The sequence below is a fragment of the Gossypium hirsutum genome, chromosome D08 (genome assembly GCF_007990345.1).
Source record: "Gossypium hirsutum isolate 1008001.06 chromosome D08, Gossypium_hirsutum_v2.1, whole genome shotgun sequence".
Classification (NCBI taxonomy): Eukaryota; Viridiplantae; Streptophyta; class Magnoliopsida; order Malvales; family Malvaceae; genus Gossypium; species Gossypium hirsutum.
The window spans coordinates 19,620,143-19,692,231 of NC_053444.1; the positions used below are offsets into that span (position 1 = coordinate 19,620,143).

Sequence of the window (72,089 nt, forward strand, 5' to 3'; positions counted from 1 at the left end):
CTGTTTTACCCTCCCGATCAACGCTTCCCCTTTCCGTCTTTTGTTTCTTCTTTCTAGCTTTCTTCTCCACTCTCCTCGTCGTCTTCTCCTTCTCTTTTTTACCTCTCTTTGGCGTCACAACTGGACTTAGAACACCGATCAAAAAGCACCCTCCATCTCACATTTTCCGTTCCTCTCCACCGATGAAACTGGTGAAGTTTTTACTGTTGTGTTCATGGGAACCGGTAAAGAAGATACAGTCGTCTTCCTGGATCGTGCTTCTCAATCAACCAGAGGGAGAAGGTGAATCTTCAACCTAAATTAAGATAGGATTCCTATCACATAATACGGTTCTTTCTTTTTTTCAAAAAAAGATCTGTGTGTTTATTTTTTTCTCAATTTTTAGTTCATAAACGATCAAGAATAATTTTTTATTTTATTTTATTTTTACAATGATTATGTTGAGATTTGGTCTGTGAATGAAAAGGATGGAAATTTTTAGTTCATAGTTCTTTATTTGGTCTGTGAATGAAAAGGATGGAAATTTTTGGGTTTTTGATGCTTGGTAATTTAGGAAGCCTTTATTATAAAATTTTTGAGATATTTTTTTTCTATTTATTTGAAGTTCTATGATTTTGATATTGGAATATATATTGCAAAAGAACCAAAGGAATCTATGTGTTTAGTTATGTTTGATATCAAAATTAATAATGAGAGTTTGCTATTGGTTTTTCTTGTTAGAGATCTGTGTGTTTGTTATAGTTAGTTATTGGTAAAATGTAGGGACGAATTGAAAGAGAGTAGAATAAGTGTGCTTGAGGTTATTATTGTTGGATTGAGAGAAAACTAATAGCTGACAAGGTCTATGAATCTTATGGTGCAAAGGCAATGCATTTGGATTCAGCATATATGGAGTATATAACTGGGCTTTATTTTGACTGTCCTTATGGTAATTGATATTTGCTTTGATTGCAGGATGATTCCTTACAAAGACTAAGCATGGAGTGGCAGCTTTCGCTGGTGTGAATTGAAGGCTTATGAGGGGATTCTTACACCATATGATAAGACAAGAGAATGGTTATTCCTGATGCTCTCAAGTTTTGCAGTAGTTGGTTTTCTTACTTGCTTCTATGGATAATTAGTCATGCTCAATGTTTTTTAAATTGGTGGAGAAAATAACATTACCCTGGAGTAAATATGAAATATAACATTGAACGCTTTTATGTAGGTTATTTTCAAGTTTTGTTTTTGGCTGTTCGTAATTCTGAATTCTCTTCACGAACATTGGTGTTGCCTTGGATATTATATAAGTTTCTATTTCTAATTGTTGGTATGCTCGACTATGGAATGGTTCCTATTAGCACAAAGGAGTGCATAATTATAAGTGTTTCATTAATGAATTAGACTTCCTTCCTGTCATTTAAACTAAATATTCTTTATTGCTTACTAACTGAGCATGTTGTTTTCTAGTATCCAAGACATTTGATATGAATGATTATTGTTTTTCAGGAAAATGGATGCTATCCACACTTTTGCCAAAGAATGAGAACTGGATAATTTGCTTAAATGCGTTGAAAGTGGTGTTTTTGTGCATTTGCAAGGTTTGTTTCTATTTAGTTGTTTTTTCCTCCTTTAAAGAAAAAACTAGATTTGCATACATGGGCCTAAAAGACTTTGCTTAATCAAGTAACTTGTTTGCATTTGATGCTTGCAGACAGTGAAGGCAGGACCCCGATGCATTGGGCTGTAGATCGTGGCCATCTTAAAATTGCTGAAGCACTTCTTAGCAGGAATGCTGATGTGAATGCTAAGGTAATTATTGTATCGCTATTACGATTTTACTGGTATTCACCTCCTAACCTATTTGTGTGTGCTGAAACAATCTCTGTCTGATGTACCTGTAATGCACAATAACAAATGTGAAATAACTGTCTTTAGAGTGTTTTTGAACCGTTTTCAAAAGCATACCGAAGTAAATAAGAAATTTTTTTATGTTAAATGGTGCACAATGCTCTATATTTCTCTTTTCTCTTTCTAGTGTTGTAAGCATTGTTGTTAAAATCTTTGTTTTTTCTTTCTATTGGAAGGACAATGAAGGTCAAACCCCATTGCACTATGCTGTTATGTGTGAGAGGGAAGACATTGCCAAATTTCTTGTAAAACAAAATGCAGACAAATATTCGAAGGATAACGATGGCAACTCTCTAGTCGACCTATGTGACTCAGATTGGCCTTGGTTGCAACATGTGGGCAAAGCAGAATGACCTGTGCTTTATTCCCAAGTTTGGTTTCAGTTAAAAAGTACTTGAAAAAATTTCGCATGGATGTAAATTTGGCGTTTTGGGCCAACAATCTAAGGACGTCAACTTTATCTTTTTCAATATTAAATTGTAGTTTTTATAAAAATTAAGCATGGTGGCGTTAATGTTTAAAATTTTTTTAAATTTGTCTAATTCTTTTTCATTGCTTTTTCTCCTTAAATTGTTTTATTTATAAATTTATTATTCTAATAAATAAATGTCATGTTAAAAAATGAGAAAAATAGATATTCATTTATTTATAAATATTTTTATAATTTTGTATGTATTTTTATCGAAAAATAAATGTTTAATTTTTTATTTTTTGAATTTTTATTTTTGAATTTTAAGAATAAAGGTTAAATTGATATAATATGTAAAATTGAAGGTTAAGTTTATTGAATTTTTTAAAGTTAGGACCAGATTAATAGAATTTGTAAGTATTGTAGTATTATATATTATGATTTTAGTAAATTCATATAAGAATATTTAATATTAAGAATTTTATTAAATTATATATTTTTATTAAATTATATTTAATAATAATTATGTTAAAATTATATTTTATAGTATTATATATTTTGATTTTAATAAATTCATATAAGAATATTTAATATTAATAATTTTATTAAATTATATATTTTTATTAAATTATATTTAATAATAATTATGTTAAAATATGATTAAATTATTTATTATTTATATTAATAATCTTATTAAAATTTAATAACAATAACAATAATCATCTACCTAAAAAAAAATTCTGCTAAGGGTATTCTAGTTATTTTATTTTTTTTCCTTATGCTATTACATCATCATTTCATTCAACCAAACACAAGAATACTATTACAGTTCTATTCCATTCCATTCAACCAAACAATTGAATTACTATTACGCCTCTATTCCATTACACCTTTATTCCATTACAGCGAACCAAACATGCCCTAAGGCTTTCGGCCTTTTCCAATCTGTCGTTCTCTGCCCCCAACTCCGATTAGACTAGAGGAGGACGCGAGCTTCAACGGCGCAGTCACTAAGGTAAAATCCCTCGCCTCTTTACTATTTCTTTTTCTTTTTTCTTTTTACACACAATGAATAAACCACAAAAAATAAAAGCAGCGAAAAGAAAAAAAAATCTCAAGCCACCTTTAGTAAATTCTGATTTGCTTCTTAGATTTCTTTTGAAATTTTCTGATTTCCGTATTTGTATCCCTCCTTTTACAAATTTCCAATCGGCTTTATATAGCCGAATATAAAATAAAATTACAAGAATTATTTTGCTATTTTTCTCTGTTATTTTGCTATTATTCTATTATTCTTTCTTTCTTTGCTTGTTTGTTGCGTCTGTTGCAGGTGCGAGGCCAGCTGGAGTGGAGGCGCACGTGGAGTCTTGGCGCGGCGTGTGTGGGAGGGGACCTGGTTTCTGCTACGGCGCAGACTGTTCCAGAAACCCTAGGGGTTTCTGGAAACTTGGATTTGGGCCACCGAGTGTTGGGCTACTGCAACTAGGTTAGGCAATGATTGATTTGGATTGGGTCTTTTGGGCTGATTTGTATTTAGTTTTTTTTATTGTAATTTGGACTACTATTATTGGACTTTTATAAATGGACTGCCATTTTTATTATTTTTTATTGGTTTATTTTGTGTGTGCGGGCTCAGGCAGATTTGGGCTTGTACAAAGTATATTAAGAATGTTATTAAATTATATATTATTTTATTAAATTATATTTAATAATAATTATGTTAAAATATGATTAAATTATTTATTATTTTTTTAATAAATTATATTTAACAATAATTTTATTAAAATTTAATAACAATAACAATAATTATCTACCTAAAAAAATCTATTAAGGGTATTTTGGTCATTTAAGCTTTTTTTTCTTATACTATTACAATGTATATTGCATTTAACTAAAAACAAAGAATATTATTACAGTTCTATTCAATTACAATCTTATTCCATTATAGTCAACTATGTTTGATTATTTGATTATGCGGAATCGCGAATTGGGCGTTTATTCCATGCACTACAATCATTTCATTGTTTGCTTCACTGAATAAAGAACACGACAGTTCGGCAAACCTTATTCCATAAAACACAGTAATACGCATTGGCCGGGGGGTGTCTGAATAGCCGAACAGAACCAACTCTTCTTTTTTCCCCAAGAATATCCATAAATAAAAGATTTGCTGAAACAAATGAACAGAGAAATAATTTTGCTAACAAAATTCAAAAGAGAAAATCCTTCTCTAAGATTTTTGACCAAGTAGTTGTGTTTCCAATTTAGAGTGGTGGTTGAGATAACCGTGCCGAACAACATATAAGAAAATACAGACGTTTGGGTAGAAGATAAAAAAGCTTGAAATTATGAGATATTTTACAGAATTTGCAAATTTTGGGTGATTTTTTTAAAAAAGAGAGAAAAATATGAGAAGAGGAGAGTGAGAGAAAGCTCAGGTGATGATTTCTGGGTTTGAGCTAACAACAGTAGGCAGAACACGACGATATCCACAGCGTCCGGCGATCAGTAACAGGGCTTATGGGGATGTTTCTGGGTTTTTCTACAATTTGATGAAGAACATAAAAAAAAAAGAGTGGCAAATATAAAAATAATAATAATAAAAGTAAATATTTTATTTATAAATATAAATATAAATATAAATATAGATTTATGTTTTTATAATTAAACATTTATAAATACATCATATAATATTAAATTTTATTTATCAAATATATTAAAGTATCATCTTATATAATCAAATATATAGTATTTTTAGTATCATGTTATAGTCATTAAATAATGTTTTAATATTATTTTCTAAAATTAATATTTAAATATTTTGTATTAATTAAAAAGATCAAATTTCTATAATTAAAATATTGTTATTTAACTTAAGGGTAAATTGGATATTTTTATTACTTAACTTTATATATATATATTATAAAACGAGCTTTTAAGGGAGCCATTAGGAGTAAATTGGGGTATTGCAGTAATTTGCAGTCATTAAAAATTAGTAGGGGCAAAATAGATAACTTTTCAACACTTCTTTTGTTATGAATAAGGGCATTATGAGAATTTAAATATAATACTATTTTAAATTATTATTAACTCGCTAATCAAAATGAAATTATTTTTATATAATATAATGCTAGACCTTTTCTTTTTCTTTAAAAAATAATAATATTTATATATTATATAAAACCACCTCTTAAAGGAATTTTATGGAGTAAACTTAAATTTAAGAGTAAAAATGAATCTTTCACTTTTATATAATAAGTTTTTCATTAGAATTATAATTATTTTTATATAATATCATGTTAGACTTTTCATTTTTCTTTAAAAAATAATAATTTTCACTTATTATATAAAACCACCTCCTGAGGGACTCTATCAAATAAATAGGGGCAAAATAAGTATGTAAATATAATAGTTATTTTATTAGAATTATAATTTTTTTTAAAATTATTATTAAATAATTAATCAAAATTAAATTATTTTTACTTAATATCAATATATCTTTTTTTAGAATAATATCATTATATCCTTAATGTAACACCCTATACCCGACCTAAGTTACTGGATTCAAATATGGGATGCCACCAAACTTAAATACTTAACAAAAATTTTAACATAGGCGAAGACTTTACTAGACATGCTTTTTACCTATTTATTTTTATTCTAAGTTAGATTCTGAAGGTAAACGTTGGTTTGATTACAATTGATTTCCAATGATAGTATAAGACAATATCACCTAAAACTTTATTAAAATAGACTCAATCGTGATGTGTAGTTCTATTCGCCATTTGAAACCATATGTTCAAAAGTGTCCATTTGTATGCATAATATCACTCTACAACCATCCACATTGGTGCATTCCTAGCTTGATCCTCTCTAGCGAACTGGTTCAAACCTAATAACCTGCATTGCAAATAAACACCCATAAGTTCAATGGAACCTAATGAAACTCAACCAACATTACCTTTCTATTGTTGAAATCCTTAACTTTAAGATTCTGGACTTCCTTTCAAACCTTGGCAGATACATTTTTTATTTCTAGTTGGCAGATAACCATGCGAGAATCTCTACACTTAACCATCTTTTACACATTTCACCCAATTGGCGGATCACAAACTTCACCTCATATTCTAAATTCCATTACACAATTACTTTGCAGATAGTAGTTGAATGCACTTTTCAAAATGATACCCAACAGATGCTACCATTGAAGGATTCCTTTACAGGATCTAGCGATTATCAGAACACTAGTTATATATTTTTTCAAATTAGTCCAAAAAACCAGACTTGCTTAGAAGAATATAATGTTTTAACTTAAGTAATAGAATCTTAGATGACTTCAATACAAAACTTAAGAAATTCCAAGTTTGGCAGGCACTTGCACCACCAATATTTCAAATACACAAGTTACCCGATATGGTGGATCATTATGGCGGAATCCTTAAATGGGTACACTATCGAGAACTCTTTCAAATAATGCTTCATAGACATGCCTAGGTCCTGCCACAAGGGTGGAATGTCAACTCCTCGTTTAGGCGTTGCAAAATTCACAATACAGACCTTCCAGAAAACTTGCCACAAGCATTTCCCATATTTCTCTACTACTGAGGCTTTCCGAATAATACGCCAATAAGGTTTTACAGAGAGTTTCCCACAAAGGCTTCACAGAGAGTTCGCCACAAGGGCTTCACAGAATATGATGGCCATAGTATTTTCACAATGATTACCACACTAGCCTTTTCTCGTGTTTACTATCCTGACGAATGTCATCAAAGCACCAATGCGGGGTTAGTTATTGTATCACATATTTTTCTAGCACTCCGCTCGAACCCCCTTAATGCCAACATACATTGTCATGCATCACTCAAATAACATAATAGACACATCTACACAGGCTTCACTCATAATCTTAACAAAGTCGTACTTCCTAACATATAACTTCCCATTCATGCTTACCACATATTGTCATATTCATGCAGCACTTCATACACTTTACAATATACATATGAATGATTCACAGAGAACATATTGTGACATTCGCATTCTAACTCGGGGTTAGGTACAGTGATGGATCGGGTCAAGAATTAGTACAAAAATTTTGAAATATAATAAATAGGATTTTTGTGTATTAAATTAAGGAGTATTTAGATGCAATAAGAAATTAGAAAATACTCCTTAGGTAGGAAAATTTTAAATAGATGCATTGACTTAATTGAAAGAATAAAGGATTTGTTGTGGCCAAAGTAGGAAAAATAATAAGTTAGGAGATACATGGTAGTGGTAGAAAGGAAGGAAGGAAGGATCAAAAAGAAATTTAACTAAAGTGTTGTATGAGTCATGTAACACCCCGTACCCGAGACCGTTGCCGGAGTCGGACACGAGGGGTTCACAGACTAAATTCGCTTACTATCGCAGTCCATTTTAAAATTTTCCAGGCAGTTGGCTAACTGCGACACTGTCACCTTAAAAATCATATCTTGAGTTTCACAACTCGAAAATCAGTTTCGTAATTTTTCCCTGAAACTAGACTCATATGCCCATCTACATATTTTTTTCTAGAATTTTTGGTCAGGCCATTTAGTACAGTTTATTAGTCAAAGTCTCCCATGTTACAGGGATCGACTACACTGACCTTTGCGCATTACGACTTGGATATCTCCCTGCACAGGGCTTCAATACTGATGCCGTTTGTTTCTATAGAAACTAGACTCAGAGAGGAATCCAGACATATATGGCATAACTCCTAATTATCTCTGGTTAATTTATAATGAATTTCCAAAGTCGGAACAGGGAATCCAGAAACCGTTCTGGCCCTGTCTCACGAGAACCTGAATATCTCTTAACATACTGTCCATATGATCATTTCGTTACTTTCCTATGAAAATAGATTCATCAAGTTTCGTTTACATAATTTATTCACTATTTAATTCCAATCCTACTATTTTTAGTGATTTTCCAAATCTACATCACTGCTGCTGCCAGCATCTGCCTTTAAGGTAGACTTTACCTATTTCATAGTTTCCATGATTCAACTAGCCCTTTTTTGCATAAATAGCACAAATCATGATAGCGATTAACCATTCCATACCAAATGATTATAACATTATGCTCGAACATATATAAGCCATTTTCGCATGGCTATATACATTAACCAAAATATTCTTCCGCCACTAGTCTATTTTATACATGCCATAAGACAATCCGAAACATAGCGGTACCAAACAGTGGATAGTGATAGTGTGACTAGTTGCTGACGATCCCCGAGCCTGTAGCTTCGCAATGAGATCTATAAAAAAGAGGAAACAGAGTAAACGGAGTAAGCATTACAATGCTTAGTAAGTTTTAAGCAGTGTCAACAGATAACAATCAAATTATAACATAGTTGTTCGTATTTTTATTTCACTCTTCCTTCGGGCATACCATCCCTTTACCGAATCTGTACATCTCATCATATACAATAGGCAGATAAACTTTCACATAAAAGTGAGGTCATGTGACATAGATATATCGTATGATTTCACATCACCTCTCACACTGATCCGATGTCACATAATCATAGGAATAGTCTCATAGATTGCTCTCGTATGCATCACATAACTACCTTATGATTTAGTGCAAATCAAGCTCACATATAAACTTGGAGTACATACCTGTTTAACCTTTCGCATTGAATATATTTATAAGCAATTCTTATTACGAAGTCTTACCCGGACATAATCTCCACACGAAGTTATCGGGTCTTACCCGGACAAAATCCCCACACGTAGTCATTGGGTCTTTAGAGCTTGATATAGTACAAGCACGAAGCTTAAGGACATTAATCAGTGATAATATTCTCGCATAAAGCCTGCGGGGTTTTAACCCGGATATAGTACTGACACAAATGCCCTTCGGGACTTATCACATTTATGCACTTTCACATCCATCACATTGGCCACTCGGCCCTGTCACATATATACACTTTCACATTCATCACATCGGCCATTAAGCCTTATCACGCATATACACTTTCACATTCATCACATCGGCCATTAAGCCTTATCACATATATATACACTTTCACATTCATCACATCGGCTATTAGGCCTTATCGCACATATACACTTTCACATTCATCACATCGGCCATTAAGCCTTATCACATATATATACACTTTCACATTCATCACATCGGCCATTAGGCCTTTTCACATATATACACTTTCACATTCATCACATCGGCCATTAGGCCCTATTCACATATATACACTTTCACATTCATCACATCGGCCATTAAGCCTTATCACATATATACACTTTCACATTCATCACATCGGCCATTAGGCCTTATCACAATTTAGAATTCACATATGGGTTTAATCAATAGCTTATAAGCAACTAAAACAAGTTTATCAAGGTTTACAACACAATCTCAAATTCAGCACAAGCTGTTTTTCCTCAGCAATAGTCACTAAATTATTTATAACTGGAGCTACAAAACTCCAAATCACTTTCCGTAAATTTTTCCTGAATGTAGACTCGTATGTCTTCCATCCATAAAATTTCCAGAATTTTAGGTTTGGCCAATCAATACCAGATTTTTTCTTAAAGTTTTCCCCTGTTTCACTGCTTGACTAATCTGACCACTCTTCACTACGAATCAAATTTCTCATTATCAGAAATTCCTTTGCTTACACGGTTTCTTTTATAAGAAACTAGACTCATTAAGCTTTAATTTCATGTCTCATTCAGCCTCTAATTCAAATCCATGAATTTATGGTGATTTTCTAAATTCATGTTACTGCTGCTGTCCTGAGCAGGTTTATCACAATTTTACTCTTCTGACATATCCTTTCAGCACTTCATAATATCATATCCATTTCGCAACATATCATATCAATAACTTACCTATACTTCATAATAACCATTAGGCTATATGCATAAAGATTTACAATAGAGTTATGATTCTTTTAATATGTGCTTAACATATCATACTCAATCACATTATAGGCTTTAATACTTAAAACTTACCTCGATCGCTAATGTACGTCAATTCCGACTATTCGACCAATTTCCCTTTTTCCACGATCCGACTTTGTTTCCTTGAGTTCTTGAGCTAATGAACCAAATTTAAACTTATCACATCACTATTGTGTAAAACCACATTCGATTATATTATAATTCGGTTAGCAAGAAATACACTTATTCCTTATAACATTTAGCTTCGAGATCACCACCTCAATCATCTCAAGTACCAAACATGCATTAATACTCTCTTTAGTACAATTTCGTTACTTTAACTAAATACTAAACATATCCTTTTGCTTATCTATACACATCCGCATTTTAACTCATACCAATCATAACAAATAGCATAATATTTGTTAACATATAAAATTATGGTTGACATTACATCATTTACTTCCACTAACCATTTAAGCATAACCTAAGCGCATACATTGCATTGACAAACCAAACCAAAATATCCAATACATAGTCAAACATATAATTGTTATTTCACTCCTTTTCGAACTAATTTATAAAATGCATTCTCAAAGCCATAGCATATCATACATGAAACTTACCAAAGATGAATTAATCATAAGCTATTTATAGTACCTTAACCAAACACAACAACTAACTTCACACATATTTTTTTCTATGCAAATACCAAAGCCGAATCAGCTAAATATACTTATGAATATATATATCATCATCGAAATCACCTAAGCTTAGACATCATTTCTTAATTCCAAGCAAGTTGCCGAATGCAACCTTACTAAATTTTCATGAATTCAAATCATGGATTCAATATACCATTACCATGAAATCAACAACCAAAAATTCATAGACAATTTAGGAAAAATCACATAAAATCGTAACACAAAAGGCATTCATCTAACACTTGATTTTTAAATTCTAACATCAAACTCAAATTTCTTAGCTCATCAACTCATGGTCGAACATCAATTATTCACCAAAACAAATTTTAACTCATGGGTTTTAGAGAAAATTAAGTAAGGGATTCAATGATACTAAAAATTAACAAAACAACTTGAATTTCACCTTGAATTGTTGCTTCCAAATGGCCGAAACTTCAAAGCCACAAATTTTATTTTCTTTCTCCTTTGTTCGGCCTTCAAGATGAACTACATGCATGTTCTCTTTTTTTTTTCTTTCTAATCTCAAGTTACGGCAATGGTAGAGTGAGGATGAACCACCTTTGTTTTTATCACCCATTTCTTCTTTTAATTATTCTTTCTTCCATAATATAAAGCCACTAACTATTATCATGTTAAAATGAAATGCATATAATATCTATCAACTATCATTATGGCCGGCCACTAATTAAAAGTGGTCCATTTGACATGCAAGTCCCTCATGTCAATAACTCATGCATTATTTGGCCACTTTAAATTTCACCTATCACATTATCAAGTCTTATCACATGGGTCCTTTCTTATAAATTAACACCGCCTTGATAAAAATCAAGGCACGAAATATTCACACATACAAATTCCACATACAATAAGCACAGAATATAACATCTAATTATTTTTGTGACTCGGTTTCGTGGTCCCGAAACCACTTTCCGACTAGGGTCACTTTAGGGGTGTCACAAGTCATCTTAGGAAATATGAAAGATGAGGAAGGACAAAGTGTTAATTAGTCAAGTAGATATTTATTAGGTGTAATGATGATCGGTAAAAGTGTAAAGATGGATGGCTTAAGGACTTATTAGCAATTTTACCATTTTAATAAAAAAAAGGTGAGATATTTTTAGTAGAATGGTGTAGGAAGTGGGAGAAAAGATGAAAAGTTATCATCTTTTTCACCCCAAACCGTCACTTATTTTCCCCTAACTTCCATCCAACTTTTTTTTTTATTTTCCTTCATGTCCTTCCTCCATTGTTGAACCATTCAAGCTTCAAACCTTCCTTTTTCTTTGAAATTTCTTTAGTAAAAACTAAAGAGAAGGCTAGTGAACAACTTTATTTCATAAGAAAACTTTCATAGGTGGGTTGAAAGAGAGAAAAGCATAAGTTAGGGTTTTGGGTTTTCAAATAGCTAAGGTAAGAGATGATAAAATTATCATGTCATATATGTTTATTTTCATTAACTAACATAGAAAAGTTGTATGATTTTAGTTTTAACTTATAAATTATATATGTTTTATATGAAATTGAAGAGAGAGGATAAAATTGAAGAAAATAGAAAAGAAAAGGCCAATGAGTGAAGGAAGAAGAAAATACATTCTTAACCTTTTTTATTGTAAGTGTTACAAGATTTTAAATTGTTTTTATTTAAATGCTTATATTGTAATATGTAATTACTTAGAATAAAAATACTAAATATATATTTATATTTGTAAATTGATAATAAAAGGGGATTAAATTATGAAATTATGAAATTTGTAAAGAAAATTATAATTGGAGAATATGAAATGGTATATTTGTTTGAACACTAGGTAATGATGTTGTGGTAAAAGCATATGTGTGAAAAAGGTGTGATATTTGTGATTTGTGAAATGGGGACTAAATTGTAGATATGGAGAAATGAGAAATATTTTCTGAAATACTTATGTAAAGTATTTAAATGTATGAAATTCAATTTTAATGCCCAAGTAGATGGAATTTAGAACTACTAGGATATTAGTGGCATGCCATTAAGGGGCCTTAGCACGCTCTCCGATTATTAGCACATTAGCGCTCTCCGTTTAGCACATTTGTGCTCTCTGTTCAATAGTGCATAATAATACACTTTTGTATTTGTTCCGTATATCTAATATGTTCTATAAAAGTCTACTATGGGCTAAAGATATGAAATGTAAACAAAGGTGAATTATCAAAGTGTTAAGGTAAGTTTAGTAACTTTCAAAGGTAAGTTAAATTTTGTTAAAGCAAGGTATAGTTGTATGAATTTAGTACGTGTGTAAGCATGTATTAAATTGAATAATTTTAAAAGAATATGTTACGATTCATTTTCCTATTTATTCTTGTAGTGCTTACTAAGCTTTCACCGGCTTAACGCATTTATTTTAAAGCGTAGGTACAGTTAGACTCGAAGAGATAGAGTTGGGCTAGGAGATCTCTCATCTCATCACATCCTCAAAAGCAAAAAGAGTAGGTACTATATTTTGAGTTAAAATGGCATGTATATAGGTAGACCAAATGTGTTCCCGTGTTAGGGACTAAAACGCAAACTCTTGAAACTCTATCTATTTTGGTTTTACTTGAAGTATTTTGGTTCTATATGAAACGAATTATTGATGTTATAGGTATGTTCACAAATGCGGTTTGTTAATGTCATAATTGTGATCGATTTGGAGTTGTTTTAAGTAGTTTTAATACATCTTGAATTGGTCTTATGTGTTAAGAAGAATCTAGTATATATTGCAAGGGGTTTAGTGAACTTTTAAACTGATTTTTGCCAAAACTTACCCAATGTATCAATACTTAGGCTTTGAAATACAAAATTGCCAAAACAGAATATGATTTTGGTATCGCTTTTATCATTGGTATTGATATCGAGGCTGGGTATCAATACCTAGGCCTAAGGTATCGATACCTTTATCAAAAATTAAATTTTCGGAGTTCCAGAATGCTATTTTGGTATTGATTTTGTGTAGTGGTATAGATACCTTTTTAAAAGGTATCGATACATTTTGTTTTAGTATCGATACTTTTCCCCTGTTTTGAGTAAAAACAATGTTAAAATCAATTCCAAACATAATCTAACATCCAATAATGACCCCACATGTTTATATTAATAATTTTTGGGTTAAATAAGTTAAAATACTATGTATAATTGTTTAAATTAAACAGTATCTAGCCAAAACCATTTTGATACCAAATGTAATAGTCTTATACTGGGTCCGTACAATCAGACCGGGTATAGGGGTGTTACATATATAACCATACATACACACAACAACTTCTCAAGAAGATATACACATCGACCCTACAAGGAATTATTATAATATAGTGTGTAGAAGTCGGGTTTATAAACTCACCAGATACTTACCTTTACTTCGACCTGGAGTTTCTGTTTTGATTGCCTTTCCCAATCCAGTAGCAACAATTGCTTAAAAGATCATAAGATTTCCATTAGAATCCCCATTACAAACAGCTTACTAACATTTCAACTACATGCGACCCCTAAGCAGACCCTTATTGTAACATTTTTCCCTTCTATAATCGTAACATGTAAAACTGTAAGACTTACCCGAAGGTTGAATCATCTACTCATTAAACGAGATTTTAGTTTGATCTTAACTGTAATGGCCCGTTTTTAATGAAACTGGAATAATGGTTTTGGGACCATAAATTTGAGGTCTTAAAATTTATTTTAATATTATTTTGTGGTCTACAGCATGTTATAATTATGGTATAAAAATTTTGTTAAGAAATTTTACCGTTTGTATGCTCAATTTGTGAAAAAGGACTAAATCGCATAAAGTGCAAAAGTTGTGTTCTAATAGCTAAAGGTGTTAAATAGCTATAGAACTTTAATATGGAGGTCTTTATATGGTAATTAGACCATTAATTAAGTTAGTGGATGTGTATGGCTTGGTAATTGAGTAATTTTTAAAGTTAGGTAAGGGTAATTTGGTAAAAAGATAATTAAAGATAAAATAAACAAAATAAATAAAGATATCATCTTTATTGTTCATCATCCCCACCGAAAATACCAAGAAGAAATAGGTTTTTGAAGCTTAAAAATAGGTTTTTAAAGCTTAATTGAGCTATTGTCTCCATACTAATTTGAGGTAAGTTGTATGTTTAATAAGCATTAAATTATGTGTTTAAATGCTTAATTGATATAATTGTGATGATACGACACCACGAAAATTCTTGACGAGGTATCGGTAATGTATGGATCCCGGTTGAACCTTAGGAATAGATAGGATACAAATGACATGTCATTAGGGGTTACCGTGTTTTGGGTGCTGGTCTCATACGTCCTACCGGTGGCTGAGTTTCCAGCATGTGTTGCAGTTACTTTATAGCTTCTGTGAGTAGCACCGTGTAGCTACATCTTGACTAACAGCTTGTGTGAATAGACCCAGTACTGGCTTGAGAGTGAGCATCTATATGAGATATGAGATAGAGGTGGTTTTGACCACGTATTGGCACTTAGTGTGCGAGATACTTGAGCATCTGATAGTATTCTAAATGGTTCAACGGGCACAGATGATGATACGTGGATTATAATAGATGATATGAACCAGTACAAGTATTTGTATGACGTACGAAAAGTAATTCATAGTTGACGTATTCATACATGACTAACATGATTGTGATTTTGTGTTAGGCTTTGGGCGAATTGAAATTTACCTATGTTTTAATTATGCTTATCTAAATTGTGGATGAATGGTAAGTTGTATTTATTAGCCATAAGAACTTACTAAGCTTAATTACTTACTCTATTTTAATTTTCGTATTTTATAGTGATTCAGAAGCTCGCTCTGTTTGGAAGTTGTCGGAGATCGCGTCACACTATCAAACTCTTATTTTGGTACTTTGGACTTTATAATTTGGGTTAAATGGCATGTATAGGTGTTTTGGCTAATGTGGCCTCTATGTCTTGTTGTGTTTTGGCCATTTGATATGGCTTGTAAGGTGGTCACATATTTTGATATGTACATATGTTTAAATGGCCCTTTAATATGTGGTGTATGGTTGCTATATGAATGTCTTACTTGTGAAATTGTGTTTGACATTAATTGATTGAAATGAAGATGATTATGTATGTTAAGTTTTAGGCACAATGTCTCATATATGTAATTGACCATTTAGGTAACATTTGAAGTATGTTTGGTATGTTTTAAAGTGGTCAAATGAATGTGTTTATGGATATCATGTTATGGTGTGAATGTACATGTTATAAACTTGACATTGGTTGGACTTGAGTGCCTATTTATACCATGGTTTATGTATTTTGATGTGTATAGGTTGACACCAATTTGGGTGAGAAATATGGCTTGGAAAATGACCTATTTTTATCCACACGGGCAGAGGCACGGGCATGTGTCTCAGTTGTGTGTTACACGACCGTGTGTCCCCTGTAATTTCTTTAGAAAGCAAGTCAGTAGCTTCACACGGCCTAGCACATGGGCGTGTGAAACCATTTCGAAGGGTACACGGCATGGCACACGGGCGTGTGGTCTGGCCGTGTGACCCAAGTCAATGAGTTATATGGGGTCGGACACGAGCTGGGACACGACCATTTGATCCCTTTTTGATTGCCCACACAGCCTGAGATACGGGCGTGTGTCCTCTGCATTTTGGAAAATTTTCAATATTTTTCTAAAAATTTATTGAATACTCAGTTTAGTCCCGAACCAGTTTTAATGTCTATTTAGGGCCTCGAGGGCCCGTAACAGGGACTGTATGAATGTATTTGAATGGATTTTGATTTGTATGATACTTGATTTTGAAATGTATAATTGTTTAAGTCATAAGTTCGGTAATGCTCCATAACCCTGTTTCAACGTCGAATACGGGTTAGGGGTGTTACATTAACGAAGAATAAGAAGAGAATATTGATGTTAGAAAGAAGAACCTGAACATTAAGTAGATAGGAAAAAACATTTGAAATGTCCCCTTCCCATAAATATACTCTCGATCCCTTTGATATCCGTACCAAATCTAGGGTAGGTAAAAGAAAATCTGGCGAAAGTCTAACTTACTGTTGACCAGTCATGAGGAAGGTCAAATCAATCCAATTGACTCCGGTTGAGAAGTGGCCAACTATGTTGTTGTAATGATTTGTTTAGTTGGCTTGTTTTAGTGTACAAACAATCTTTCGTATATCTTGCTACTCTGCTCCTTACTCTGGTCTTTACTTTTGTTGTTATAAAATCCCAACAACTCCCAAATAAACTTAGTATAAGATCCACTTGAATAGTATTCATGCAAATAAGTGTACTATGTCTAGGCGGTGTTTCATGTTCGTGGTGGTCTTAAAGACAATTAAGTCTCTTACAGCTTCCTCATACACTTGACAGGCTCTTAGTGCTCAAACAAAACTCTGGGGCGTACTCTTCTTAGGCGCGCACTTTCTTGGACGTAATCTTTCTTCACTTGAAAGCATCCTACAATTAATAATTCCTTAGATACAATCAATGGGTGGATGCTCTAACGCTAGTATGCGTCAATACTCTGACGCGCCATTAGGTCAATAGGGTGGCAGATTATGTTACACAGTGTGCCAAACAGTTTATATACATACTTTACTTATATTTTTGGATTCGTCGATTTTGGGAGTTTGACACTTAATTACCTTATAACAAGCATGTAAATTTTTTATTTTAATATTTTGTAAGTACTAACGTGAACTTTTTCTATATCTCAAGAAAATTAGTTAACTCCTTATAAGTTTTTTTTTAAATTATTATATGTTGAATAGTTTAGAATAATAATTTTATATTCTAAATCATAAATGATGACAAAGATATAATAACATAATTTTAAAATTGTTCAAGTAAAGAATTATATATATCTTATTCATTCTTTTAATAAGTAGATATGATTTGATTAATTTGTTAATTATAAACATATAATTTATTTTTATATTTTTATCATTGATTCAGTGTCTTGATTTTTTCCTTTTCCATTGTTACATTTTAATCAATTAATAAATATTTCAATATTATTTTTATCACTTTTTAACAGTTACATTTTTTAGTATAAAAAACCAAACAGTTACATTTTTTTATATGCTGGATAAATACTTTAATTTGTCGTTTAACTTTTTCTATTGTTAATTTTTTAAAAAGTTATGCTAATAATTTTTATAGATGTTACAATATTTCTTTGTATATATATAAGCATCCTTACTTGGATTAAGGAGAAGCTTGCACTAAAATGGTGTTGCCCTAATGAGTTGAAGTCAACATTTGACACTTTGATTCAAAGTTTTGAGAGGGAAAGAGTGAGTGAGTAGGGAATCAACATAGTTGAAGGGCAATGATTCATTATGCCCAAAGTTGAACCATTAGATTAGTTTATAAAATTGTTTGATATTTGTTAACTTCTTTAATTCAAGTTTGCTTTTTAGTTTTTTTTTTATAATTTTTCATAAAGAATGCTAGCTATGATTTTCATTATATTTTATTATAATTTTTTTTATAATATTCCTTAGGTTGGTGACAAAATTTAACAAGAAACTGAGCTAAGATATGGAAGCTCGTGTTATAAAGGTTATATTTCTTGATGTTGTATTTTGATCTATTTATATGAGATGTTGCATAAATATATTATCAATGGAATCATGAATAAAATAATATTTTTATTGCTTATATCTAGCATGTCCTCTTTGGTTATTTGGGATAAATAGGGTAGTGTTTGTTAGTTATGTTTTAATTTTTTATAGTTAAATTTACAATTTTAGTGAATCAATTTAACTTTAAAATGTTCTTCATAGCCAATTAGGTGATTTTTAATTTATAACTAGTTAGTTTTGCTTATTTTTTTTACCTTTTGTCTTTAAATTCATTCTTTTAGGTTACAGATTTTCTTTGTACATATTAATTTTTTAATGCTATCATTGCAGAAGCTTTAGTTGTTGTGTAAATTATTAGAGGGCATTTCTCAGCAAAAAGTGTAATTGATTGCTCAAGAGGATAAAAGATGATTTATTTGACCTTGAAAATATATATAGAAGATAAAGTAAGACAAAATTTATAATTCAAGTATAATTTGTAATTAAAAAAATACTTTAAATACTAATTTGAAAATAAGATATAATTTACGTGCTAGTTTGCAAATAAATCGAAATTGTATTACTAAAATCCATCTAAAACAATCTAAAATTTTATTACTAAAATTTACTATAAAATATTACTATAATGAATTATAAATTATATTAACTTATAATTTTTCATACAAATAACTAAACAAAATTGATATATACAAAGAAAGATAAATCTTTTCATATATTCTTGAAGATTCACCATTCAAACTTTGATTGTGTCGGCAAAAATTGATATTGAAATCTTGAATGTTAAGTCTAAGTCTTATTGCATATAAATCATTTATCAATTCTCCTCCAAATTTATTTTGCTTAATTAATTTGAGTCAAATTATTAAAATTTACTATTATTTTCTTATAAAATGTTTCAATATATAATGAACCCATGGTTTCCTACTTATTTAGGCTTAGTTTAGTATCTTTTAAAAATGCTTTTGGACCAAAAAATACTTTTAAGTAAAAGCTAAAATTTTTTACTTTTACTTTTGACTAAATGCTTTTGCAAATAATATTTTATCTCAAAAAGAACTTTTGAAAAAGCTTAAAAACATATTGTTTAGCAATACTTTTATCTCAAAAGTATTTTTTGTCCCAAAAGTACTTCTTAAAAGTAATGCTAAACTAGCCATTAATATAAATTATTACCAAAAAAATATAATTAAATCAAATTTATATAAAAATTGGAAAAAAATAAAATATTATTTATTGAAGGATAGTAATGTTATTTTCACACTTATTCTTTATCAACATGTAATTCAACCAAATAATGTAATACTATTACTTGTTTATTCTATTCAACTAACTAAACTACATAATACCTATTATCTATCTATTTAATTCCTAACGAATCCTGTTCAAATTTTGCTTTATTCCATTTTGGTAAACCAAACATAGAGTCATGGTTGTTTGAACTAGTCGGGCTATCAGTTTGAAAAAAGGCATCAAACCAGTTAACTTAAAAATAAGTATGGACCAAGTTAAAAAATTAAACTTATTTTTTATTTTTTAAATATTTTTTCAATTAAACCATATCTAGTAACCTGACCAATTAAATAATTTATCCTGATTTTTTTATTTTCTAAAATTTATTCTATATTTTAATATAGTCAAATAACAAACCCAACACAAAAGGTTAGTAAAACATACTAGTTATTACCATTATTATATAATTGTTGAATTGAATCTCCCCCAACCCCCCAATCATCTCAACCCGTTTCCCTAGCTTCTCTTTCCTTTCAAAAAATATCTTCCGTGAAAGAACAAAATCGCAAATTTCTCCATCTTTCTCCTTTTGAATTTCTTTGTGCAAAATAATATATAACATTAAAAAGATTTGTATCCTTAAAACTAAACTAACTTCAGTTCGCTCTTCCTTTTCTTTATTGTCCATGCTTCTTTCCTCCACATGATTGCCGCCATATCTCCACCACCTCCAACCGCCACGCTAGGCCCTGGAAGGATCCGAATCCCCAACTCGAACCGCCACTCCATTCGCTTCAGTAACTTAGGGTTCCTGCTGTGGAAGCCGAAACTGAACTGGCTATCGTATGAGCGGGTTCAGCAGATGCAGATGGCGTGGGTCCGGAGTATGGCCGGTGGTTGCTTCAAGAGTAAGGAGCCGCTGCCTGAACACCGGATCAAGGTCGAAGAAGACAGTGGCGGCCAAGACTTTTTCGATTCCGATGCCATGGCCTCCAAGGTTTCGCCTGAGCATCTTGTCATCATGGTTAATGGCCTGATTGGAAGGTACCTTTCATTTTATAGGAATTTCATATGATATTAAAATTTTAAGTAGAATAATAATTCAATTAAACTAATACTTTGTTAAAAAAAAGTTAAACTCATACTAGTAATTTTTGTAATTTGAGAGGTAATATGATTCATTTTTCGAAGGAAGGTAGTGATGATTAGTAATATTGAAGATAGCTTTGCCTTAAATAATAATAATAATAATAATAATAATAATAATAAAGCTAACATTTGTTTTTCTAAATAGTTTTTTGTTGGCATCATATCCTAATTCAGGCCATTAGTTAGTTTAAGCATAATTTAATTGTCAAAGATAAATATAAAATATATTTTTGACTGCAACATTTAAAGCTTTTAGGGATCAATGTGTAAAATCACTATCAAGTAACCAAAATTTTGAACTTGTAATTACCTCAATCATAAGCTTATTTTGAAATTTGTTGGGTCAAAAGTGAATTATTCAATGTAGTTCACAAATATCGAGTTTGGTATTTTGTTGTTACAATTGGAAAAATTGGTGAAGAAATTTTAGCCAAAAACTTCAGTCTTCCTCCTCTTACAAAAAAAGAAAAACGTGGTTAAAAAAAGTAAACCTAAAAACTCCGAAATGTTTGGTGTTATTTTAAAAGCGAATGTAATTGAAATATATAAATAATAGTAAAGTCGAGAGAGATTCGATTTTCAAGGAAACACTGTACACCGCAAACGCACAGCCGCATTTTTTAGTTGGGTCCAAGAGCAAAATTTGGACGGAGAAGCCTGTTTCAACGAACCCAAGCAAGAAAAAGGTACGAAAGGAAAATTAGGCTACCCTTTGTTCTATTTTTATTTTAAAAAATCAGTTTTTATTTTCTATTTTTAATTAAATTTTTTAACAGAAGTAAAATAAAAATAGGGTAAACTACACCTATGGTCACTTTTGTTTACCTTAGGTTACATTTCAGTCACTTATGTTTGAAATATTACATTTTAGTCACTTATGTTATCGTGTTGTAACATTTTAGTCACTAAGTCGTTAATTGTCGTTAATGATGTAATGGTAAGCTGACGTGGCACGTTAAATCATCATTTCAAACAAAAACTTTAGGTTAAATTATACAATTGGTCCTCATAATTTTTCGTTTTGAGCAATTTAATTCTTTTATATTCTTTTAACTTTTTTTCTTTCTTTTTTTTCCATTCTCTTCTACTTCTCTCTCTGTTTTTCTACCTTCTTTATTTCTTTTAACATACTAGGAAGTCGAATTGGTAGTGAAAAAAGAAGCATGGTATGAGTTTATGGGTTTTGGTTATAGGCAAATGATGACAGTCGACTTTCTATTTCTTTTTTCATTACTAATTCGACTTCTTAATATGTTAAAAGAAATGAGAAAGGTATGAAAACAGAGGGAGAAACAAAAGAGAATGGAAAAAAAGAGGAAAGTTTAAAGAAAATAAAAGAAAAAATTAAATTACTTAAAACGAAAAAATATGGGGATCAATTGTATAATTTAACCTAAAATTTTGTTTGAAATGATGATTTAACGTGCCACGTCAGCTTACCGTTATACCATTAACGGCGATTAATGGCTCAGTGACTAAAATGTTACAACATGATAACGTAAATGACTAAAACGTAACATTTCAAACATAAGTGACTAAAACGTAACCTAAGGTAAACATAAGTGACCATGAGTGTAGTTTACCCATAAAAATATGATTTTTAACTTTTCATTTTCGTCATTTTCATTTTTTACAAATATTTTTAGTGAAAATAAGAAAAATATTTATTATTATTTTTTAATATTTACATATTTTTATTTTTATTTTTCAAAAATCATTTTTAAAAATTTTAACCAAAAGAAAACGAAAATAATTTCTATTTCCTGAAGTCGAAACCGAAAGTAACCTTGTTTTCTTTTCAAATTTACTTTCGCAGGAGTGAAACAAGAGAACTATAGAAATGAATGAAAATGGATTAGTTCTGCGCCTTTTCTTTTCTTTCTTAAATCTGGTCCTTTTAGATGTGGTAGGAAAACAAATCATTTTATTTGCGACTTTATTTAATTTCTCTCTTTTGTACTAAGAAAAATGAAAAATTGAAAGAGAAAAAACGTAAGAGATGATAATATATATTTTTGTTATGTGTTTTATAAGAATGATGGAAACATGAATTCTTTTTCATTCATTAACTGGTAAAATTTAAAAATGATATAAGAGAAAAATAACTTTCGAAAGATACATAATCCTATAAATATGCATGTTTAACTTGTATCTCCCACTAAGTAAAAAAAAAAAAAAGCGCTTTTATCTCTCATTTCGTATATTTAGCATAAACATTTGAAATGATTTGCTTTTGTATATGGGTTAGTAAAGGAGTTTTTTAACTCTACAAATACGGTTTTAGTAAATGATATTTGTTTGTTTTAATTTATCTTTAATGTTTTTAAGGGAAAATATTTAATAAATTGTCAAAAGAATTTTTAAATTTCACAAGTAAAATTAGTGGTGAATAAGTGTCGAATACAAAAAAATATACTATTAATTTACCAAATATTAATATTTTTTTTAAATATTCTCTCAAGAGATATGACAACATTACACTACTACTTGTGGAGCTTTTTAATCCATTGACGGTGCACCTAATAATTTTCCTTTGTATATTACATAAAAATAAACATTTTTCTTTTCTTTTCATTTTTATTCTTATTAATTATATATTTATAATTTATTTCACTTTATTTTTCGCTCTTTTTTTTAATCATTATATTTTTTCACTCAACCTAACTCACATAAATTAATTTTATTCCTTTTAATTTTTTAAATTGGTTTAAATATAAAAAAAAGCCTAAAATTAAATAATTATCCCAAGTCCATTTGTTATTGCCATCAACTGATATCTCAAGCATCTTCTTTAGTTAAATTAAGTCTTTGATGTTAAAAGCCATCATCGATGTCAGTCCTATTGAAGGCTCATTTGAGTGTAAATAGATGTTTGAGGATCCAAATAGATGAAAAAATATGCTTGAAGATTCAAATGATTGCAGTAACATGGTAGAGGTTCGGATGTTAGTTTTAGTTTGTGAATGTTTTAAGTTCTGATTTTTTTTAATTTTCTTTTTTGAATCTCTCTTGCATTTTCCTTCATTCCTACCAAATATAATGTAAATGTGGATCTGGATTTAGAACTTTTGAATTTTATATGTTTGATTTATTGAAGCTCATAAATCTGAAGCCCTTTTGTTGTATTCTGACTAAAGCCGCGCTGCATTTGACAGATAAAAACCTCAAAAATAATTTTGAAATCTTGGATTGGATGGAACCTCTTGCAATTCCAATTGATTTGACCTAAACGTAAATATTTCTAAGAATATTTATTTGAATTTTAAATCAAGCTGCTTTTAAAAAAAAAAATTCAAAACGTTGATTCTTAAATGATTTAAGGTTTAAAGATTCTGGAGAGGGCAGCTGCCTCAAATCTCGCCTGCTCCCTTTGCGTAAAATTTAAAGCCTACAGAACCTGCTCAGAATCTATATCGCGTCTGTCTATTGCTATTTCTACCGTTTTAATTTTACCAAGGAGGCATTTTTAGTAATTAAATTGAAACTATATTTATAAGCGTATATAGGTTTTCTGTGTATACCCTTATACAGGTTTCTTACTTTTGCTCCTAAACACCCTTTGCATCCTTATTTTTGTGCACAACATGTTCCGTTTATACTCGGGAGTTAATCACTTCTAAAAGGGATAAACCTCTAGAGACCCTTGGGAACATGAGATAAAATGAAAAGAGATTGTTTATCTTATTACTGCCCATTTAGGCGAAATACAGGAGGACAGAAAACCCAATATGCATGAAGATAAAAGAAGCGTGAAAGGTAAAATCTATTTTCATTAGAGACATAGAGCGGTGAGAATAAGATAGGGAATGATCTAGAGCGGTGAGAATAAGATAGGGAATGATCAAAGCACCCAACGTGTCGAAGCACCTTGATTGATGTTGTGGAGTTGGTGTCTACAATAGTACTTTGCTCCTCCATGATATTCATGGTGGTTTAGAGTTTGAAGATTGTGCTAGATGCTAGTGCTTATGTGAAAGTGGTGGAACACAAATATAGAAACAAGAGAAGCGAAAGACTTTATCTCTGTCCATACCAGTTTCTTGAGTTCTTCATCCATTTGGCATTGAAACACTTAAAAGAAAAAACTATTTTATATGGGGGCGTATTTTATACTAGGCGGATTAGGGTAGCTCCACTTGAGGACTTCGATTTTGGATTTGCTTTGATATGTAATAATTAGGCTTCAAACTATTTTATGTACTTGATGATCAATAAACGATTTTTAGGAAAATCATTTGTATTAATATGCTTCTTTATATATGATTTGGCTGTAGATTCTCTTTGTCAAATATGTCAATAAAATCTTAGGTATTTTATGTTTTAACAATACTTTAGGTCTTCTTATGAATTTTTTGGAATAATTTTAGTTGTATATATGTTTTCCCCCTTCTTAGGAAAGTTACAGGCTATTGACAATTTTGGTCATTATGTTAGAATTTGGTGCACTGTTTTGATATAGCTTGTCCTTCATCCTTTTCACGAGGTTAAGATTTTCTAGCACGGTGAAACTTTGCATGACTAAAGCAGAAAATCTCTCTGTTTCATGGGTTGGATAGAGTTTCATGGTTTGGGATTTTCTCCTATTGGTTGTTATCTCTCATGTTTGTTGTATAGAATTTTATTTTCTTATTGAGATGCTGCTTTGATTGCTATATGGAGCACCTGGCTCTTTGGTGTTAGGGGCGGTGAATCACAAGCCCATATTTGAATTGTGTATGGGTGTTTGAAGGAATGATAGGACTAATATGGGTGATGATAGTTTGAAACAGGTGTTTAGAAAGTTGCTGTGTCTCTATCTGTTTTGGAGTCATATTTGCATGTTTATGGAATCTCAGTTGGAGAGAACTCTGGGACTGTACTCTTCTATTATTCAAATAAAGAATTTCTTTTGGCTGAGCCAAAATAAAAAAAGAAAGAAAAGTGTGTTGTTTTGTTATCATATCCTTGTCATATTTTATTGTTTCGTAAAAGTTGATATGGTTGTGAACAGATGTATCTTATAAATATCTGTCCTTCATTGAACCTGCTCCTCCAAATACATAAGAAGGGGTAGAAAGACGTTTATTTAAGGATCATTATTTCATGCACTGTTGGGGGATATTAGAAATTCCACGAAGGGGTTGGTTATTCTTTTTATGATCTTCATTTATTTAAGTATTACAAAGCGATAATGTACAAAAAATGTTAAAAAATTTGTGGTCCTTTTGGGGTATGAGTATGACTGGGATTTGAACTCAAGACTCTATTAAGATATTGTGCTGGAGCTGTTCCTTACAAGAATTTTGTGAAGTCTTTGAACTTTACTAGCATTTTCTTGGTTAATGATTTTTTGTTTAACCACAACCCTAGCTTGTGATCTAGAATAAATTGCTTCCCTTCTATGCAATTTATGCATTCTTCACTCAAGAAAGTGATAAACTAGTCATAATAATTTTATCCTTGTTTGCAGTGCTGCTGATTGGAGATTTGCTGCTGAAAAGTTTGTGGCGAAACTACCTGACAAAGTAATAGAGCACCGTAAGTTTCTTTTGTGCATTTTTCTTGTCTCTTCTCCCTTCTTTTCAAATATTATCTGTTTGATTGAAAAGATGAGATTAATACAAGGAAAATGGATAAATTTAAGAAAAAGTGATAATAATACAGTGATAGTGCCTGTCTGAAGTTTGCACAAGTTCAATAAATCAAACAAGTTTGGCGAAATAATTTTTGCTTGTTCCTTAGCAAATTAGACCGTATTCTCTTTGCTCAAACCAGTTGTTTTATTAGACAGTATTCTCTTTGCTCAATATGTCAGACCAGCTGTTTTCCTAAGTCGTATTTCTGTCACAGTTAAAGCGAAATTATTATTAAGGAAGCCCTTCTGAATTTTGATACTAACATATCTTTGCATGTATTGCATTTATTTGGGATATTCTACCTAGCATGTGTGTGTGTGTAATAGGTATTGATTTGATGTTTGTGTACAGGCAGTGAATGCAACTACTCAAAATTGACATTTGATGGTGTTGATATGATGGGTGAGAGGCTAGCTCAAGAGGTAATTTGGTAACGAAAGTTTATTCTTATTTTGTGCTGTGTAGATTGATGTAACACTTCCATGAATTTTGTTCTGAAAATTGTTGTTGTGGGAACTTTTTGGGAGAGAATATCATAAATATCTTCATTTTTGGACTAATATGCAATGTAGGTATTGGATGTTGTCAAACGTAGGCCTGAGGTACGGAAGATTTCTTTTGTGGCTCACTCTTTAGGTGGTCTTGTTGCAAGATATGCGATAGGGAGGCTCTATGAGAATTCTACAAAGTTAGGTCAATCAGGTCCTTTTGTGAGCACTTTAACTGGAGAGCACACAAATTCTTCAATGCAAGATCTTGAGCAGCATTCTGAAGATAGAATTGCTGGATTGGAACCAATGAATTTTATAACATTTGCAACACCGCATCTTGGTTCAAGGGGACATAAACAGGTAAGTAGCATACTTTTACATGTTATCTGGATTCAATTTTATATGTGCATGCTATTTTACTTGTTATTGACTTGCAATATTTTCAATATTGAACAAAGACTAATTGTTAAAAAACAAGTGCATGATGAGGGTCACTTATTCACTTGAAGAACCTTCCATCTAAGAATATGGGCCTTCCGAGTCCACATAACCCAATCAGGTTAATCCGTTACAGTCAAAGAGATGCCAAGCATATAACAAGCCTAGGATCAAATCTTAATAAATTAGTGTAGATTAGCACAAGATGTTTATTTGCACACTCAGCATCTATTTGGAAGAAAAGTTTACTATTTTTGGAAGTTGTCAATTGTCAAAATTAGTGTTGTTAAGGGTGCTAGGCGCACTCAAGGCACAAAATCCTTTATATAGCCTGAGGTGCAAAGCGCAAAAAAAGCGCTTGCCTGAGTAAAATAAGGCACATACATATACATATATATATTACATTACATTATGGTTGATCTGTTGGTTAAAAGAAAATTACATTATTTTCATGTCTTCACCATTATAATAACGGTAAACAAAAAAAGAAATATCAATCTTTGCTCCAAATGCATATTACCCAAATAGAAATTGCAATAGAAAAATAAAATAGAGGAAAAATAGAATTAAAGATTAAGCAATAATAGAATAGATAGAGAATAAAAAACTTATTTACCTTTTGCTTGGTAGGGTCTGTATCTGGTTTTGACTAATAAGGTTGAGGAATAGTAGGTTTATAGTTAATAAAATAAAGAGAATTGAGTTTTAAAATAAAAAAGAAAACTTAAAAGTCAGCTTAGAAATTAATAATTCAGTTTTTCTTTAAAAAATAAAAAAATAAAAAAAGAAGCATTAATAATTTAAAGTCGGCTTCAATGGGTATCTGGGTTTTCCCCTTAAAAAGTTTTTTCTATTGAGTGGGTCTTTGAGTTAAAAGAAAAATTGAAGGTTGCCTCTCCACTAAGTGGGGTATTTGAGTTTAAACAAAAAACTAAAAGAAATAAAATTGGCTCACCGCTTCACTCAAGTTAGCTTTTTGTTGCCTAGCTTAGAAGCTCAAAGTGTAGTAAAAGCGCATTAAGGCGAGCGCCCGGTAAAATTGCTTTGCCTGAGAATTTTAAAGGCTTAATGTTCATTTTTAGCTGCGCCTTAGCACCTAGGCGAGCGCCTTAACAACACTGGTCAAAATTCTTCCCCAGGATGTTCCCAAACTGAAATTTCCCTTTTTATTCCTTGAAATTTATCCTTGCCACATATTCCTTTAATAGTTTAAGGTAATGATGCTTTCTGATTTTTTCCTCAGGTTTCTTGATTGCGATTTTATTTTAGTTGGTTTCTTTCCTTTCTAGAACATTAGTTGTTTATTTCCGTTTGCGAGGAGCCTAAATTATAGGTTTTCTATTTATTTAATAAGATTGATCCTTATTTATAGGATGAAAGGAGTAATAAAACCTAAATCACATTTTTATCAAAACCCTAAAGAGATATAGATCTCTCTCTAAGAATTCCTAAGGTTTCAAACTCCGTTTGACAAGCTTGAGTGATACTTTTGTCCATTGGTCATGACTCAATCCGAAACTCCCAATCATAACATGAAATACATTGGGAAGAATGCTAAACAGTTACTATGGGATAAAAGGTGGTGGGTATGATATAATTTTTCTTTACGGAGTATGGTTTTCCAATAACGACAGACCATAGTTTGAAGTTAGCTTTGCATAATTGGAAATGTTTGGAGTCTGGACATGATAACTCATAAATGATGCAGCACATGCCTGAAAGCTGACCTTAGACATCCTAAATTGTTTGCCATGTTTCTCTCATTTAGAGACTTCTTTCTACTGGTTTTTTGTTGCCTTCCTGTTCTTTATTTAAAATCTATTTGATATACATGTAAATTGAGTTGTGCCTAGCATAGATGACATTTGTTGTCTGTGTTTTGCAGCTCCCACTTCTTTGTGGTCTTCCTTTTCTTGAGAAAAGAGCATCTGAGACTGCACACTTTGTTGTTGGAAGATCAGGAAAGCATCTGTTTCTCACTGACAATGATGAGGGAAAACCCCCACTTCTCCTTAGAATGGTTGATGATGGTGATGACTTGAAATTCATGTTAGTGTTAATTTTCTGATTCTCTACAATTGTCTTAACACTTATTCTTAATATTTACACATTTGATAATGTCCTATTAATCAATCTATATAGATCTGCTCTACATGCATTCAAGCGACGTGTGGCATATGCAAATGCAAATTATGATCGTATCCTTTTTGAGGTCAAACCGCATCTAGTTTATACATATGGCTGTGTTTTTTTTTCTTTTTGGTACAAAAATTATGTTTATCTTGACTTCTATTTGAGATATGGTTGGCTGGAGAACATCATCAATCCGGCGTCAAAATGAACTTCCAAAGGTTAGTTTTCTTATCCAGGATTTGCTTTCTTATATTATTCAACTTTGTGTCCCAACCGCTTAGTTTTATTAACAATTTTCATCTTTATTTCTAGTCAAATCTTCTTGTTTTAGATGAGAAATATCCACATGTTGTATACATTGAGAGGGAAACTACAAGCAAGATCCAAAATAAAGCTTCCTCTATTGCTGGGTCCCAAACAAGTACAAGTGATGTTGAAGGTTTGTTAAGCTTTTTTTCTTTTGGATTCTTGTTTCCATTTTGGTACAACAATTGGTTTTTTTATAGTTGTTGGGGATTTTATGGCATTTAGGGTTTATATTTGGAAGGTTGGGAGGAGTGAGAGGCAGAGAAATCATTGGAATTTCTTGGATTTTAGGGAATTGATATGGCATTTTAAGGTTGTATTTTGTATTTTTACTTTAATATTAGGGTAAAGGTGTAGCTTGTTATTCTCTATGTTATGTTTTGGTGAGGGGTAGATTAGAGGGAGGAGTAAGGAGAGGGAGAAAGGGGGAGGGAACTAGATATTGTTCTGACTTTTAGCATTAGTTATTTATAGCATATCTTGGTACTATTAGCATTTAGGGTGTAGCTTATGATTATCTATGTAATTTCAGTTTCTTGTAGCTTTAGATTTTGTATGGTAGAGATTTGTGTTTTTCTCTCTATTCTCTCCCTTGAGGAATTACATTTATTTCCCTCCTCTGGATATCTTTCTTTATTTTTCCCTTGCCCTACCCGTGCTTTGCATCAAAATTAAAATGCCTCACGTATGAGGATATTTATATACACACACATAGCAATGCAATGCTTTTCATAGCTTCCTCTCAAGGTAGAGTGAACATATGTACTTATATATGAATATGATATGTGTGTGTATATCATATTCTTGTAGGCTCTAACAAATAAAATATTAGCTTGGTTACTTCCAAAGAATTTGGTGAATTGATCTTCAAGTTTATTCTTTTAAAATAAAAACTCTATTTATTACAATATTTTAGTTAGACATAATTTTTTTGAATTATTATTTTGAATATATTGTTTTTAATTTTTTTTACTTCTATTATTTGTAAATCCTTTTACTTCAAAAAAGAACACTATGAAGTAATTTAATAAATATTTAATTATTAAATACAATAAACTTGTGCATTGCATAGAGATGAAACTAATTTACTAATAGACATAGGATTAAAATCAAACCAAGTATAGTCTACTCTAAGGGGAAAGGTGCCCTTACAAGTACTAGGATCCTTGTATTATTGCAAGTGCATGGCCAAAATTGTGCTTGCTCCAATGAAACAAGCCACTTCATATTTATATGCGCACACACATATATAGAGATATGCACTCATGATTGACATTTGCATAAAAGTTTAGATAGCTTGTTCTTAATAAACTCAAATATACTCTGATATTAGTGAATAAACTTTGAAAAGTTTGATTGTGTATTCTATTGTTTAGTGGTCGTAAACATCAAGCATTATTCTAAATAGATAAGGTCTCTCAGATTTCTTTCAGTTCTAGCATTTTGATGGATATCTACCCTCTCTTTTCAAAATTTTCTGGCCTCATCTTCTTCCTAGTTTGATTATGAAGATGCAACAACTGATCTTGAGTGCATCTCTTGTTTCTTCCCAAATATGGTGAAACATCCAACTATTATCATGTGCATAGGATATACTTTGGTGAGATTTTAGATGCAATTCTTATTGAAATGTGGCTTACAAGTTGCCTATAAATGTGTGAAGATTTGGCTAAAAGACATCCAAGTGAAAATTTTGTTTGTTTTGAAATGAAGTTTTGTTCTTTAGTTTTCTCCCTCCATTTTCTTTGGGTTTTTCCTCTCAACCCCACCAGTTGGCATCAGAGCTTTTATTTTAGGGGACTTGAGCACTTTGATACATTTTTTGTGAGAGTTCTTGAAAGAACGAAGTTGTTTTTGTTAGCACACAATTCTAAACTGTTAGATTCTAGAACCATGAGCTCAAACAGTTTTTCTCCACATCCAGTCCTTGTTTTTGGTAGTGAAGATTATCACATTTTGGCAGCAAAAATGAAGACATTTGCAAATGCATTAACTTTTGGGAGTAGTGGAAATAGGTAGAGATCTACCACCGTTGATGGCTAATCCACCTATAGCTTAGGTCTAGTAGCATAGCGAGAAGTGTGCCAACAAATAAAAGCCAATGTCATGTCTGCAAAAAGGAATTCTTTATGTTATTTCACAAATTCATGTCTTTTGAGACACCAAAACAAGCTTGGGATAAGCTAACGAGGGCCTTTCTAGGTTTAGAAAAAGCCAATAAGTAGCAATTCATTAACTTGGGAAGAGATTTTGAGAACCTAAAGATGAAAAACATTAAACTATCAAGCAGTATTCTCATAGAATTATGTTATTGTCAACAATATTAGATTGCTTGGAGATGAGTTCAGTGATAAAAAAGATTGTGGAGAAGGTTACTATGACTCTACTGGGAGGTATTAGTTGAAGATTTGATCTCTTGAAGGCTCAAGAGACATAATTGACATCTCATTGTTAGAGTTAACCAGTACATTTTATGCTTTATAACAAAGAAGAGCAAATAGACAAGAGGAGCATGCTGAAGGAGCCTTTTAGGCAAGGATGAATGTTCATCCAAGAAAAGAAAGAATTTGTGATAAGAGAGAGAAACAAGAGGCAAAGATATTGCAAAAGATGGTGGAAAGAGAAAATATCCACCTTGTTCACACTGTCAAAAGGCAACTCACTTGGAGAAGTACTGTTGTTTAAGACTAGACATCAAATGCCAAGCTTGCAAACAAATGGGACATATGGAGCTTGCAAGATCGAAGGTCAGCAACAGAACACATAGGTTCAAGTTGCTGATGAGAGCCAATAGCATGAAGAGTAGCTATTTGTTGCATCTTGTTATTCAACCTCTAATGAAACCAGAGTGAACTAGATAATAGATAGTGTTTGCACAAACCACATGGTTGTAGAAGAAGGCATGTTCAAGGTGATTGACAAAATTTCCGCTTAAAATGTAAGAATTGGAAATGGCAGTTACATTAATGCAAAGGGAAAATGAGATCTCACAATGATCACTCCATCAGGTACCAACATGTTGTTATTGATGTTTTGTTAGTCCTTGAGATTAATCAAAACTTGCTAAGTATTGGTCAGCTTCTTGAGAAGAACTATTTTGTTAGTTTGAAAGGTAAGCATTGCACGATCTTTGATCAAGTTGACTGTGGAATTATCTCAATTGCTTTAGGAATGACAAGGGTTAGGTATCTGCATATTTTGGACTAACTGAATTTAAATCCACTAATTTAATGTCAACAGTTTCATATATTAGAGTTGTATCTTCTAAGAAAAATTAGTTCTAAGATTGTTCAAGGTTTTTGAAGCTACCTTTAGAAACAATAGCTTCTACAAAGCACCTTATAACTGTAGAAAGCATGTCTAACTTTGTAACACTCCAAATTTCACTTGAAAGTCCGGTATTAAATTCTCTTTACATAATTAGTTCTTGGTAAACCTTGCAGTATTTTATTGGAATTTTACGAAATCTGATACCGAAAAATACACAAATAACCATGTTGTCACCACCAAAAATAAACGCTACAAAGAACAGTGAAGGAATAGTGATGAAGTTCGAAATACGCAGCAAGTCCTCTTGGCAACACCTCCAATCAAACATCTAATCACTAGAATTGGGTTGAAATTAGGAGTTGATGTTGGAGGAGAAAAATGGTGGCTAGATGATGTTGCATGCGTCTCCACATGCTGGTACGTGAAGAAAGAGCATTGAACTTTGGTCGATGCGTGAGCCTCATGCACGGACCTCCAGGTCGTCGGAAATAGCAGATCAGCTGAAGAAGGGTGGCGTTCCTCCTCTTCCACTGGTGCATGCTAAAGATTACTTTAAAAGTGACCCACGAAAATACCAAAATGTTTCGCTATTGAAACAATGAAAACAAAAATTCAAAAAAGCGAGGTAAACAAAAATAAAGAAAAATGTAGATACGAATAGCCACATGGAAGAATTGTATATTATTCCACTCAAAGGTAAGAGAGTTATTCATGTTAGAGTAGCTAGAAAATGGAAAGAAAATAATATATAATCCCTACTATTAGTTCTACAAATCATTTTGTTGATTCCTAAGATTTCTATGTACAAGCTATATTTCAACAATAATAATGTTGTGGCTGTAAATATTTACAGCTTATTTATACTAGACTTTTTTTGCAAGTAAAGTTTTATTCTTAGCCTCATATTCAACCCCTAGAAATTACTAATAAGCCTAGCCCTAGATTTATATGTCTAATAATTACTAAATAAGACTAAAATAACAAAATAGTATAATTGTAAAAGCTCCTCGGTATAATTGTTTTCACTCAGCGTGTATGTGAATAAATTTGCTGCTTATCTTGTCAACCATTGAAAATCACTGCAACCAATGGAACTGTTAACTACTGAGTGATAGTCTCACTTTGGAAGGTCCTGTATAAGCAGTCAATATATAAGAAAGCTTATCCTCCATATCTCTTGTAATTATCTTTTTTCTTTTTCTTTTTGCAAGCTTTCCTGAATGATTAGTTCTTACATTTTCTTTTTTGGTTCATTTTATTTGATTATGTTATTCTTGAAAGATTGCTATTGTATAGCATGTCCTAAAGCAGATTGGAAGAAATGTAGAAATCTGCTACACATTGTTGAACTGCTGTTATAATTGCCAATCTAGCTTACAAGTAGGATCTCTGGCAGATTTTTCATTTAACGGATAGCTGTAATTGTTACCTAGGTCTCTTCAGTTTTTTCTTCTTTTTCTAATTGTTCTAAAATTACAGAATGTGATTATTGGATTTGTAATGTGTTTAAACTTCTGTCTTACTTTTAGTATTTCCTATTAATTTGTAGAGGTGATGATTCAAGGTCTCAATCAAGTATCTTGGGAACGCGTTGATGTAAGCTTTCAAAAGAGTAAACAGAGATATGTTGCTCATAATACAATTCAGGCAAGTTCAATAGTGTAATGGATTTTTTTCACTTGGACTGTTTCATTTCTTTGATACAAAACTGAAAATTGTAGCATTCTCTATGCTTAAGTTGTGACACATTGTTTCAAGTAGGCCATATGGCCCATACATCTCTCTCATGTGCTGATAATCCACTACAAGGTATCTAAATGCACAAAGGCATCATGGGGTCCTTGGAAGGATAAATCTATACATCTGACCTCCACTTTTTAAGGAGGCAATGTCCCAACGGTACAGTCTTTTAAAAAAATAATGGTGTGATTAAATCTAGTCAGTCCCTTACTGCCTCTGAGTATACAAAATTTTATTATAATCATTTACACTTATTCAAGAATCTCGTTTCTGTAATCTACCAATATGAAGAGACAATTTTAGTGCTCTTATTTTTCTTTAGTGGCATGGTGTGGTAGAGCTCTTCTTTCCTGGAAATGCCCTTTATTAGTTTCCAACGTGAGCCATACACATCAAGTACATGCGGACAAGTCAAAAAAAAAAAAAAGGATAGGGACTGACAAAACATGGTCTAGACATGTTTAAGGCTCAATTTTTTAATTTGAAAAAGAATTATATTGTGAAAATTAGTTGCTTGATGGTCATGTGTTGGGTCCTTCTTTAGTAAGTAATACTAATAGCTTTTTTTCTTATCTTTTTTGGAAGCTTGTTGTGTATAGAATTATGTTCTCTTGCTAGTTACCATGCACTGACAATATTTTCTCTTCACTGTACTTCTATGGTTTTGTTTATATTTTTTTACCTTCTTTAGGTAAAGAGCTACTGGTTGAACTCCGATGGAACAGATGTAGTTTACCACATGATCGACAATTTCCTTCTCTAGTCCTGGAAAAGTTTGGTGTCCGTCTATTGGTGATTCAGCAATTGGTTAGGTCACTTATTTTTTGATGTAATATGCACATTGTCCAAAATGAGAATATTCGGTGTATTTTTTATGCTAATATGGAAATGTTAAGGATATTGCAAAATTGTTATGACCTAGTCAAAAGAGGTTTACTTATTCATATATCTCATATATATACAGATATATAAACTATCTTACTTTTGTTATGATACTTCTATTATACTTTCTATTTAGAAATGAAAATTGTTTCCCTTCTAAATATGTCATTGTTCACATGATAGATGTACTTTGACTGCTTTGCCGTTGCTTTTTGAGTTAGAATGATTTATTTCTGCACAAGGAATTGAGAGTGCCCAATTGTAAACTTTTCTTGCTAGTGCTTTTATGTACGCATTTTATGCAGTACTTACAATTGCATATTGATTTTTATTCATAACTTTATCATTTATTAGCTAATTTTTCTGTTTGACATGTGGTTTTTTAATGTTAATTTGTGATATATGGTATACGCTACTATATGTCGAGGCACAGATTATGACTTGTTTGAAGTATGGCACAAGACTTTCAAAATTCATTTCAGACCAGATTGTCATATCTTCAAGCCCGTACAAATGACTGTTTATACAAAAGCATTTTATCCATCAGTTTTGCAAAGCTATAAGATTTGTGTATGGAAAAAGTATTAGGGGCTTGAGAATTGCTCCAGATGATGCTTATTGTTTCGGACTGCATGTCTACATAGTTTTAAAATTAGATAATTTGTTACGTTTTGAAATCTATGGCCCTTGCATGGTATTGACCATCTTTCCTGATGCAGTAAATATATTGAATCTGTCAATTTTTTTCTCTTCATTGACTAGAAATAGGTTTCCACAAGTTCTTATAAATTTCATTAAGAAGCTAGGAGAGTAGCTTCCTAAAAGATGAAAAAGTAGAACTCATTTTGATCAAACATTGGCTTGAGCGTTTGAGTTATGAGTTTGCCTCAATGAGGTGATTTGAGAAATGGGTAGCAGTCTTACGTTTCAATGTGTGGATGCTAAATGAAATGATTATGTCATGTATTTCCTTGATTTTGTCTTTGTTTGAACTTATTGTTTTGGTATTAGACTTTTGAAATGTTCCATGTTCTCTTGCATTTTACTTCTACTTGGTATGTCATTCTGATATATTGTTCAATATTTTCTGGTTGGTTAAAAAATAATTACCCCCCATCCCTCCCACCGTTTATATTGGTAATCTTGAAGGTGGAAATCATGAAATGAAATATTGGGATGTTTAATAAAACAATTCCGTCGTATACTGTTTTACATTATTTATAGGTTCTCGAACCATTAATATGCAACCATGAAGCTACTTGTCACATAAGATACGAAAGTATCTTTTCATAACAAAATGATCACCTTGAACATGAAGTGGTACTTAAGTAAACGATTGTCCCAGTAAAAAGTTAAGATGTCAGTTTTCATACAAACTATGTTATAAGTGAAATTATTCAGCTAAATCATTAGTTAAGGATGTGTTTCTTGTCTTAGTGGGTTCTTAATGATCTTTCTCTATATATGGAAGTTTTGTAATTCATCTAACAAGAGTTTCTACAACAAGTTTTTGAGGTGGGTTTTCTTTTCTCATCAATGTTACATGACAAACCTCAACTTCAGCAAGTTAAGAAATTCTTAAACCCAAAACTTCGGCAAGGTAAGAAATCCTTAGTTCTTTATTTTGCCTGTCCTGTTTCTCTTTGCAGTTAGTTTATTCTCTATTTTCATCTCCTCTTAACTTGTAACAAAAATATGTTTCTCGTATATTAGATTTGGAGTTCTATGAACATGTTTACTTCTCATAATTTTTGTCATATTTTATAAGGGAGAGAAATCATTCGGTTTAATTAAAGAAAAATTGAAAGCTGACTAGCTAACGACTGTGGTTATAATTGACCTAACTGAACCTCCTTAAAGTCGTTGGTTCAGTCGGTTAACCCCAAAAAAAATCTGTTGGGTTGGTTTGTGTAATGGATAGATAAGTTGGCTTGGTTTTGGAATTGGCTAATTATTTTTATATTTATTATAAGTCGGTTGGTTTGGTTATGTATTTTGTTAATTGATAACTATTTCGACTTAATCTACCATATCCAACCGTAAATTTGATTTTACCTACCTAACCGGCTTGACCAAATCGACTCGGACATATACTATCAATTGAATTGGTTAAGTCTTCGTCTAAAAAGAAAAGGGATTAAGTTGGTTTCAACCAACTTTTTCTCAGCCCTAATATTTTATATGCAGCCTCTTTTCCGATAGCAAGTAGAAGTAATATATTGAAGTTTTGGTTTTTAATTTCTTTTTCTTGCTTTGTTTTGTGTATGTATCTTGAGTAATTAATGAGAACTTGATTGTGAAAGAAGGGAAGAGATCTTTCATGTAGTAGTAATTATGTGTAACTTGTTGCTTAGCAAAGGCCACAAAGCCCAAGATAGTTTAATTGATTAGATTGAATTTTTATCAATTTTTTAATTTTAGTTTACTTTGTATTAATCACGTATATCATCTTATTATCTTCTTGTTTTAACCTATCTAAATATTTATCCTGTAATTATCTTCTAGTTTTAGTCTATCTAAACTCTGGTATACTTATCACTTTGTACCTATATATAGCTAATGAATATTGGAGGATCCAGTGTGCTTGATTTCTAAGAACATCATTCTTATTACTTTTTCTTATATGGCATCAGAACTAGGTTAAGTTTGATTAGAATCTCATTTTACTTTGTTCTTTTTTCAAGTCGAAACAGTGTACTCATTGCAAGCCTTTATTGCTGCAGTTTTTCTTGGACTTGTTCCTAGATTCTATCTAATCATTGTCAACCTTTGACTATCAGAAATGTTTATCCATGATTATTTCTGTTGGAGCTTTGGCAGTAAAACAAAGACAAAAGTAGCAAAGCAAAGCAAAGAAATCGAAGCATAAACAGAATGAAAACAATTGAAAGAATGATAACTGAACAATTCCTCTTAATTTTTCATTCAAAATTTGAATAATGTATGAGTTACAAAGTAATGGGCAGTTACCTAATGACTTAACTGCTCCCACTAATACAAGACTAACATTTGCTTGAATTACACACAAAAGGTAGCTGACATATCAGCTATTACATCAACTCAAATCATGAATTAATCCTACTAACTTTGTGAACAAATTACAAATGAACTAGACAAAGTTACATAGGAACAAAATGATCAAAACATATTGCTGCATTCGGTTCAGCTCCATTTTTGCACTTGAAGCAGTGTTGCTGTTGATGTTGTGTTGAGCTCCTGCTGGTCTCCTGTTGCAATGCAGGCCAAAGCTTATCATTTTCATCTTCCCGTCAATCATGTTCGATATTTCAATTGAATCCCAAATCACAGTGAAATCAACTTTACCATTTTGATTCTCATCTTATCCAAATATTAATGTTCATTTAAAAATGGAGAAAAGGTTTACATTGGTCACTATCTGTTTGATGTATTTTTGGGGCAGTGGAAAGATAGGATATTTTTGACTGGAGGAAAGGAAGACCAGTGTATGCTACCCGGGACAATTGAAGTCTAATGTACTCTGATCTTGGCAACCAATCTCAAGTTTATGAATTACGATTGCAATTTAGTGAGGTTCATTAGGGAGAAAACAATTTTAGTAAGTATTTTCATTTCCTGGAAGAGGGTTTTAGGTATGTGTAATGATTATGATAAGAGCCCTGATTGCTGTATTTATTACAAGAGAACCGTGAAGAGCGATCAGATCTTCAAGTTCCTTGCTAGCCTTAATATAAATTTGAGAGGAAGGATAATCGATCGACAACCACTTCCCTCAGTTACTGTTCTCAGAAGTTAGGAAAAGGAAAGTCAATAGTTCTTATGTTGGGTAAAAAAGATTCCACCAGTTTTGTTGAGAATTCAGCTCTCGTCTCTTTTGATACTACTTACCAGCCAACAGAGGATGAAAGGAAAATCTTGGGTCTGGTGTGACAATTGTAACATACATCGTCATACTTGTGAACCTCTTTGAAAATTCGTGGAAAACCCACAAACTTCAACCTTTGCTAATGAGGTCAAGACAATCCCAGTTAGTAAGGAACAGGTGGATCATTTTCTTGAATTGCTAAAGTCCAACTCTGTATCTAGTGATCCTGGTAGTTCCCTAGCTCAAAGAGGTAGAATTTTCAACGCTTTTCCTAGCTGTCTATCTTCTACACCAGGGAGTATTGGTTCTGGTGCATCTGATCATTTGACTGGTCTTTCGCATCTATTTACACATGTTGATTGATTGATTCTAATTGACAGTGTACGACAGATTCTTAGAAATTATGTAATTACTGATTTTTAGGAATCACAGAATTATTAGTTTCCTTTTCTTAGTTTATGTGTATAAATTCTTTGTATTTTTTCACAATTGATATATGAGAAAATAAAAAATTCTTCTCCCATTCTTTTGTTGCTCATTTTCTTTGATTTAACATGGTGTCAAGCTAAAATTCTAGATTTGAGAGGAATTTTTTATCAATTTTTTTCGAAATCCCAGAAATCTAGAAATTTCTTTTGGTACTCACTCCCTTAAGCCCATTTTTTTCTCACCACCCACACCAGAAGGATCGCTACCTCTTCGTTGGCGTAACCTCCAACTTCGGTGATTCATGCGCCCTCAACAGTTTCGGGAGTTTTCCTCATAAGCCTGCGCGTGATGCACACCCCATTGGAGTTTTTTCCTTGCTATTCTTAATTGGGAGGCGCAATAAGGCTTCTAGTTCGGATAATCTTTCTTCAGATTAGTCTCATAAAGCTTGATGCTAATAATTATCTTGCATGGTCAAGCTCGTGTTTGGCTTTCATCAAAGCTAGAAGCTTGCAGGGATATGTTATTAGAACGGCTAAAAAACCCACAGAAAGTGATTTCGCCTTTGACTAGTGGGACTCGGAGAATTCACTTGTTTGGTCTTGGTTTATTAATGCCATGGAGCCACATATTTCAAAAGATCTACCTACTACTTGACACTGCAACAAAGATATGGGAGGCCCTTGCTATTACTCGAAGGTTGGGAATTATGGAATAAGGTTCTTAATACCAAGCAAAGTGAGATGACCATTTCTCAATACTTTTTTGAATTGAGTGCTTTGCTGCGAGAACTCGATTAATATCAAGACTTTCAGGCGGATTGTACCGGAGACGTAGTCAAATTCAAAAAAATCGATTGCAAAGGAACAAGTTTATGATTTTCTTGCTAGATTGAATAATGAGTGTCAAACTATTTTTTAAAAAACAAAAATTAGTTGTTGACTTAAAAATAAAAATTAGGAGTTGCCACCGATCTTTTATTAAGATGTGATCGGATCACCTTGCAAACGATTTTGGTTTACGGATTAAAGATGGGTTCGGGAATCAGTTACGTAAGAGAAAGGGTTAGCACTCTTGTAACGTCTAAAAATTGGTACCTAATTGATTAATTAATGTCCTAATGTCAAAAAATTAAAAATTCGGAAAAAAATTTAAAAATATGTTCCTTTTATTAAAAAAAGGGTGTATTTCACATTAATCGAAAAAAATTATATCCAGTGAGTTAGGACACAACCTCTCTAATCCCAACACGAGAATAAACATCAAAAAATTATTTATTTTTAGAAATTTTGATCATCTCGGTTTTGGAGAAGAAATCATATCCCGTAAGTTGGAATATGATCCTTTTCTGATTCCCAAGACAATTTAAAAAAAAAAACATGTTTTTTTAAAAAAAAGGGTCGTACATTTGGAATTATCAAAAAAAATCAAGACCCCGTAAGTTAGGATACGATCTTTTCATATTTTAAAATATGAAGTATTTTTATTTTTAAAAAATATGCATTTGGGTCGAAATTGATGCGATACTTGAAATGTTACACGAATAAAATATTAAAATGACGAATAACGAGAATGCGAATGTAAAATAACAATGATCACATAATATACATCACTTTAATATTAAAAACAACAAAATCAATAATAATAATGAGTAATAAAGGTATAAGCAATAGTATAAAAAAATATAACAAGACAATATCAAGATTTAAAAAAAATACACAAAATAGCGTTGAGTAAATTAATATTAAAATGATTATTAAAAAAAGGTAAAATTAGGGTAATAATAATAATAATAATAATAATAATAATAATAATCTAAAGTTTTTTTGAAAAAAATAAAAAATAGGAGATAAAATAGAATAAATGCATTTAAAGTGTTTAAGTTAATAAATAAATAAAAATACAATGGAGATAATAATATAAAACTAATTGATTTAAACATATAGCTATAACAAATAAATAAATAAATAATATAAAATAATAATGGCAATAATAATTTTAAATTAATTAAGTTAATAATAAAATAGCCAAAATAACAAAGTAGGATTAAATTGAGCTTTAAAACAAAGTTTCGGGGCAAATCAGAAATAAACACAAAAGGGAAGGACTATCTGAACGCGCGAATAACAGGGAAGGACTAAATGGAAAATTCTCCCTTCTCCTCCAAAATGACGTCGTTCAGATATGGATTAGAAAGAAATGAAAACAAAATTACGCGGCCAAATTTTAAGAAAAATAGAAAATTGAAAATAGGACTAAGTTGAAACACACTGTAAAAGTCGGAGGATTGACCACGTAAATACCCCCTTCGTTGAAAACACGCGAATCCTCCGAAGCGGGTCGGGTCGATGGGCGGGTCAAGGGTGAAACGACGTCGTTTTGGGCATCAGAAGCAAGCCCAAAACGACGTCGTTTTGGGGTGTCTATATAAGTAAAAAAAACGCTAAAAAACATTTGTAGCTTCTATTTTCTTTTTTTCTTTTTTTTTTTTAAAAACTCTCTTTTCTCTCAACTCTCTCTCAGCCATCCCCTCCGGTCAAGGATTCGGTCGTTGGCCACCGTGGCGGCCGCCGGTCACTGGCGACGGCGACGCCGTCCGCCGTGGCCGAAAAAGTAAAAAAATATTTTTTCGAGCCTTTTCGACTCTCGGACCCAGAAAACATCGATTTTCATCAGAACCGGCACCTCCCTCGCAAAAAAGGTACGACCTTTGCCCTTTTCTTTAAAAATAAATAAATAAATAAATGAGCCGAAAAAAATAAAAACAACTACCTTTGAGAATGACCGGTATCTAAACTGATTTTTTTCGTTTTATTTTTATTCATTTGTGTCCCCTAAAATACATAAATTCGGGGCCTTTTTATAGCCCGGAATTTCCTACTTTTACTACTTTTACAATGTTTCTTTATTCTTGGACTATCCTAGTCCGTTTTGTAGGTACACACGTGGCGGCACATACGGAGAAGGCGGTGCAAAGGGCGGCGTGCGGCAGTTGTCGTTTGGCTACTATTGTGGGCGGCGGTTGAAGCTTGGTTGCTTCCTAGGGTTTTCTTTGCTGTTTTTTTTGAAAATTTTGTGGGCTAGGGTTAGTTATTGGTTTTGGGTTTTAATTTGGGTTGATTTGTAATTTGGACTTTTATTTTTTATTTTTGGGTTTTTATTTGGTTTATTTCGGATAGGCCCAGGCCAAAATTGGCCTATTACAGCTGCCCCTCTTTGCTCGTTATCGTGTAACGGGAACGGAACAAAGACTTTAGAAATGACCAATTTTGCTTGGTCGTGCTGGATCTTGGTACTCTTCTTCTTCAAATAGCCTAATTCCTTCCTACTGCATCTTCAGAGGTATAGGAATTGATGCTTGGATTCACCCCACTACAATGTCAGGGAGATAGGATTATTAGCTCTTCGAAGAAAGATTTGCTATCTTCAGTCTGCTCTGCTGCAACTCAAGGAGGCAAGGCTAGTGTCTTCGATCTGCTTCGCTGTTAGTACAAGAAGATAAGATCTGCTATCTTCAGTCTGCTCCGCTGCAAACCTAGGGAGGCAAGGCTGGTGTCTTTGATCTGATTCGCTGTGAGTACAGGAAGGCAAGATCTGCTATCTTCAGTCTGCTCTGCTGCAACCCAGGGAGGCAAGGCTGGTGTCTTCGATCTGCTTCGCTGTTAGTACAAGAAGGCAAGATCTGCTATCTTCAGTCTGCTCCGCTGTAAACCTAGGGAGGCAAGGCTGGTGTCTTCGATCTACTCCACTACTACTTAGGGAGACAGGATCTACAATTTTTAACCTACTCCACTGCTGCTCAGGAAGAAGGGACTGATGGCTTAAATCTGCTTCCCTACTACCTTGGGAAGATAAGATTTGCTGCCTTCGATCTACTCCACTACTGCTTAGGGAGATAGGATCTACAATCTTCAACCTACTCCACTGCTGCTCAGGAAGATAGGACTGGTGGCTTAAATCTGCTTCCTTGCTACCTTGGGAAGATAAGATTCGTCGTCTTCAATCTACTCCACTACTTCTTAGGAAACATGATCTACAATCTTCAACCTACTCCACTGCTGCTCAGGGAGATAAGACTAGTATCTTCGATCTACTTCGCTGCCAGTATAGGAAGACAAGATCTGCTATATTCGATCTACTTCACTGCCAATACAAGAAGACAATATCTGCTATCTTCGATCTACTTCGCTTTCAATACAAGAAGACAAGATCTGCTATCTTCGATCTACTTCGCTGCCAATACAGGAAGACAAGATCTGTTATCTTTGATCTACTTTGCTGCCAATACAGGAATACAAAATCTGCTATCTTCGATCTACTTCACTGCCAATACAGGAAGACAAGATCTGCTATTTTTTATCCTTCTTCACTAATATCTGCTATTTTTTTAACCTACTCCACTGCTGCTCAGGGAGATAAGGCTTTGTGGTTTCACCGATCTGTTCTCTGGGGAACATGGCCTGTATAATTCATTTTATGAACCTAATTATGCCTAATGATTAGGATGTCATGATCAAAATGAATCAAACGCTCCTAACTAGACGCGTATGAATGATGTTTGTATGAATTTAGAATGTCATTTTTCGAGAATGATATTTCTTTATCGTTTAGGTTGTTTTTGTTTAAAGTTTATTAAGGCTTTATCACTGACGTGCTACAACGCTTTCTTTCTCAGCTGGCATCTCCAAAGAAACACTTGATCAGAGCGGCCCACTGTAAGCCTCCAAGTTCGATCCACTAGGTTACAAAATTTGTACCATCTTTCTCCAGTTGTAACCCAAGGGTAAAAAGATTTGGCCTTTTCTCATCCTCTGCTATCACAATTCAAGGATACAGAATGTGAAACTCTTTGGCCTCTTACACCATTCCTAAGGTGTCATACCAAATGCTCATGCACAAATGAAGAATTTTCTTCTCCGAGGAAACCTCTTCTTATTGCTTGGCGATCATTGCCTACTTGTTCATTTAAGCTTTGTCACCAACCTGACATCTTGCCATTTTGTTCAATCAATGTTTTTGACAACAGAATCCAAAGAGAAAGTCTTAATTTAGACTCTTCTTTCTCAGATTTCCAACCTTTAAGCTTGGTGCATTCTACACAATAGTCCTGTTTCAGATTCCCATATTATTTAGAAACTTATAGAGTAATATACAAAAATTCCCTTGTGAAAGTTTTATTAGTCCATTAATAGTTATTCTAATGCAACATGCTTGCAAAAAGAACAAAACGATGGATAAAATAGAATTGATTTGAGAGCATAGCTTGCAATGAATAAATTATCAAGAAGAAAAAGAGGAATTGACTTGTATCTTGAAAGAGAATGAAATATTCCAAGAATAAGAAAATATAAATAGTATAAAGACTAGGTGCCCCAGATATCGCAGCTTGAAATTCTCTGTACAAACTTCCTGAAGACCATTCTGAGTTTGACATGTGTTTAGGAGATCTACATTACTCTGTCAATGCCCCAAGAGGTCGCGTACCCTTTCCTGCTGACTCAGGCATAGCAAGATCACCGCATGCCCCATTTTGATCAACATTTGAGTAACTCTGATCACACCATGCCCTATTCTGAGTAAAATTTGAGCCGCCCTTTTTGGGTTTTCAACTCAAATCCCCTTTGGTCTAAGGTGCCCTTTGCAAGTTTTCACATTAGCCTCTCCATTTTTACTTTTTATTTTTTCTTTTTATTATTATTTTTGGACTCAAAGCACCCTTTACGGGTTTTCACCTTGGTTTTTTCCTTTTTTTTTCTAGGATTCAAAGAGCCCTTTGTAGGTTTTCACCTTAGTCCCTTCTCCTTCTTCAGGTGCAGTATTTTTGACTAAATCTGAGTTTACAAGATTTTGCAGGTTTTTTCCATTCATCTCACTTAAAAGCAATGCTCCTCCAAAAAAGGCCTTCTTTACGACATAAGGGCCTTCCTAATCCATTTTCCTCTAAAATCCTTTTGTATTGGAAGAATCTTTTTCAACACTAGGTCCCCCTCGTGGAATTCTCTCGGACGAACCTTTTTGTTGTAGGCCCACATCATTTGCTTTTGATATATCTGACCATGCTGAATAACTCTTAACCTTTTCACTTCTATTTAGTTCAATTGATCGTATCGAGATTGAACCCATTCTGCTTCGTCCAACTTTAGCTCAACTAATACCCGGAGAGAAGAAATTTCTACTTCAATGGGTAAAACTACCTCCATCCAGTAAACCAAAGAAAAAGGTGTTGCCCCGGTGAACGTCTTGATAGATGTTCGACAAGCAAGGAGGGTAAATGGTAATTTCTCACGCCAACCCTTGTAAGTCTCAGTCATTTTCCTGCAATCTTCTTAATATTCATTTCTGGGAGATACAGTGATGAATTGTGGTGTCTGATTTTGAATTGATTACAGACCTCAGTTATCGTGCTAATCTTCAAGTTAAACGCATTTTCCAATAACATCTTCTCTAGAATTCTATATCGGTATATGATGACATTGTCGTATGAAGCAGCTTCTACCCGCTTGATGAAATAATTAATGATCTTAAAAATGAAGCAATTCCCATTAGAAGCCTTCGATGATGATGACGTCCAAGCCCCATTTTGCTCAAAATTTGAGTCGTCCTTTTCGGGTTTTCAACTCAAATCCATCTTTGGTCACAAAGCTCCCTTTGCGGGTTTTCACTTTAGCCTCTCTTTTTCTTTTTCCATCATTTTTATTTTTTTTATTTTGATTTTTTGATTTTTGATCTTGATTTTTTTTGAATCTGAACTCATAGGATTAGGCAAGTCATTGTTCCCTTTCGATCAGAATCAATGTTTTTCCAGATAGAGTCTACCACATAAGATCTTCCATTTTCATTTTATATGCGAAAGATCTTCGTTGATATCAGGTTTCTTTCACAGAGCCTTCTAGGGTGAAATTTAACTATGACGAAAACCTTTGGATCTTCCTCTTCAGTTTAGGATAAAATCCAACAAAAATGCGAAGAGATGAAAACTTGACTTCAATGAGCAAATCTATGACAAGTCAAAGAGAAAGGCGTTGCCCCGGTAAAGAATTTTCATTGCATTGTTCATGATGTTAATCTTGAACATACTGTAAATTTCTAACATCGTACTGTTGTGCAGATTTCAATGTCAGCGCTTAACCCGGACATATCCTGGTATGATCATACAAAGACATCTTTGAACTCTTAAGGTAACTCAACAAGGTTTTTGCTTCGTTTCTTCGGCTATGCATGTTCTAATTTTACTACTTTTCCTTCCTTCAAGGTCACAATCTCCCTTGTCTCCTCATGAGGTAAAATTTTCCTTCCTACTCTACCATCCTCAACAAGTCTAGAGATAGGCTACAATCTATGTCATTTTCAAAATCATGAGATCCCTCTAAACACATGCCTAGCTCAAAAGGAAATCCTGAGTTTGTAGCAGCGTCACTCATGTCATTGATATCTGGGACCTATAGTAAGTACCAAAGAATATACAAAAGAATGTATGAATTTATGAATAATTATTTGTACAATATGATTATGAATGAATAAAAGAATGATGTGGAAGAAAATCCAAAAGAATGAAAGAATAATTATTCGAAAAGAATGAAAGAATATTGGCTCAAAAATAAATGCAAAGATGTATTTCATTAGAATAATGACGTTCAGACATGAGCCTATTTCATAAAGGAATTCTTATTTCCTCTAAGCTAAAAGCAACAAGTGTGTTCTGAACATTATTCTAAGTAAGCTCTAGATGCTACAGAGATTTCTTCTACAATCTGATTGTTTAGAACATTCCCAAGTTTATAAGGGTGGATATCTAACAAGGTTCCTTTTCAAGTGTGGCTTCATATATGGCATTGATGTGAACACTTCCTAACATTGTGTGTATATTTCTCTCTTCTTTAATTTCCTCACAAAACTCCATCTCTTTGTCGTCTATCCTGCCCTGAACCAAGGTCCTGAATTCCACGCCCTCTTGGGTCTCGTGCCCCTTTTCGTGATGGAACTCACAATGGTACCTTGTCTTTCCATGGTTTCCTCCTGAATAAAAAATAACTAATCCCCTTCTTACCCTCACGTTTACCCCATTATCAACATGATTGGGTAGCAGATTAGATGAGTCATCGAACTTGACAATACCCCTATTGATGAGCCTTTCAACTAGCTTTTTGAAAGCGGTGCAGTTTTCTATCGAATGCCCTATGATTTTAGCATGATATTCGCACTGGGCATTTGCATCGTATCCTTTAGGAAATGGGGGCTGCATTGGTTTCAAGTAGAAAGGGGATACCACATGTGCATCAAATAAGCTTTGATATAGCTCTCTATATGACATCGGTATAGGTTTGAACTGAAGCCTTCCTATATTTGTCCTCATATAAGGTTCTTTGATACGGGTTTACGCGCGGACCAAGATCGAGTCGTCAAGTCACGGGAAACTCCTACGAAAGCTCTAAACGAACAGATCTGAAATCAAACAAAGAACGAGATTAAATCTGGAAAATTAAAATCTGGAATAAGAACCCTAAAAATCAGCAAGATCTAATCAAGGAACGAAACACTTATGAAAGAGGTTTCTTGAAACCAAGAACATGAAATTTATTCCCAAGAATGAACTCCCACAAGCCGAATCTGTCAAAGAACACCAAATCAGCAGGCAAATTAGATCGACCAGAATTTCTTGAAACAAATTAGGGTTTATGCGTCAATGAAAAAGAAAGAAATTGAAGGCATAAAACGGCTATTGAGGCTGAGAAAGCGAAGGTGATTTGCTCAATTGACCACCACGAAAGTTTCCCCTAAGTTTCCACAACCAAATTCACCCAAGAAGAATAAGTGTGCATTCGGCAAGAACCCTAGAATTTGGGGATTTAGGGCTGATTGTCAAACTCCGGCAAAAAGTGAAATTGATCAATTCTTTAAGATAAACGAGGGCTGGAAACACAAATAAAACAGCAAATAGATTAGAATTGAGATTCGGCACAAGTAGAAGTAAATAAAAGAAATTGAACAACAAAAATTAAAGGATAAGTCCTAAAGATCCTTGAAATCCCGAAAGATTTCACAAATCTCTTCAAACGGCTCTAATCTCCCCTCCAAAGAATATCGATGGCAAGAAGAAGGTTGAAGATGGCTCCCACAATCAAAAGATTGTTAAAACAACTTCTAAAGAAAACTCAAGAGAGAATTCTTGGAGAAAACCCCAAAGAAAATTCTGCACTCAACAAATCTGAAATTTGATAGAAAAAATAATAATAAGATCTTTTTACAAAGGGTGGCTGGCCAATGCTTATATAGGCCTTCAACAAATCCTAATCTCACAAGTAACTAATAAAAATTAAACCTAATTAATAAAATAACAAGGTAAACTCGGCCATGCACTTATATGGGCTGTTTTGGGTCGAATTTTACATGTAATGCTCCTAAAGATTAAAAAATTAAATTAAACAAGTAAGATGTTTACAAATTGGGCCCTTTGACATTTTGGCCTGATTTTCAACTAAGTATGAAGAAATTTCTTGATTGGGCTGGGAATTTGCTTATTGGGCCTCGCCTTTAAGAATTTGGGCTTGTGATCCATCTCCTACCGAAATTGGGTTGTTGACGCTCGTAATGGAGATCCAATGCGTTTTGGCTGCAAGATTTGGTTTCTTGGACCAAGATTTCCAAGATTTGAAATCTTGATTTTCTTGATTCTTGAAATCGCTCCGAACAGCAAAATTGGGCCAAGATTCGATTTCTTGATTTTCTTGAAAACAAGAAAGTGAATCTTGATTTTCTTGATTTGAGCCCATCACCTTCTTAAGCTTGGGTTGGGCCTTTGTGACTTGTATCATTCCCCCCTTCCTCAAAAAGATTCGTCCTCGAATCTAAAAAATCAAATGAACTCGACTTTCCTCGATCGAACGGGACTAATGGCAATTGAGTCCACTGAAAAGAATAGCCATGAAATAGTAAATAGCAACGCAAACAAGCTTGTAGTCCAATTATAAGCATAATAGAACAGGTATAACGCATGTGAATGGACAGATTCAGATTACCATGCATTAATCGACGGTTTATAGATTCACTCACACATGCATTATCAAAAACAAGAATCTTTTTATCAACCATCAAAATAGATTTATCATCAATAAATAAAATAGGACAGTCAAGCACGTTTCGATCTAAGTGTTCATCAACATGAACTTTGTCGCTATCCGAGGAGTACAAAAGTGTTTCAAAGGTTTCAAGCATCTTACCTTGATAAGCAAAAGAATAAGGGTCGATTTTACCTTTTTCATTTAAAACAAACCTTCGCTCATCGGGGGCATAGTGTAGTCGAATCTCCGTTGTTGAGTTAACCTTTGTCAAATGGAACTCAAACTTCATGTACAACCACATAAACTGTTTAAGGCACGAATATAAATTGAAAACAAATTTGGAAAATTTCGTTACCTTATTCTCCAAAACAGATTTGGACAAATTCGAGGATTCCACAAGGTAAATCAAGAGAATAACAAATCACGCTTCTTTTCATAATGACTTTATCAACCACAATCGAAGAGTAACAATTAATCGGATCAAAATGAGGGGATCTTTTAAGAACTAAGTCACCAAAAGTTTTATCAATAATTTTCAAATCTGCACTGGACTCGGTTTCTAAAATTTCCTTACCTCGCTTACCTTCGGGATCATGTAGTGTGATTTTATCTTTGCCTAAGTTGATCGTATGAAAGCGTCTTTCATTTGAGAGGTATTGAAGTTGAAAGTTATCTTTCGGTCCTTCGGGAACCTGAAAAGTAGCAACACAAGAAAAATTCATATCTTGGTTAGTGAAAACATTCCTCACTAGCCTTTCCTCGTCTTTTTCTTTTGTTTCTTTTTCTAACTTATTTTCTCTTCTTTCTTCAACTTCTTTTTCAATTTTCTTTTTGTTTCACATTCCTTTTCACTCTCAATCTCTTTTTGCTCTTTTTCATTCTCGTTTTCTTTTTCCTCACTTGTTTTAACAACAGAATTTTTCAGTTTGATTTGGTCCTCATGGACTTGTTCCGGAGTGAGCGGCACTAAGGTGATTTTCCTTCCTTGATACTTGAAAGAATACCTATTGGTACGACCATCGTGAGTGACCTTTCGATCTAGTTGCCATGGTTCTCCTAGCAACAAATGGCAGGCTTGAATAGGTACTACGTCGCACACGACTTCGTCTTGATACTTACCGATAGAAAAGGCGATGCGCACTTGTTGAGTGACCTTAAATTGGCTTTCGTTGCTAAGCCCTTGTAGTTGATAAGGTCATGGATGCTTGGTAGTGGTTAAGCAAAGCTTTTCCACCATCGTCGTGCTGGCTATGTTCGAGCAACTTTCACCATCAATAATAACTCTACAAAGCTTCCCTTGTACATGGCAGCGAGTATGAAAGAGATGTTCTCGTTGCTGCTCACTCTTTGGTTTTGCCAAAGAAGGTTGCCCACGATCATGAAAATCATCATCCATTCTAGGGACACGTCGAGGGTCGCACCTATGGGGCTGGTTATCCCTATCTTCCTTGATTGGATATCGATATTGAGGTTCTTGATTCAATCGTACCTCATTGATGGTAGCAGTCAAGGCTCGAAGAGCAGCAGCCTGTTCATCCAACTGTTGTTGGAATTTTTTAAATATGTCGCTATTATTATCACCTGTAGACATTTTCTTTTAAAACCTGCAAAACACTCAACACTCAAAAATAAAAGTTATCAAACCTCACCGTTAATCACTCAAAAAGAAAAAATCAAATTCTCAATGAGGTCGAATTCAATCTTGTGAGTTCTTTATCAGAGTTTATATCAACCAATTAGAGAGTGTGAACCAAACTACCAAAGAATCCTAATTTGCACTAGGATGCCAAAAACCGACGAGACACCAATTGATTCGTGTTGCACCGAGGAAGAAGTTGTGCACACGTTTAAATCCTACTAACACAAGAAACAAGAAGGTGTTAGATAACGTAAAGGAAGAATAAAGGTAAACAAATGAAAACCTACAGCTAAGAATCAATAAAAATTGCTGAAAACAGAAAACCCGAAAAACTGCGGAGTAACTTGACAACTTCGTTCGAGGTGTTCCCGATCTCCAAAAATCACGAAATTAAATCTGGAGTGTCCTTATATATTGAATTTTTGATCTGGAAATTTTGGGCACCAAATTCAACCCGCTGAATCTTTTTTTAAATTTTTATTGAATTTCGTCTTTTTTGATTTTTTTGACTTTTTTGACTGATTTTTTTGCGGGAATAATTTTTTTATATTCAATCACAGTGCCAAAAACATGTATGTAAAATTTCAGATCAATCGGACAACGTTTACCCACTCAAATGAAATTTTTTTGAACAATTTTTCTGGGTAAAACTGCTGTTTATGCTTTAAAAAATAGAGATCAGTTTAGAAATCAACCAAGAACACCCAAAACGCCCAAAATCTGATACCAAATGATAAAGGGATGCGCGCGGACCAAGATCGAGTTGCCAAGTCACGTGAAACTCCTACGAAAGCTCTAATCGAACAGATCTGAAATAAAAAAAAAGATTAAGATTAAACCGAATCAGATTTGAATTTAAAATTCCCAAATTCAATTAAAAGAGCAGCAAGAAGAAAAGAAATAGAATCGATGAATCAAACGAAATTGAGAAGAAAGAAAAGATGCGAATCTGCCTTTGTGACTCGTATCATTCTTGCTTTAAAGGGCCCTGATGGCTAGTGGTTTTTGTCTTTGGCTACCCCACAGTGATTGGTTTTGAGTAGCCCCTATTGTACCTACTTGCATTATCCACCTTATTCCCCTTCTTCCTTGGGGCTTTTACAGTATCTGGGTGCTTTATTCTCGCCTGTTTTGTTTCTGCTGGATCATCAAGGGCAACAGGATTGGTTAGATTGCCTCTTAGATTAGAACCTGGGCCTGTCGAGTAATTCATCGGTGTCAATGTACCAGTCTGATATTATTGGGGCCTGATAGTAAAGAGTGCCCTTTGTGGACGTGCATTTGGCTGAACCTGGACACTTATCGGGGTAAAACTTAAGGGATAAGCAGGGTCTTCATTATCATCCCCAAAGTGGACCACTGGGTTTTTTTCCTTTTTCTAACCTTCTAGCCAATAACTGAGTTAACTGGCTCATCACATTTCTTTGGAATTCTAACATCTGATCTCTCATATCTTGTTGAAATATGGTCAATTGCTCTTGCATCTGTATTTGCATTTGCTCCAATCTTTCCAACCTTTGGCCCATTTCTCTAGTCTTTACTCAAGTGTCGAAAAGAAGTTTGATTGGTTTCTAGGTTAACTGAGGAATGATTTTAATCAATTAGAATCTTTTAATAGTCTTTAATGCATATGATGTAATGTAATGTAAATGCATGAAATGAATGCAAAAAGAGACGTTGATTCTGGTTCAATTTTTTACTAGAACAACTTTACTAGAAAACAGATCTCTTTACATAAAGCGGATACATATACGGCTTCGCCCTCGATCATTCGAATATTAAGATGCATCACGCGAATTTTCCAATAGACATCTACTAGCTCCTTTTTGCTTGATCAAGGTCGCAACTCCTTACTCACTCATGCTCATGAGTTTCTTTAAAAAGGTTGAGATGTTTGAATACTCTTGAATAATCTTTGCTAACTTGAATCTTCAGGCAACGCAGCAAAGTCGTATACTCCTCTTGTTACACTTCTCGCATCACATTTTCTTGGACTATATTCAGAGAACCGTATTGTCTTTCACTTTATCAAGAAATTCGTTTTCCATGACAAGCTCTCTATTTAGCAACCGAACGTGAATCAACACCTCTTTTCTATGATGAAATGCCATGCAGTCCAAATGTCATGTAGCCTAAACAAAACACAACAAGTTAGTATCAAGTACAAACATAGAATCCAATACAATCAAGAAATAATAAAAGACCTATTCGGGTATCTACTAGGGTTTGGCGTTGTTCTACCTAGGGCGAGTTCCTAAAGTTCACTATATGAGGTTTGGCTTCTAGGGCAAAGGTACCCGAACTAGCAGATTCCTCAATCCTCACCCATTATAGGCTCATATGGACCGAGTTTAGTTTAGGGGAATACATTTCCCTATGGCTGCATGGAGATGAAAATCTCACGAAGACATAGGTTCGGATGTATCCCGAAAGCGATCCACTATCCTGCACGGAGGTGAAAACCTCACGAAAGACTAGTTTCACACTCCCACTTAGAGGGGTAAAATTGACCATCCTATGTAATGCAAAATGCAAATACACATTAACATATTTGGACCAACCAAACAAACATATTATGATCAAAATCATGAAAATAATGCATAAGGGGGAATCGTGATTTTGAAAAAAATTTTGATTTCTCGACCAAAAGAAAAAAATTAATCAATTTACGACTCGACTCTCTAACCAGCCCCTAGTGGAGTCGCCAAGCTGTCAAAACTATTTTTTAAAAAACAAAAATTAGTTCTCGACTTAAAAATGAAAATTGGGAGTTGCCACTGATCTTTTGTTAAGATGTGATCGGATCACCTTGCAAATGATTTTGGTCTACGAATTAAAGATGGATTCGAGAGTCAGTTACGTACGAGGAAGGATTAGCACCCTCATCACGCCCAAAAATTGGTACCTAATTGATTAATTAAGGTCCAAATGTCGAAAAATTAAAAATTTGGAAAAAAATTTAAAAATAAGATCCTTTTATTAAAAAAAAGGGTGTATTTCACATTAATCGAGAAAAAGAATTGTATCCCGTGAGTTAGGACACAACCTCTCTAATCCCAACACGAGAATAAACACCAAAAATTTATTTATTTTTAGAAATTTTGATCATCTCGGTTTTGGAGAAGAAATCATATCCCGTAAGTTGGAGCACGGTCCTTTTCTGATTCCGAAGACAATTTTTTAAAAAAAAACATGTTTTTTTTAAAAAAGGGCCGTACATTTGGAATTATCAAAAAAAAATCGAGACCCCGTAAGTTAGGATACAATCTTTTCGAATTTCAAAATACGAAGTATTTTTATTTTTAAAAAATATGCATTTGGGTCGAAATTGATGCGATACTTTAAATGTTACATAAATAAAATATTAAAACGACGAATAACGAGAATGCGAATGTAAAATAACAATGATCACATACTATACATCACTTTAATATTAAAAAACAACAAAATCAACAATAATAATGAGTAATAAAGGTATAAGCAATAGTATAAAAAATATAACAAGACAATATCAAGATTTAAAAAAATAAATAAATACACAAAATAGCGTTGAGGAAATTAATATTAAAGTGATTATTAAAAAAATGTGAAATTAGGGTTATAAAAATAATAATATTAATAATAATAAATAATCTAAAGTTTTTTTGAAAAAAATAAAAAATTAGGAGACAAAAAAAATAAATGCATTTAAAGTGTTTAAGTTAATAAATAAATAAAAATACAATGGAGATAATAATATAAAACTAATTGAATTAAACATATAGCTATAACAAATAAATAAATAATATAAAATAATAACAGCAATAATAATTTTAAATTAATTAAGTTAATAATCGAAATAGCCAAAATAACAAAGTAGGATTAAATTGAGCTTTAAAACAAAGTTTCAGGACAAATCAGAAATAAACGTAAAAGGGAAGGACTAATATGAACGTGCGAATAACAGGGAGGGGCTAAATGGAAAATTCTCCCTTCTCCTCCAAAACGGCGTCGTTCAGATATGGATCGGAAAGAAATGAAAACAAAATTATGCGGCCAAATTTTAAAAAATATAGAAAATTGAAAATAGGACTAAGTTGAAACACACTGTAAAAGTAGGAGGACTGACCGCGCAAATACCCCCTTCGTTGAAAACACGCGGATCCTCCGGAGTGGGTCGGGTCGACGCGTGGGTCAAGGGTAAAACGATATTGTTTTGGGCATCAGAAGCCAAGCCCAAGACGATGTTGTTTTGGGGTGTCTATATAAGTAAAAAAACCCTTAAAAACATTTGTAGGCTTTTTTTTTTAAAAAAAAAACTATCTTTTCTCTCAACTCTCTCAACCCTCCCTCTCCGGTCAGGGATTCAGTCGTTGGTCACTGTGGCGGCTGTCGGTCGCCGGCGACAGCGCCGCCGTCCGCGGTGGCCGAAAAATTAAAAAATAATTTTTCTGAGCCTTTTCGACTCCCGGACCCAAAAAACACTGATTTTCATCAGAATCGGCGCCTCCCTCGCAAAAAGGGTACAACCTTTGCCCTTTTCTTTTCCAGTTTCTTTAAAAATAAATAAATAAGTAAATAAATAAAAAAATAAATGAGCCAAAAAAAATAAAAACAACTACCTTTGAGAATGACCGGTATCTAAACTGATTTTTTTTCGTTTTATTTTTATTCATTTGTGTCCCCTAAAATACATAAATTCGAGGCCTTTTTATAGCTGAAAATTTCCTATTTTTCCTACTTTTACAATGTTTCTTTGTTCATGGACTCTCCTAGTCCGTTTTGCAGGTACACACGTGGCGGCACATGCGAAGAAGGCGGCGCGAAGGGTGGAGTGCGTCGGTTGTCGTTTGGCTACTGTTGGGGGCGGCGGTTGAAGCTTGGTTGCTGCCTAGGGTTTTCTTTGCTATTTTTTTTTGAAAATTTTGTGGGCTAGGGTTAGTTATTTGTTTTGCGTTTTAATTTGGGCTGATTTGTAATTTGGACTTTTATTTTTATTTTTGGTTTTTATTTGGTTTATTGTTGATAGGCCGAGGCCAAAATTGGCCTATTACAATGAGTATGATCAGATAAGGGTTCAAGTACTTGGCAAGACACCGTTTCCCTAACTTGAGGAGACTTTTTCTAGTGTTTTACAGGAAGAGGGCTGTAGGAGTGCTATGCTCTACTCAACACCTATTGTAAATGCGAGAGTGATTGTTGATAGCTCCCAAAAGCTAAGAATCCTTACAATGACCACATGCAGTGTGAGTATCGTGGAAAATTAAAGAATACAAAAGAAACTTATTAGAAACTTCATGGCCGACCCACAAGGGGAAGGGGAGGAAAACGAGCTAATCCAACTTGTGCTCAAGCAAATTTGTCTGAGACTACAGAATCATCCAAAGATATTGCTTCCTCTGAAACATTTTCTTCAAATGAAGTATAGCATCTTACGTGTCTCTTGTCCCAACTAGGCTCTTCCTTAATATATCTTATTTTGTAAAGTCAAGTACTGCCTTTGATGCTTATTTTAATACTAAATATTGTATTATCGATTGTGGAGCAAATAGACACATGACAGGGTCTTTGCAAAATATCTTTAACTACTCCCATGTTATACAAAAGGTAGTGTTCGATTAGCATATGGTTTTTTTACTTCCATATCTGGATTAGGTTCTGTTAATCGTACCTCCGATGTTTTACTGTCTTTCGTTCTTTATGTTTCTAAATTTTCTGTCAACCTTTTATCCGTTAGCACCGTTACTAAAGGTCTAAATTGTAAAGTTGAATTCGTCCCTGACCATTCTGTTTTTTAGAACCTTTAAACAGGGAAGAGGATTGACAGTGGTAGAGTGCATAACAGCTTATACATGTTGGAGGAAAACTAAGACCCTAGTTAATGTCAAGCGTTTTTTGGTAGGAATAAGGATGTCAAACATGAAGTAGTACTGTGGCATAGACGGCTAGGGCGTTCATCTGTTTATGTTCTAGAAAAACTCTTTCCTAGTTTATTTTCCAGGATTCAATTTGATTTTTTGGTCTATGATGTGTGAGTATGCTAAGCACATCAGAAACTCTTACCTTTTAAGAAAAAAATAGAAATATACTTTCTTTTATAACAATTCACTCTGATGTTTGAGGACCTAGCCATATTTTCTCATTGACGGGTAATCAATGGCTTGTCAATTTTATTGATTCTACACTAGGATGACATGGGTGTATCTACTAAAATAAAAAAAGTAATGTTTTATCTTGTTTTTAATCTTTTCATAAGATGATCAATATTCATTTTGATGCTAAGGTGAAAATTTAAGGACTGGTAATGGCACAGAATACAACTTTGATGGTTATTTGCAGACCTATGAAATTATCCACCCAAAACACTTGTCCTGCCACCCCAACCCCTATCCTACCGGCTACAGCAGAATGGTGTGGGTAGAAGGAAGAATCAACATCTACTGGAAGTTGCACGGTGATTGATGCTCACCATGAATGTTCCAAAACTTTATTAGGGAGATGCAATTTTAGCAGCTACGTATCTGATCAATAGAATGCCATTTAAAATGCTTGATTTAAAGAGTCTCTTAGAAGTTTTTTCCTTCGAAGGTGTTTGGATATGTTTGGTTTGTTTACACTCGAAATGTTAGAAAGTTGGATCACGAGTTTTTAAATGTATATTTGTTGGATAGTCTTCTACACAAAAAGGTAATAAGTGCTATCATTCTCCACCCCAAAGGTATTTCGTCACCATGGACATTACTTTCATAGAAGATGAATCTTATGTTGGCATAAAACAATCACCTCTTTAGGGGGAGAATGGAAAAGAAGAGATGATGGTTTTGCCTAGTTTTGTTAATTAGAAGATTTCTTTCAAAGGGAAGAACTTGTTTAAGGGGAAACTATGAGGCGTTTGGATAGGCCAGATTTGAAAACTTACTCAAGGAAGAATAAAGTAGTAGTCGTCATCATGTATCTTAGTCAATAGAAAAATCTTTCTCGTCTTCCTCTCTCAATGAGCAATCTACAAATTCCAATTCTACTGGTGATTTAGATTTACCCATAGCTCAAAAGAAAGGGGCCAGGTCTTGTACTAAACATCCTATGACTCATTGTCTCCTGCCGTTAGAGTTGTTGCCTTGTCTTTGTCCTCTGTGTCTATTCCACAGGACAAGCAAGAAGCTTTGAATGATCCAAGGTGGAAGGAAGCCATGACTGAGAGATGAAAGCTTTGAGAAAAATAAAATGATGGAATTAGTTATTCCACCACTAGGAAAGAAGCTGGTTGGATGCAAATGGGTGTTCACTGTGAAACACAAGATTGATGGTTCAATTGAAAGGTTCAAAGCCAAAGGGTTCACCCAGACTTATGGAGTGGACTATCAAGAGACATTTTCCCTTGTTGCTAAAATGAATGCTATCATAATTCTATTATCTTGTGCAGCCAACCTTGATTGGGATCTCTAACAATTTGATATTAAAAAAAATACTTTTTTATGTGGAGACTTAGAAGAAATATACACGAAGATGCCAACCTTGATTGGGATTTCTAACAATTTGATGTTAGAAATGCTTTTTTACATGAGGACTTAGAAGAAGTATACATGGAGATTCCTCCTAAATTTGAGGATAATAAAACATATGGAAGAGTTAGTAAATTAAAGAAAGCCTTGTACGGTTTGAAACAATCACCTAAAGCGTGGTTTGATAGGTTCAACAAAGTCATGATCTCTTTTGGCTATCAACAAAGCAATGTTGATCATACCCTCTACATAAAACATTACAAGGGTAAAATCACTCTTCTTATAGTTTATGTTGATGACATTGTAATGACTGCTGATGATAAAGAAGAAATGGCTTGACTCGACTTAAGAAATTGTTGGCTTAGGAGTTTGAAATAAAAGATCTTGGAAAGTTGAAATACTTTCTCTGGCAATTGAGTTGCCAGTATAAAAAATGGTATCGTCATTTCTCAAAGGAAGTATATTCGGAATCTCTTGATAGAAACTGGTATGATAGGATGTAAACTAGTATTGTCACCTATGAAGAGCAATCATAAGTTGCAAGTAGGGTTTGGAGAGTAAGTGGATGAGGAGAGATATCATAGACTGGTTGGAAGGCTAATATATCTCTCATTGACTAGTTATACAATTAGCTTGGTGAGCTAGTTCATGCATGATCCTCAAGAATCTCATATGTAAGGTATTTTTTTCATTTTGCGCTATCTAAAGTTTTCACCAGGGAAATGTCTCATTTTCTCTAAACATGGTCACCTTCGGATAGAAGCCTTTACAAATGCAAACTGGGCAGGGTCTCTAGATGATAGGAGGTCTACGTCTAGGTATTGTACCCTTGTTCGAGGAAACCTATTCACTTGGATAGGCAAGAAGAAATTTATGGTTGCTCAATTGAGTGCAGAGGCAGAATATAGAGCCATGACTCAGGGTGTTTGTGAGATTTTGTGCTTAAAGAAATTACTGAAGGAATTAAAGCTATTAGAAGAAAACAAATTATTCTTGTATTGTGATAATAAAGCTGCCATCAGTATTGCTCAAAATCTGGTTCAACATGATCGAACAAAAAACATCGATATTGATAGACACTTTATCAAAAAAATTGACTACTGGTGCTTATCAACTAATCCATGTGACATCTAATAGATAGTTAACTGATGTCATCATCAAAGGACTCAACAAAAAAATATATCCTAATTTGGTCTGCAAGTTAGGCATGTGTAATACCTATGCACCAACTTGAGGGGAGTGTTGACAGATTCTTAGAAATTATGATTCTAATTTATGATTTTTAGGAATCATAGAATTATTAGTTTCCTTTTCTCTTATTTTATGTGTATAAATTCTGTGTATTTTTTTAGCAATTGATGTATGAGAAATGAAGTAATTTTTCTCCCACTCTTTTGCTGCTCATTTTCTCTGATTTAACAAAACATTATCTGCCTTGTCGTGGAAATTTAGAAATTAGGATTGTAGACAGTAGTTTATCACATATTATTAGTGAAGGTTTGATAAAAACCTCTGAAAAATTGATTTGAGGTTCATTCTTCATATTTCTAATCTGTCTTACAATCTTTTGTTAGTGAGTAAACTACCTAAAGATTTTAACTACCTTGTTACTTTTTCTGATTCCCATTCTATATTTCAGGATGAAGCTTAAGGATGATTATTGTTAGTGTTAGAATGATAGAGAGGGTTTTTAATCAACAAGCTCAACAGTTGAATAGTGGTATCAGTTCACTTTCTATTAATGAACAGATTATGCTTTGCCATCATAGATTAGGACATCTTAGTTTTCATTATCTAAAACATTTATTTCCTGCTTTATTTAAAAAAAAAGAGTTGTTTTTCTTTATAGTGGGAAAGTTTTCATTTATCAAAGGACTATTGAAATTCTTATGTTTCAAAACCCTATCTTTTTCAAACCTTGTTATTTGATTAGTATTGATTTTGGGGGACCATTAAGAGTTACTACTTTATCTAGAAAAAATTGGTTTGTGACTTTCATAAACGACCTTATTCAATGAGTGAAAAGTTCGAGTAGAAAAATTATTCAAGAATTTATACGATATGGTTGAAGTCAGTTTTGAACAAAAACTAGCATACATTCTGAAATGGCGCATAATATTTCAACCAATATTTAGGCAATTTTTTAATTGAAAGGCATTCAACATCAATCCACATGTCGTGATACACCTCAACAAAACGGTATTGTTGAAAGAATAAAAATTATCATTTGCTAGGTCGAACTATAATATTTTCAATAAATGTTCCAAAATATTTATGGAGAAGCTATTTTAATAGTCTAGTAATTAATCAATAAGCTGATATTTTTAGCATTCTGATGATGGAAAATTTGCTATTTTGATTGGTTATGTGGATGGTATTATTTTGACTGTATATAATTCTTTAGAACTTGAGAAACTTAAAACAATGATTGTTTATGAACTTGATATCAATGATTTTGGTGCATTAACTTATTTCCTTGGAATGGAGTTCACTAGATCTAAAAATGATATTTGTGAAATAACCAAGTTAGTATTTCCTTGGAATGTTATTTATGCCCCGACGTAAATATATCTACTTACTCAATGAAACTGGGTTGCTTGGGCGTAAGGTTTCGAAGACTCCCATTGAACCTAACTTGAGGTTGCAACCTGCCAAACCTATAATGTAGTTCTGGACAGGGATCACTCCCAAAGGTTGGTTGATAGTTTCATTTATTTATCACAGACATGCCCAGATATAGCCTTTTCAGTTAGTATGATATGTCAATTTATGCTTTCATCAGGACCTGAACACTTTGATGTTGGTTATAGAATTCAGAGATAATCATGAGCAGCTAAAAGTTGAAGTATTCATTGATGCTGATTGGGCTGAGAGCATAATAGATAATAGATCAACATCAAGCTATTACACTTTTGATGGAGGCAACTTGGTTACTTGGCGTAATAAAAAGCAAAATGTGGTGGCAAGAAATAGTGCAAAAACAAATTTTAGATTAATTCCTCCGCATAGAATGTGTGGATAGAATGTGTGGTATTATGGGTTGAGACTCTTAGAAGATTTAAAGATCTCTATTTAATTGCCTATGAAGTTATAGTGTGATAAAAAAGTAGCCATTTCTGTTGCTCTTAATCTAATTCTTCATGATAAAGCATGTTGAATTTGACAAACACTTTATCAAATAGAAGCTCGACAAATGACTGATTTCTATGCCTGACATCTCAGTTATTGATCAAGTTGTAGGCTTACTTACAAAGGGACTACATAAGAAACAATTTGAGAGGTTGATTAGCAAGCTGACAATGGAGGATGTTTTTAGACTAGCTTGAGGGGGAGTGTTGAAAATGATAATTTAGTTAATTGGATTAAATCATTGTATTTTTTATTATTCTAATTTATTATGTATTTGTCTTAATATCGTCTAGTTTTAGTCTATCTAAACTTGTATATACTTATCACTTTGTGTGTATAAAGAGCCAATAAACACCGGAGGATTTGGGGTGCTTGATTTCTAAGAACATATTTCTTCTCAGTTTTTCTTGCAGATAGTTTCTTCGAAAGTACTTTAGGTTTTGCAATTTTAATATCCATATTGAACTAGTGCACAATATACATGCCCAACATGGCAGTTGCTTTCACAAAAGGTGGTTAATTAGGACATCTTTTCTCTAAGATCAGAAGAATGGAAAGGGTAGCAAGCTGCATAGGTTAGGAATAAGCTTTATTGTTAAAAAGTGGCAACACAGCAGCAACATGCAAGTTACCAAGCAACACAACACCAACATCCAAATGTCCATGGTGTAATTTGGTTGAAGAGCCTTTGTATTAGTTGACTTTGTTGCTACTTTGGTTGTAATCCTTTTTTGTTTGTTTAGCTAAGGTTTAATCATGTATTGTAACAGCACAATTTTGACCCTAATCAAAACAGTGGTTTCGGGACCACAAATATGAGTTTGAAAAATATTTTAATATTATTTTCTATGTTTATTATGTGTGAATTTGATTGTGTGAAATTTTTGTGTTTTAATTTTGTCGTTTGAGTGGCCAATTAAAGAAAATGGCTTAATCGCGTAAAATGAAAATTTAGGAGTTAAATCTAAAAGTACCTTATTGTTGTTGTCTTTATAAAATGGAGGATTTATGATGCAATAATGCCAATATATAGTTAGTGGGCGGCAAAGGACTAATATGACCTTATTATATATGTTTTATATATTATTTATTAAAGGTTATTTTGGCAACATAATAATTAGTTAATATATGTTAAATATAACAAAAATTAAAACCATTTTTTTCATCTTTCATGGCCGAAAGTTAGAAAACAAAAAGGGTTTTAAAGCTTTGAAACATTCAGCATTCATTTAGCTTGATTCAAGGTATGTTTTACTTCGGTTTTTGATAATTTTTATGTTTTTGAGATCGTTGCTTCAAGTATTATTCGACCCATGCTAGAATTTTTGATTTTGATGAATATTTTGAGTCATGCCATTGATGAATAATTGTGTTTTATGATGTTTGATAAGGGATTATGAAATATAGGTTTTGGATATATATGTTTTGTATTGAAATTTTTGATGATTTTGAGTAATTAGGGTTAAATTGCAAAAAAAATAAATTGAGGGACTAAAATGTGAAATAAGTGAAATTCATGGACTTGTATAAATTCAAGAAGATTTGGCCTAACTATGCTATTGTGAGATTTTGTGTATTTTGTGTTTTATGCAATAGGGACTAAATTGTAAAAAGTGTAAAATATTAGGGGAAAATGGTAATTTGCCCATTTATGTGTGTTTGGATTAAATTGAATGATTTTGAATAAAAGGGTTAAATTTGAATATGTTTAGATCGAGAACCGAGGAAAACAAAATTAGATCGAGGGAAGTCGAAAGTAGTCGATTAGTCAATTTCATCCGTCGATATTCGAGGTAAGTCGATAAGCATTTAAATGTTGTTAAATTCATGAATATACAAATGATATGTAATAAATTGAATTATTAGAGTTGTTAAATGTCTTGGCCGAATATGAATGTGGAGATAGGGATTTTATTTCGAGTTCGATTCGTTCGATAATCAATGTTTGAAAGCTTGTACAAACCTTAGGAATAGATAGGATACTTATGTCATGACATAGGATTTCTGATATGTGTTTTCGTGTAAGACCACATCTGGGACGTTGGCATCGACTTGTGTTTACGTGTAAGACCCTGTCTGGGACAGTTGCATCGATCTGTGATTACATGTAAGACCACGTTTGGGATGTTGGCATTGTACAAGCCTTCCGACTATACGTGTATCCTTTTTAATTCCATGCGGTTCATCGGGCAATGTTAAATGAAGACAGATATGTAATTGAGTTATATATTCAGGTATGTGTTGGTTATTTGTATGTATGAAAATAAGGTAAGTTGTTTCTTTGAAATTGTATAAGGTATGAGAATATAAATTTTGAATTAACATATTTGACATATATGTATGTATATGGTTTGGCCTACTGTGCTAATGATAATGTTCAAGGTGAAAGTTCAAATTGCATTTATGAAAGGTTACATTCGAGTATATATATATCTTGCGTACGAAAAAAGAAGTATGATATTGTTGTAAAGAGTATCCTTATATATATTAAATTATGTGACTTTATCTTTACTAGTTAAATGTTATTTGCCATAGTTAATATACATGTTTATGCTTACGACTTACTAAGCTTCAAATAACTTACTGTATGTTTGTACTTGTTTACCTCTATTTTATAGATTTTGAAGTAGTTACGAGCTCAGGAATTTGTCAGTAAAGCCTATCACACTATCGACTAGTTATGGTATTTTATAAGCTGAAATTTCTTTTGGAACTATGGCATGTATAGATTAGCTTTGGAGATAGCTTAATTCAAAAGTGTATGTATTAAAGCCTTGTGAAAATGGCTTAATTTTCTTGTTTGAGTTCGATTGTGGTTGAATTATGGCTTAAGTATACTTTGATCATGGTTTAATTTTATATGGATAGTATTTATATGATAAAGCATATATATGTACATGGTGGTATTCATTCATGTGACTCGGCAATTAAGTGGTTGAGGTAAGTTTGTTTGATATATTTATTAAGATAAATAATGTTAAGTGGTTAGGTTATGTATTCTATATATATATGACATGTATGGTATGTTTGATTTTAGTAATTAAGTAAGTATAGGCTGTGATTCATAATTTTAAGAATGCTTGAAAAAGGTTGGTAATTACTACAATTCGGCATAATAATGGGATAAATGAATGAATGTTTGTATGTTCGGGTGTGTATTGAACTAAGATTTGTGGTTTTGTTATTGAGTTGTAATGGCATGTTACAAAAGAATAGGTTGATTTAGATATGAAAGTTTAAGTGTATATATATATGTATTAGGTTAATGGGATGGCCTATAATGACAAGCATGATTTTTATTTTATAGCTTAATACAAATATACTATGGACTGGATTATACATAGACTAAACCAAATATGTAAAGTTTATTTTTGTAAAGGTAATGAAATATGGACATTGGAAATGGTCTAATTATGTGCATATATGCACATACATGTAAATGAAAAATATGCATGTTTTGGTTCTATGAAGTTTTAAAGAAAAATTTGTGAAATGTTACTTATGTTTTTAGTTATTAAGCTTTATATTAGGTTTCGTTAAATCTAATGAAAATAGGTATAATATTAAGCATAAAGTGTTCATAGTAATTATATTTATTATTCAATTGACTTAATAGATTATGTATATTATTGAACTATCATTTGTGGTAAGTTATGGTGTATTATTTGGTGATTTAAATAATGTTATACAATATGTTAAGTTGTTCGGTCATAGTGTATCATTCTTAATGTCGCATATATGTACAAGAACAAATAAAAACTGGGTTATGTAACATGGTTGCTATGTGAATGTAAGATTATATGTTTGAGCATGTATTCAGGAAGCAAATGCCAATATTGATGAAGTCATATAATATTCAAATTATATATGTATTGAGTGCTTGTAACATGGTTTCTGTTGCACATTAGTTATTTCGAATATGTAAGTAAACAATAGATGTTGATATACTTAAAATTTTAAAGCATGAATTGCGTATAAATTTTAAGTTGTGAAACTTATTTGAGCTTTAATCGATTCAATGAATTATATGTATTATAACTATTTGCATGTGTTCAGATTTATAAATTGTGTGATATTGTTATTAAATATAAAATGTATGTCTATTAATAAGATTGACTTTCAAAACAAGAAAGGTAGTAAATATCTGTCTCGATCTGTGCTATGTCCAGTAATACATTGTAACCCCATTCCGGTGACGAATATGGGTTAGGGTGTTACATGTACTTAGCTGATTTAGTAGTAATTTAAGTTGCCATTAAGCTGATTTAACAGCTTGGATACTTGTACAAGCAAGCTTTTTTTTTTTACTAATGTAATTTGAACTAGTTATGCATATGTTTTGTTACTTATTTAAGTAATGAAGTTAATCTTTTCTTCATCATCCAACATCTGAATTTGCTTCTGTTTTTCATCTTTCAAACACAAAACTTTGTTTTGATCTTTAGTTGTTAATCTAAAACTTAACAAATGGTATCAAGAGCCTATTATCTTTGAGGGCCTTTTACTGTGTACTGATTCTTTGAGTGATTCGTGCTTGAAGGAAAAGAAATAGAAGCTGTCTTTGTTGACTTGTTTGGTTACTGCAAAAGGATGAGTTTTTCACCACCACTACCACCTATTTTTGCTGGTGAGAACTACAATATTTGGGCTGTAAAAATGAAGACATATCTGTAGGCTCATGATCTATGGAGTGTTGTTCTAGCTGACACAGAGCCACCACTTTTGAGAGCTAATCCAATTATGGCTCAAATTAGGCAGCACAATGAGGACTGTGCCAAAAGGTATAAGGCTATGTCATGCCTTCAAAATGGAGTTTCATATGTGATCTTCACAAGAATAATGGCTTGTGACACTCCAAAGCAGGCCTGGGACAGACTGAAGGAAGAGTTTCAAGGGTCAGATAAGACCAGGCAGCAGCAGTTGATTAACTTGAGAAGGGACTTCGAGAATCTGAGAATGAAAGAGTCTGAAACCATCAAGCAGTATACTGATAGGATTATGGCCACAGTCAACAACATAAGGCTGTTGTGAGATGAGTTTAGTGACAAAAGGATAGTTGAAAAGGTTATTACAACTCTTCCAGAGAAGTATGAGTCAAAAATATCTTCTTTGGAAGACTCGAGGGACCTATCAACTATACCCTTGACTGAGCTGATAAATGCTTCCTATGCACAAGAGCAAAGAAGAGCAAATAGAATGGAGGAGCATTCTGAAGGAACTTTTCAGGCCATGAGCAGAGAAAGCTCAAGCTTGAGCTCAAGCCACAAGGGCAAGAAGCCTTGGTTAGAAACGAAAGAAAAGGGAAGAAGGATGCTGCTAAAAAGAAGTTTCCACCATGCACTTATTGCAAAAAGACTACCCACCTAGAAAAATTTTGCTGGTACAGGCCTAACATTCAGTGTAGAAGCTGCAAGTAACTAGGCCACATTGAAAAATTTTGTAAGAACAAGGTAGAAACACAACCATAGTAGCAAAATCAAGCTCAAGCTCCTGAGGATGTGCAATCTCAAGAGGAGCATGTCTTTACTGCCTCTTTCTTTGCAAGTTCATGCAAAGTAAAAAAAACTTGGTTGATTGACAGTGGCTGCACTCATCACATGGCTTCAAATAAAGGCATGTTTAAGGATCTAGACACCAGCTTTTTGTCCAAAGTCAGAGTTGGGAATGGTGAGTTCATCGAGGCTAAAGGAAAAGGCAAGGCTGTGATTTGCACTCAGTCAGGTGACAAAACCATTTCAGAAGTTCTTTTTGTACCTGACATTGACCAAAATTTGCTTAATGTTGGTCAGTTGTTGGAGAAGGGTACTCTCTTATCTTTGAAGATAAGACTTGTGTAATCAAAGATCCCTCTGATCAAGTGCTAGTGACAGTAGCCAGGCATGATAGATTATTCATTTTAGATGTGAATCTGCTGAAAGCAAAGGTGCATACAACTCTGGTTGATGAATCATTCAAGCTGGTATTTCATAATTTTTTCACCAAGTAAGTTAATCCTTTCTTTTTTCTTGTAATTTTTGTGTTTCTAAGACTTTTACAACTAGGTCCTATTACTAAATTCATTAGTTTTTGATTTTATGAATGAAATTGAAAGTTGCTATGAATATGTGCTGGAAGTATATGCTGATTTAGCATGTAATTAGAGCTTTAAATTGTTTGTATGCCGATTTTATTGAAAGAATTGAATAGAAAGTGAATGTTTGAGACCTAATTGTAAAAGAGTTTGAAGTTAGGATTTTATGTGGAAATTCTGAATTTCAATAATTGTGAAATAACTTATAATGTCTAGGTAAAATATTAATTGAGAAAAATTAGCTTAATTGAGGGGTTAATTGAGCAAGGACTGAATTGTATGAACTATGAAATTTGGGGTAAAATGGAAATCAACACTTGGCACTAAAACAGTTTTGGACAGCAGCAGTAGTCTAACTTAGAAAAATCACCAAAAATTGTAGAGATCGAATTAGAGGATTAATAAAATATGAAATTAAATATTATTGAGTCTAGTTTCTTATAGAAGAAACGGTGTAAGCAATGAAATTGTAAATCGTGAGATATAATAGGTTTTGTGGGACAAGGTCAGAATGATTTTGGGTTCCCCAATTCTAACTTTTGAAAATCATCAAAAATTGGATAAAAATAATTAGGGGCTTAAATTTATATTTTTAAAATTATTAATGAACCTATTTTCAAAATAAATAAACTAGAACATCATCTGAATCCTGCACGAGGAGATAATTAATTTTTAGTGAAGAAGAGTCAATATTGTCAGACAGCAAAACAGGGATGACTTTAAAGAATAAACTGTACTTATTGGCTAAACCAAAAATTCTGAAAATATTATGGTAAGAATATATGTGAGTCTAGTTTTGGGTAAAATTATCAGATCTTAATTTGAAGTTTTGTACCTCAAGATATAAATAATTTAATGACTATGACTCAAGGAGACAGCTCTAAATGAACTATAAATAATAATGGGATTATAGAGAATGGTACATATGAACATGAAATGTATTAAATTAATAATTAAATTTATTTATTTAAATCCAAAAAATTCAAATACGAAGCTAGATCAAGGAAAAGAAAAAGTTCAGGATTAATAGATTTTTGCATACGAATAAGTATCGAGGTAAGTTCGTGTAACTTGAATTATATTCTTAAATGCTTGAAATGTTTGTTATTGATGTGAATATGATTTGAATGTTAATTGTATGAAAATTGATGAAACATTGACATATTCGATAAAAAAGGGGAAGAAATCCTGGTTGAATGGAAGGAAAATTCGATGCATCTCTGAAAAGGAATTGACGGGAAAAAGGATCTAGCCCGGACGGGTGATCCTATCCTGATATAGTCCTCCCGAAGAATATGTGGAAAATGGATTTAGCCCAGACGGGTAATCCAAATTAGGGTTTGAATTTATCCTGGACTAGTAATTCAGATCCAAGCTCATTAGAGTAATTGTCATTGTAGGAGATTTAGCTTGGACTAGTAATCCCGCTGTAAGGATGAGGCTCGCGAGAGTGTGCTCTCTGAAATGGAAATGTGAGCACATGAATATGAATTGATGGACCCAGATTTGTACACTTAGGTGTACCCCTGTAAATCCATCGAAATTCCAAGTAGTTCAACGGGATAAATATGGAAAAATAACAAGGGAATGAAAATCATGGAATTGATGAGCTCATCAATCATGGTATATATATTATTGATACATGGAAATTATTGAACTAACTGGAAAGTTGAGTTTGTGCATGTTAAGGGAATAATGCATTGAATGGATGTATGAATGTTTGTTGCATTGTATTGAAAATATCAGGTAAGAATAATTCTTGTTACATGAGCTTACTAAGCACAAAGTGCTTACCCTGTTTCCCTTTCCCCTGTGTTGTAGTGTTAAGAGCTCGGAGATTGGGTTTGGTCGGAGACGCATCACACTATCAACCTCAAGATCTCAGTATATAAAGAAACTTTATTTTGGAAATCAATGGCATGTATAAGCTAGTAAAGTAAATGTTAATGTGAAATGAATGTATGGTTAGGCATTGGCATGGCTAACAAATTTTGGTTTTGGTATGTGATGAGGTTATCTTATGAATATGTTAAATCTATCTTGAAAATATGTTGAAATGGATTGGTTGTGTTGGATTGGTCTCGGTTTAAAATTGCAGGGAAGATTAGATATTTATAAAGGGGATTATATTGAGTTCAAAAAAAACTTTGGGATTTTGCAAAAAATTTCTTATGGTTTCGATTTAATCCCGGATTGGTCCCGATGTATGTTTTGGGCTTCGGAGGCCCACCCAAGGGATGTCATGACATGTTTCAATAAATGAATAGTATTTAACTCGTAATAACGAAAAATTTATTCGGTAAAATCTGGCAATGCCTCATACCCTATTTCAACAACGAATACGGGTAGGGGGTATTATAGGAGCTGTTGGAAGTGGGATGGAACAGATGATATCTTGTTTGAGCAATACCAGCATGATCTCAATTCGTAGCATGTTGAAATTGAAGCTGAAGTTGAAGATGATTATGATGATGCACCTGTCAGAGGCACTAGAACCTTAATGGACATTTATGAGAGGTGTGATATGACCATTGTTGAGCCTTCCTGCTTTGATGAGGCTACAAGAGAGGGCTGTTGGACAGAAGTAACGGAGGCTGAGTTGAGGATGATCCACAAAAATGACACATGGGAGCTGGTTGATAGACCAGCAAACATAAATGTTATTGGTGTGAAATGGGTCTTTAGAACCAAAACCAATGTAGATGGGTCACTAAATAAGCACAAAGCTAGGCTAGTTGTGAAGGGGTACAGTCAGAACATGGCATCGATTTCTTTGAAACCTTTGCACCAGTTGCAAGGTTGGACACTATAAGACTGTTGTTTGCCTTGGCTGCTCAGAAGTAGAGGAAAGTGCATCAACTGGATGTTAAATAAGATTTTCTAAATGGATTTCTCAAGGAAAAGATCTTTGTTGAGTAACCTGATGGATTCAAGGTCCCTAGTGAAGAGCATATGGTCTACAAGCTCAAGAAGGCTTTATATGGCCTAAAACAGGCTCCAAGGGCCTGGTATAACAGGATTGATGCCTACTTGTCAAGGTTGGGGTTCGAGAAGTCCATTAGTGAGCTTACAATGTATGTGAAGAAGGCTAAAAAGGAAACCTTGCTGATTGTGTCTCTGTATGTGGATGACTTGTTGATTACTGGTTGTAGAGGAAAGTTGATTGAAAAATTCAAGAAGCAGATGCAAGATGTTTTCAAGATGATTGATTTAGGCTTGATGACCTACTTCCTTGGTATGAAAGTGAATCAAAGTGAGCATGGAATTTTTATAAGCTAGCAAGCTTTTGCACTGAAGGTTTTAAGAAAATTTTGCATGATAAATTGCAAGCCTGCTAGTACTCCTGTGGCACTAGGAGAAAAACTGTCAAGCAATAGTGATCAAGATCGTGTGGATGAGAAGAGCTACAGAATTCTGGTTGGTTGCATATTTTACTTGACTGCAACAAGCCAGACATCATGTATGCAGTTAGCCTTCTATCGAGGTTCATGTATTACTGCAATGTATCTCATTTCAAGGTTTCTAAAAGAGTCTTAAGGTATGTCAAGGGGACCTTAAGCTATGGAGTGAAGTTTGAAAGAGCTAAGGAGCTGAAACTGGTTGGCTATTCAGACAGTGACTGGGCTGGCTCAGCTGATGATATGAAGAGCACATCGGGCTATTTCTTCACTCTAGGTTCAGAAG

At 33.1% G+C, this 72,089-nt stretch overlaps 1 protein-coding gene and 1 long non-coding RNA gene across 2 annotated transcripts; both read left to right on the plus strand.

The window, feature by feature from the left end:
- The first annotated feature begins 1,552 nt into the window (after positions 1-1,552).
- Positions 1,553-2,146, plus strand: LOC107918119 (uncharacterized). The gene is made up of 3 exons (XR_001689922.2): positions 1,553-1,580; positions 1,694-1,791; positions 2,067-2,146. It is a non-coding gene; the product is annotated as an uncharacterized lncRNA (long non-coding RNA).
- An 18,007-nt stretch (positions 2,147-20,153) lies between these two features.
- On the plus strand, positions 20,154-35,813 carry LOC107909223 (uncharacterized). Its single transcript, XM_016836694.2, has 10 exons — positions 20,154-20,775; positions 26,330-26,397; positions 26,847-26,917; positions 27,068-27,346; positions 29,310-29,473; positions 29,567-29,622; positions 29,723-29,775; positions 29,870-29,996; positions 34,683-34,780; positions 35,565-35,813. The coding sequence occupies exons 1-10, from the start codon at positions 20,435-20,437 to the stop codon at positions 35,634-35,636; spliced, it is 1,329 nt and encodes a 442-aa protein (XP_016692183.2). The 5' UTR covers positions 20,154-20,434; the 3' UTR covers positions 35,637-35,813.
- Positions 35,814-72,089: the final 36,276 nt, after the last annotated feature.

Bases quoted from the DNA above. Each gene is read 5' to 3' on its own strand.
- LOC107909223 (XM_016836694.2), top strand. From the start codon at position 20,435: ATGATTGCCGCCATATCTCCACCACCTCCAACCGCCACGCTAGGCCCT. The intron at 29,997-34,682 runs GTTTGTTAAGCT...ATTAATTTGTAG, and splicing joins AAGTACAAGTGATGTTGAAG to AGGTGATGATTCAAGGTCTC. The intron at 34,781-35,564 runs GCAAGTTCAATA...TACCTTCTTTAG, and splicing joins TTGCTCATAATACAATTCAG to GTAAAGAGCTACTGGTTGAA.